Raw genomic sequence first — 72,089 nt, 5'->3', positions numbered from 1 at the left:
AATTGCTATATTATTGACTAGGGGTATGGTGTCCCCTTTCTTTTGGGTACGAATCAAGAGGTCATTACCCTTATGAGTGAGAGTGATTATTCTTTCTGGGTAGATGAGCCTAGCGGATTTCCAAAGTATAAAACACACCATCATAACCCAAACTACCATATATACATCACTATGAAAAATCACTAGACCCCTCCAGGGTCAAATGGCCAAGAATAGTTGGCCCATGATATCTGCAATGCCGCCATACTTCCACCAGGATCAAACACAAGGTAGGGAGCCCTGCCATCCACCTCGATCCCCTCGCCATAAGCATATACCTGCAGCTTTTTCTCTTTGACATCTTCATCACCCTCCGTCTGCAAACCGCATGAATATCTCTGACAAAAGGTGAGGGCACACCATTTGTCCAAAGGTACAATGCCTTGTAGCCTTACATTTGGACTCTTGGAAGGATATCCATCCCATGAGTAACACATGAACTCCTTAGTGTTACATACTCATGCTCTAAGTCCATATGCAATTTCCATTTTTCCGAAAGATTGGTTATGTCTCCCAGAGCCATGGAGTCAATCAAGATATGGGAGGGTTGAGCAACCACTATGAAAGAGAGAGAAAGAGAGAGAAGAGAGAGAGTTTGTGTGTGTGAGAGAGAGATAGAGAAAGCCTAGAATGTAAATTCAATGAAGGGTCAAAAGAGGAGAGAGAAAGAATCACATTTTAGAGAGGGAGTGGAGTTTTGAAAAGTGAATCCCAACTTTTCAGCATTTAAGAGGGAGTATAATTCAAATTCTCCATGTTAGCTCATAATAAAGTGGCCCCAAGATATAGAAAGAGAGTGCTAGGTGTTTTAGAGAGAGAAAGAGATTTTAAAAAGTAGCTCTTCACTTTTCAATAGCTGTAGAGAGATAAATGAACGTTTCCAAGTACTTTTTCATTAAAAAAATCTTTTTTGGGACAAGAGTTACCCCAAACAAAGTCCAATAAAGTCTCTCTTTAAATTTAAAGCAAAAAGCTACTAAAAAAAGCCTCCGGCCTCTTTTCTCCACCTCTTTGGCCTATTAGTCACAGACCTTGATTAAGCCTTAAGCTAATCAAGTTTGACTGCCAAGATAAAGGGCCCTTCCAAAACCCATCCTTCCCCTAATGCGAATATGCACATATCATAATACAAGGAATGCCAAACTCCATGTAATTACAAATAGTACCATAACTTAGCCATAGTTCTCCATGAAAATGTCTCATGTTACATGAAGTTTAATAGATACCATCTACCTAAACCTATCTAATATTGGCTATGATCATTACGATGATACATTTAACCAAGATGTCCATTGTATTTGGAGGAACAAAGCACTAGAGCATTGAGTCTTCCATGAAAGCACTCCATCACATTTTTTCTAATGCTAGCTTATGATACTGGCTTGAAGCATTATCAAATTGAATTGAAGCATTTTGACGTCTCAATAAATGAAATAGTTATGCAACCACCACAGATATCTAGCCATTTGTGTGGGCCAAACTTCTAATGTGGAATGGAGAAATTGTTACAAGAGGTAACATTTTTAGATACTCGCGGGCTCCTTTGGGGGAAGGCGCAACATTCAAGGAAGCCTTCGAATGGTTCCAGAGCAAAACTAAAGCAAAAGATGAGGAGGTGGGAATTTGTGTCGATTCCGTTCCATTGCAGAGCAGCAAGGGTCATTAATGTATTCCTGATCCCTTTTATGGCCTTTTTGTCTCCGATTTTGTCTCCAATCTTGCAAAACTCTCGCAATAAGAACTGAGGTCATTTCTCAAGCCCATCAAAGAATTCCTATGGAGAAATAACATGTTTGAACTTAAGCCAACTTGCTACAGATCAGCACGCTTGTGAACAAGAGAATCGCACGCAGAACTCTGCACCAAAATCTTCACCTGCCACCACCACATTACGTGCTCCTGTCCTCCATCGTTTTGTAGCCAATTTCCATAATTGTTGAACTGCAAGATATAGCAAGCTCGCTTCTTTGCAGGATTTTGAATCATAGGAAGCACTTACTCACAACCTCCTCACTCTGATTATGACTCTCCAACGAGACTATTCAATAGCACACAGATCAAAACTGTTTGGTTCAATTGCTCACCCTTATCTTCTAGGGACAATATCGTTCCTCCAACTCGAATAACAGGTGCCGCCCAACCCCCTCGTCCACCGTAGCCACCCCTGTAATCACCATATTTGCCGCTGTCCAGCAGTCCTATTATCGGCTAACCTTTGTATCTACATGCATACGTTGGCCCAGAGTTTCATATTGGTCCAGCTAATACAGGCCTGAGAGAGCTGGTCTTCAATCTGGGCCACCCTCATCACATACTCGTCTCTCTTCAATTGCAGTATCTACATGCTCTTCACACCCCCAGACTCCGTTTTGTTCTGGCCCAAGAATTCTAAAACCACAACTTCCCCCTCTTTCTCTGCACTTGGACACGCCCGCGTCGGCCCTGTATCTCAAGACCAAAGCTTTACTTTTTTGCTCATCCCTTGACTAACAATTTCGTGTTGTGAATTCTTCGCATCCATATGAAGGTCTTGCCCAACTTCACGTGGTGCCAACAATGTGCATGCATAGGTGACTGCATTTAGATAGATATCTGCACTCCGCATATGATAGAGATAATACAAAACTTTCTCTTTCGAAATCATGTTGGGCAGATAAGAACCTCCGATGGGCATGAACTCATCTCTGGTTTAATATAGTGGTTTTGAAAAGAACCAGAACACAAAAAAACCAACTAACAGCCACATTTTTTCTCATCTACCTCAAACTAAGCACGTTCCAAACAAGTAAATCTCAGATCCAACCACTAGAGTTATACATTGTACAGTACAACTTATGTCGTCCTCCAGGATAATCACCATACAAGGGCATTGGGCAGTTCGATTCGACCAAGCCATGCACCTGCTAAAGCATTCTTGCTCAGCCATCACTTTATAGAAGACATATGTCCGCTTGGATCAAATGGCCACATCATATCATCCAACTCACAACTGCCAACATCAAAGCATCAACCATAGATCCATGCCAAACTGTCATCATAATGACTCCAAGAGTCGCTTAAGACATACGTATCCATACTGCCATATCTGACCCTCAAACCATAACCATCAGAAACTGACCTCCAAGAAACCATCACACACATACCAAAAACTGTAACATGAGGGCATCATCATATGATCCAAGAGCATCATAAACCTCCCATGGCCTGTCTTGCAACCATCAAACAAGCATAACACTGCCAAAATAAAAAAACCAAACCAAGCAACCATATATACACATCTCATAAACTCTATAGCAAATCCATCCTCAACTGCAGCTCAAACCTTGGTATATGTACATGACCACTAGGCCAAAAAAAAAAAACCCTCACAGCTGCTGTACACAGTACATTTGCCTGTACTTGCATATTTTCCACTTGCAATTGTCCAAGACTTGCTCAATTTCAAGTGCCCTTGCATTTATTCTAAAAAAGCTTCTCATTTCTAGTTCGCCAAATGGCTTTAAGAGTGGCCACCTAGACTACATCAATAGCAATAAGAAGCTCCACATTATCTGGAGGCCAATGCCAGGTCTCTTTTAAAGAAGGGGGTATTTAGATTTGTATAAATTCATCTATAAACCTTTCCAATTGATCCTTGGACACCCCCAAATGAGTTGGGCAATGGTTTCAATGTATTGGTTGCACCTGATACACATGCCATCACCTAGACCTCTTGCTTTAGCCTTGTCTCCTATGATTCTGATGACACTATAAATTGCTTTGTAGTGCCTTTCTCATAGGTTGCTTATTGGCTCATTAGCTCATTTATATGGAAGATTCTATCAATTTTTTCGGTGCTAGACACTATTGCCTTTTTGTTAGAGAAAGAACTCTACAACATTAAGAAGTTTGCCTGAACGAACTTCACTTTATGGAAGGCTCAGCTACAAGACGTGCTTATTCAAAAGCAACAAATTAAAACGTTGCATCCTAGATAAGAAGAGGAGTTTACAAATGTATAGCGGCAAGATCTTCATGAGCTGGTACCCTAAAAAATATACCTTCATCTTGCAAAGTTTATTTACTTACCATGATGAGTGCTACTATGGCCATTGATTTATGGCAAAAGTTGTGCAATACATACAAAAAAGAGATGGCTTCTACACCATAGATATTTTTTCCTCTCTATGTTCTTGTTGTGGTGGTGGATTTCTAATTTGTGTTGAGTAGAGGGGCCATTAACCCATCTCTCTCTCTCTCTCTCTCTCTCTCTCTCTATATATATATATATATATATATTGGTTTACACACACACACACACACACACACACACAATCTTTCAATTACTTTGTCTCCATATACACAAACAATCTGTCTTAACTTCTTATCTGCATAGAAGCACATGCTTTCCTCTCTCTTTGCCTCCCTTTGAGACTATCCACACACAAACACAAACTCTCTCTCTCTCTCTCTCTCTCTCTCTCTCTCTCATTTTGAAACAATTTCTTCATCTCTTCATAAAGAAAGACACCATCCATGCCTTCCTGGTTTGGGGGAAAGAAAACATAGTTGTATTACTGAGTCCCAAAAATCCTACAAGGCCCAATAGCAAGTGTGTCTCAAGGGAGGTATGAAATTGTGACAAAATTGAGAAATTGCCTTGAACCTGCATATAAGAAACCTAAGAAGATAACCAAGGTGGCATGTCTCAAGGAATTTGGTACAAATTGGCCGTAGGCCCACATATATGTAAGATTCCTCAGCCTCTCAAGATGTCCAACATCTTCCCCTGTAATCAAATCCCTCTTCAGAAATATAAAAGATCTTGTTTCTACCAGTTTTGGCCTAGAGAGAGAGAATCTTCTAGAGAGTGGTAATTCAATTTTTTAAATATTTTTCGATAAAAAAATACCTCATCTTATTAAAATAAGTTTCCCTGAAACAGAAGTTCAAAAAGATTTTCAGAAGGTGCATTAGAAATTAAGTATAATTTGTTCAAGAGGCATTATCCTAGGGGTGAAGATTTTTTCAAAATTTTAAATTAAGGTTCCTATGGACCAATAAGATTCATCCAAATGTAGATTTTCAGAAGGTGCATTAGAAATTAATTTGTTCAAGAGGCATTATCTTGGGGGTGAAGATTTTTTCAAAATTTTAAATTAAGGTTCCTATGGACCAATAAGATTCATCCAAATGTAGGGAGGAGATAAATAGAAGAATAAAAGAAAAATCTCCCAAAAATGAGTAAATACTCACATAAGATGAAGAGTTGACTAAGGACAAGGTTAATAGTTAAAAAAGAGAGATATTTAGGTAAAATGATGCATTTTTGACGCCTCAGTATGGGGAAATTTCCCTCATGAAGGGGGCACCTATTTCACATGCTTGAATGAGTTTTAAACTCCCAAATAATGAGATATTTTTATCTCTCCTCTCTCCTGTTTCAACTAGATCCAAAAAGTGAGCAAAACTGACCCAAAAATGGTCAAAAATTTACCAAACTGATCTGGAAAATTCTAGAATCAGTTGGCTTGGTTAGAAGCTCACTTTTTTCTATAAATAGAAGCCTTTCTCTTTGTTGAAACTCAATAGTGTTTTGCACTGTTACCCTGCCTCTCCCAAGTGCCAAAAAAAGTAAATTTTACTCATAATTCATTAGTTTTTGACCTTCCCTCTTCCAAAAGATTGGTGGCCACTCTTGTTTCAAACAAGAGTAGAACCCTCAAACCATCAAGCCAAAGGAAAGCTCTCAAATTCATTAGTAAGTTGGAGATTCTTCTCTTTTCCATTCATTTTATGGTTTTTTATGATTTTTGTCTTCTCTAAATTGCAAATGATGTTATGCCTCATTGAAAAAAGGCATTCCCCTCTCTTCTTTAGTAAATCCAACCATTCTTATTCTAGATGAATGATTAATGAATAAAATCAAGTTTTTCATAATGTTTCTCTTTGATTGTTTACATTAGAATGATTTAAATACTCTTGGTAAACTTCTAATTAATTTTAGTAAGTTAAAATTTGAAAAATGGTCAGCCATACAAAGGCGGTTATGGCAAAATTTTTTAAAAAATTATGAAATAAATTTCATCTTTTATTAATCAAAAAGAGTAATCCCCATCGTTAGAGTATTCTAAAAGTGTCATTTTCATTCATGCATAAAAAGATGCATGTTGATTAATTTTTATAAAAGAATGATTTTCAATATAATTAAATTCTATGAAAGATACTTATTGATAATTTTTTTATTATGAAAGTGTTACTTTCTTCATTATGAATTTTTATGCTTAAAATAATGCATAAAAGTATATATTTTTTTATTACAAAAGATGTTACTTTTATCATATTTGACTTTCATGCATAAAAGTATGCATAAAAGAATATTTTTTATTATAAAAGTGTTACTTTTATCATATTTGATTTTCATGCATAAAAGTATGCATAAAAGAATATTTTTTATTATAAAAGTGTTACTTTTATCATTATTGATTTTTATGCATAAGAGGGTGCATAAAGAAATTTATTTTTATTATAAAAGTGTTACTTTTATCATATTTGATTTTCATGCATAAAAGTATGCATAAAAGATTATTTTTTAATTATAAAAGTGTTGCTTTTATCATTAGTGATTTCTATGCATAAAAGTATGCATAAAAGAATATTTTTTAATTCTAAAAGTGTTACTTTTATCATATTTGATTTTCATGCATAAAAGTATGCATAAAAGAATATTTTTTATTATAAAAGTGTTACTTTTATCATTATTGATTTTTATGCATAAGAGGATGCATTAAAAAATTTATTTTTATTATAAAAGTGTTACTTTTATCATATTTGATTTTCATGCATAAAAGTATGCATAAAAGATTTTGTTTTTATTATAAAAGTGTTACTTTTATCATTATTGATTTCTATGCATAAAAGTATGCATAAAAGAATATTTTTTTAATTATAAAAGTGTTACTTTTATCATATTTGATTTTCATGCATAAAAGTATGCATAAAAGATTATTTTTTATTATAAAAGTGTTACTTTTATCATTATTGATTTTTATGCATAAGAGGATGTATAAAAGAAATTTATTTTTATTATAAAAGTGTTACTTTTATCATATTTGTTTCACGCATAAAAGTGTGCATAAAAGATTATTTTTTAAAAGTGTTACTTTTTATCATTATTGAATTCTATGCATAAATGGGTGCATAAAAGACTTTTTTATATTAAAAGTGTGATTTTCATCATAAATGATTTTTATGCATAAACATATGCATAAAAGATATTTTTTATATTAAAAGTGTGATTTTCATCATAAATGATTTTTATGCATAAATGGATGCATAAAACCTAGTCTCATGCTCGGACATTCGTGGGCGAGGCCTCGAGTGAGAAACCCTGCCCCGCGCACGAGGGGGCTGCTTCTGCTGTCAGCTACCGAGAGTCCGGCGCGCGGAGGGAGCAGAGGGATCTCACAGTTGGTATCAGAGCCGAAATTGCCTAAATTTTTTTTAATAGAAATCTGGGAAAGAAATGTTTTTTACTTGTTAATACTATGTGAATGAACTTCAAAAATTGAAAACTTATAAATTGAATTGAAAATTTATAGATGGACACCCCAAACCTATCTGGAATTCTTGGACTCTCTCAGAGTCAGGATATGATAGCTTTTGCATTTGATCACCTCATCAACTCTGCTACAAACCGAATGAGCAGAGTGAGACTCGCTCGCCATTTTGAGAGCCTTTACTTTCCTGATCCTCTTGAGCGACGTCGGTATATGTGGTTCAATGGAGGACGGTGCATTAATGTCAGTACCAGTCAGCGTTAGAGGCTCAGGCAAAATATTTCCTTGGCTATGATTTTGATAAGACTAGGGCTTGTTCAGCATGTTCAGCTCTTTGATCATTCACCCAGGAACTTTAGAACTTCATACCAATTTTTTAGACTTCTTAGCCGCTTTATCTCGAGAAATAGAATTACAGCACCTCTTTGTGTAATGAATCGTGTGTACCATGGTATGTCTTCTTCACAATTTCACTTCTTTATGCGGTTACGATTAAGGCGGTGATTCTGGAGCTGAGCTGCTCTATGTACATATTGCAACTTTTATAAATATAGAAATGTTTTCTGGAGAAAAATTCCCTGTTGTATAAGTGATTGTTTACGAACAATGTTTACGGACAATCTGATAAAGAAAAATATGTTATCGGACATATGTCATAGATCTCCAATAAGATCATTGTCTTGTTTAAGAAATTGTTTTTCGAACCTCTTAAGTCTTAGGATCTCGTGGATGATATCAAAATAAAAATTTCATAATATATAAATTTTTGGCAGAATCATGAGACGAGGAAACCATGGCCGTTAGCCAGACCCTCTCTCTGAAGATGACGAGCTTGACCACCCTGATGTTCGCAAGGCTCTTCATAGGACTCAGCCAGGACCCTTCAAAGGAGAAGGGGAGAACCTAGGCAAGGCTGTGGAGGAATGGCTGGAAGCCATGGAAGAATATTTTGACGTCACAGGCTACAATGAGTGGAGGAAAATGGCTCTTGCCCGGCTGAAAATAGTGGAAACAGCCAGGGTAGCATGGAGGAACCACTGTGACACCAACCGTCTGGACAGAAATACTCAGTCCTGGAACGACCTAAAAACTTATCTAAGAAAGAGATTTTGTCCCCCTGGATTTTTGGAAACCAAAATGAACGATTTTTTAGAGCTAAAGCAAGAGAGCAAAACCATCGAAGAATATCACCAGATCTTTGCTCTTCTACTCAAATATTCACCACCTCTTGATGAAGAACAACTCATGGCCAGGTTCATTCAAACCCTTGGACACACTGGTCAAAAATGCCAAGCCAGTGTCCATGGCTGAAGCAGTAAGAATGGCAAAGGATTTTGCCAAAGCCTTTGTAGTAAAGGTCCCGCAAAGCCTGCACCCTCTAACTTTAAAAGATTCCAAGCCCAGGGAAGTACTTCAATCTTTTCCCCGAAGAGGCAGCAAGGCCCGAATCAAAATCAGGATGCAGAAAGGTTCCGAAGTGAAGGAAGACCCTTCCCCCAGAATACTTTCTCAGGAGCCCCACCTCTTTCAAGAAATCAAAGGAATGAGCTCAGAAGTGAAAACCAATGTTTTGGGTGCCAAGGTTTTGGTCACCAACTGCCCGACTCCTGCCATGTCAAGGGGACAGGGAAGTCAAGGACCCCTAATCCAACCCCTTCATACCAGTCCAATTAAGGTCTGTCTCGCCCAAGCCAGGGAAACCCCAGAAGAACTCCAGCTCAGCCATCTGCCTCTATCCAGAGTAACCTCAGAACTCCTTCCCAGAATTGGGACAACCAAAGAGAAAGAGTTCCACCTCAGACTGCAGCAGCAAGAGCAGTCACAATTTCAGATGTAGTAGAAGAGGAAAGAGGACATATCTATGCTGCAATTGAAAACCAAGGGCCTAACCATCAATTGAAAACCAAGGGCCTAACCATCAGTTCTCAGTCATCCATACTCTAGCAGAGTATCAGGGTAAGCCTTTTAAGCTTTTGATTGATTCAGGCAGTTCTCATTCATTCATTTTCCCTGGATGCTTGTGTAAGCTAGTCTTAGAACAGAAATCAGGGAAACCTATGCAAGTTGAATTGGCCTATGGGAAGATTCTTTTCACTCACCATGAGACAGATCTTATCCAGTTCAATCTACCCAGTTCAATCTAGATGGTAATGTAACCGACTGTCAGTTCAAAGTCTTACCTCTAGGAGTTTTTGAGGGGATCCTTGGAATGGATTGGCTCCACAAAAATTAAGCTGATATACACAGTTACAATGGAACCATTTCCTTCCATGACCTTCACGAGAACAAAGTTCAAGGAACTGGAGTTTCGGAATCCCTAGACCTTCAGTTAGTAAAAGCTTCCAGGTTGCTGAAAGGACTTAGGAAGAAGCAGCAAATTTATATTATCAAAATGAACCCATTAGACTCAAAGCTTAAGGCTAAAGAGCCAGAATGGTTAAGTGAATTTGATGATCTATTCCCAGCAGAACTAACTGAGATGCCTCCAATTCGAGTAGATCATGTAATTGAATTGACCCCCGGAGCTCAGCCAGTAGCCCTGCGCACGTACAAAATGCCAGTTCCTGAAGCCATCAAACCCAAGTAATCGAAGATATACTTCAGTCATGCTGTGGTAGGGAACCCAAGAAGTGGCTAAGCTATCTGCACTAAGTCGAGTTTACCTACAATGCTTCTTATCACCGAAGTATCGGGATGAGCCCTTTTAAAGCTCTGTATGGACAAGATTGCTTAACTCCATTAACTTGGTCTGACCCATTAACTCCATTAACTTGGTCCGACCCATTGATTAGGGTCAAGATGTCCAGATAGATGCTTGAAGACATAGAACAGCAGATGCAGTCCATTTGTAAAGATATTAAAGCTGCCCAGGATCGACAGAAGCAGTATGCAAATAAAAAGAGGACAGACAGAAAGTTTGAAGAAGCAGATATGGTCTTCATTAGAGTACGGCCCAAAAGAAGTTCTCTATCTCTTGGGAAGTACATGAAATTATTCCCTAGATATTGTGGGCCATATCTGATTACAAAGAAAGTAGGTGACTTAGCCTACGAGCTTCTTCTGCCTCCTCATCTCAAAGTTCATAATGTATTTCATGTAAGCCTTCTAAAGAAATATGTGCCAAGCCCAAATCATGTACTAGATGATGAAATCCTAACCTCTTTAACCCAAGGGCAGATGGAACTCCAACCTGAAGAAATTCTTGATATTCGAGAAAGATTCTCACGAACAGAATTCTCAGAGAATTATTGAAAAAATGGAAGTTCTATCCTTTTGAAGATGCCACTTGGGAGAGCCGATCTATTTGCGAGATTTACCCCAGTTTGCGAGATGAGGACATCTCGCGATTTTCAAGTGGGAGAGAATATTAGATTCCTTCTCAGCCTCTCAAGATGTCCAACATCTTCCCCTGTAATCAAATCCCTCTTCAGAAATATAAAAGATCTTGTTTCTACCAGTTTTGACCTAGAGAGAGAAAATCTTCTAGAGAGTGATAATTCAGTTTTTTAAATATTTTTGGACAGAAAAATATCTCATCTTATTAAAATAAGTTCTCTTGAAACAGAAGTTCAAAAATTTTTCAGAAAGTGCATTAGAAATTAAGTATAATCTGTTCAAGAGGCATTATCCTGAGAGTGAAGATTTTTTCGAAATTTTAAATTAAGGTTCCTATGAACCAATAAGATTCATCCAAATATAGGGAGGAGATAAATAGAAGAATAAAAAAAAATCTCCCAAAAATGAGTAAATACTCAAGATGAAATGTTGACTAAGGACAAGGTTAATAGTTGAAAAAGAGAGATATTTAGGTAAAATGATGCATTTTTGACACCTCAGTATGGGAAAATTTTCCTCATGAAAGAGGCACCCATTTCACATGCTTGAATGAGTTTTAAACTCCCAAATAATGAGATATTTTTATCTCTCCTCTCTCCTGTTTCAACTAGATCCAGAAAGTGAGCAAAACTGACCCAAAAATGGTCAAAAATTTACCAAACTGATCTGAAAAATTCTAGAATCAGTTGGCTTGGTTAGAAGCTCACTTTTTTCTATAAATAGAAGCCTTCCCCTTTGTTGAAACTCAATAGTGTTTTGCACTGTTACCCTGCCTCTCCCAAGTGCCAAAAACAGTAAATTTTACTCATAATTCATTAGTTTTTGGCCTTCCCTCTTCCAAAAGATTGGTGGCCACTCTTGTTTCAAACAAGAGTAGAACCCTCAAACCATCAAGCCAAAGGAAAGCTCTCAAATTCATTAGTAAGTTGGAGATTCTTCTCTTTTTCATTCATTTTATGATTTTTTATAATTTTTGTCTCTCTAAATTGCAAATGATGTTATGCCTCATTGAAAAAAGGCATTCCCCTCTATTCTTTAGTAAATCCAACCATTCTTATCCTAGATGAATGATTAATGAATAAAATCAAGTTTTTCATAATGTTTCTCTTTGATTGTTTACATTAGAATGATTTAAATACTCTTGGTAAACTTCTAATTAATTTTAGTAAGTTAAAAATTAAAAAATGATCAACCATACAAAGGAGGTTAAACGAAATTTTTTAAAAAATTATGAAATAAATTTTATCTTTTATTAATCAAAAAGAGTAATCTCCATCATTAGAGTATTCTAAAAGTGTCATTTTCATTCATGCATAAAAAGATGCATATTGATTAATTTTTATAAAAGAATTTAATTTTTAAAAAAATTAAATTCTATGAAAGATACTTATTGATCATTTTTTTATTATGAAAGTGTTACTTTCTTCATTATGGATTTTTTTGCTTAAAATAATACATAAAAGTATATTTTTTTATTACAAAAGATGTTACTTTTATCATATTTGATTTTCATGCATAAAAGTATTATTTTTATTATAAAAGTGATACTTTTATCATATTTGATTTTCATGCATAAAAGTATGCATAAAAGAATATTTTTTATTATAAAAGTGTTACTTTTATCATTATTGATTTTTATGCATAAGAGGGTGCATAAAAAAAATTTATTTTTATTATAAAAGTGTTACTTTTATCATATTTGATTTTCATGCATAAAAGTATACATAAAAGATTATTTTTTTATTATAAAAGTGTTACTTTTATTATTATTGATTTCTTTTATTAATAAACAGATTATCAATGTTTTTTAATCGTGTGAGTGATAATGAGTCCTTTTCGTTATACATAGACATTGTTTGAAAATGCAGTGAAGCAAGCTATATCATGCATTGATAGACATGCCATGGGGTTGCAAGAATATGAGACAAAATGTGAGAAAGCCAGACGTGGTGTAGAGCGAACATTTCGAGATAGAGCGTACAAGATGCTCATAATTGCAAACCCATCCAATGGTGATGCATTCTTTCAACTCGTATATAACTATGATTGGTCTAAGAAGGGATTGGTTGCTCTAACCAAAGAAAAGCTCTACACATTCGCCATATCTCAGATTTCAACTCAAAGGTATGTCACATGTCAATAAACCTCCCTTAACACAAACTAACCTTAACATCTAATCTCTTATGATGCTGAAATAGGAAGACGGAATTGCTTCAAATGCTTATGACCGGGAGGACAACGGACAAGGTAATTTCGGAGATGTTTGGGGATAACAAAAAGACGTTACTCCATATAAAGAAAGAGTTGTATTAGTAAGAGCTAATAGGGGAGGCGGACTCTATTTTGGAGGATTTATTGGTATATGATGATGTTATCTACGTCCCACCATTTATGCAATGGGTGCAAGAGGAGCGATCAAAACACATACCATGGGCCTTCCATGAGGTGTGGGCAAAGATTGAAAAAGTGAAGGAAGGCCAAAAGCAACATGAGGTGGAGAATGCCGCAAAGAGGGTTGTCTACAGGTATATATCTTCTAATGCCATTCAATTTTTATAGAAAATACATATACGCATTAAAAAAAATATTTTAGTGCTGTTTGTTTTATTTTGGATATGTAGGTGGGTGCAGCTACTCATCGGCCAAGGTCTAATGGACGAAGAGACGGAAGCAATCAAAGAATGGGTAGATCCAAATTCCTCGAAAATAATGTACCCGAAGGAATGGGTTGAGAGAGGGGTTTCTGATTGGGAATACAAGAGATGTCCTTGGTGGTTGGACTATCCTCTAAATCATGTGCCTCCAAGTGAGGAGCTCCTAGATAAAGGTACTTTTTTGCTTTCTATTGAATTATATGCATGTAAATGTATATGTAAACCTTCCTACCTATACAAATACATACCTATACATACATATAGATATATATAAACTATCCATATGCATATACATATTAGATACATATACATACAGATATATACATATACAAATACATATGTAAACATATATATACATATACATATGCATACATAAATACATACCTATATACATACACTAAATTATATACTAAATTCCTACATACATACAAAGTTCATGTTACATTTAAGATTTGGCATGTTAGATTTTAAAGAAACATTGTTAAGTTTTGAAGTTTATTTTGGGATTTTTTAGAAAATGCAAAGGAGATGCTGTCCAAATTTTTTGCAAATTTGTACATACATACATACATACGTACATACATAGTTCATGTTACATTTAAAGTTTCGTATATCAAATTTTAAAGAAAGGTTGTTAAGTTTTGATATATACATACCTACATACATATACATATAAATAGAAACATATATCTACATACATATACATACACATACATACCTACATACATATACATAGACATATACATATACATATACACATACATATACATGTACATATACATATACATAGATACATATACATCTACATACATATACATATACAAAATGGTCTGAAAATTTCTACCTTTTTACTAAATTATCTTGATCTATTTCTTGAAGAATTTAAGAATTGCCAATCTGATCTTGAAAGAGAGTCCCCCAACTCAAGAAGACTCTAGAATACCTTCCCCATAGCCAACAAACTTGACCCAGTCTCCAGTAGTTGGATCCTCGCGCGTGGCCCCAAAACCATCCACACCACTGTCACGAGTGCCACAATCACACCAAGAGCATACATCTACATCGTCTCAAGTGCAACGTGAGAGGCGAACAAAGAGATGTCTTGACATTATGCATGATGTTCAAGAGGGAGACCCCACAAATGAAGATCAAGAGAGACCCTCCAAAGCATCTTCAAGAGGGAGAGGTGTCAGGAAAACGTGACATTATGGACATGACTAGTAAGAGTACTTCCCATCGCAAATTTATTTTGAGAAGTGTGTGCTTTCGAAATGCATCTCATTTTTTGTCTTGTTTACTTGCAGGTGAGAGATGTTCTTCACACATATTGCTGGTAGACGTCCACACTCTTTCGGAGGACTCAGATAGGTAAAAAGAATAATTTCACCATATAATTAGTTTTCCAAGTTATACTTACCAAAACCAAACATCATAAATCTTTTATGTAGTGTGGAAGAATTCTTGATGAAGATTCCCAAGACTCTATCTCATAGAGGTGCTCCCTCAGATACAGTGGCTCGCCTCGTATGGGCTGACTTTCCTACAGGTTTACAGGTTGTTGATGTAGATACAGATGGGTGTCCCTCATGGAATCAAGTTTCTTCATCATTGATACGTACCACACTCAGTTTTGTTGGTTTGTTTATGGACCGATGAGGGTTGGTTTGTGTGTTTGAGTCTAATGGATCAACTTCCTAAAATATATTCCATGGGAAAGAAAGTTGGATTGGTCATGCATCGAACAATATCTGTTCATGTGGAATCAAGTTATTTGTATGAGAATGGAGAACGGGTGAGTCATAATCTATCAAATATTTCCCTTTATGTATACATGTTATGTGGTATGGATATCCAAACATAATGTTTTCTCGTTATGGTAGATGGATACATTGGCGCTTAGTATGTTCTATCGAGTAAATTGCCATGTCCCTATTATTGATCGTGAGGCTGGGCAAAATGTTTCAAAAAGAAGTTATTCAACGCTCAACGAAATTTCATTTTTGAGAAGAATGAGAAGCATCCATTCCAACGCACGATGGTCTTAGAGCGCTACATTCGAGGTGGTGTAGAAAGATCTCCTATGTTCTTTAGGTGAGACAATTTTCATTCTGTTCATTTTCATAGCTACTTTTTCAAAATACTTAGATGCACGTTTATGATTGCATTTCATTGTCGGTGGCTAGTGGAGACCTTCTCAAGTGAAGGAGATGGTGTCTTGGACGTTTTTGCAGGATGTGGAGGCTTGGGACATGCATGCCAAGAGTTAAAAAGGCACTATATGGGGATAGAGAATAACATGGAGGTAGCCAAAGCATGTCTGGGAGATTTCTCATTAGGTCAGGATGACACGTAGAAGAATGCTATAATTTGTAGATCAAAAGACTTTGTAATCGAGATTGTCATGGTTTGAAAGTTTAAAGATCGATATATACATTTTTTATCTTTAAAAGATTGTGTTATGTATTTAAGCAAGAAAGAAAGTATGTATGTATATATGTTATTGCTGCGTAGGTAGCTCTTGTATGTATGTATGTATGTATATGTATATGTACGAGGTGTATGAATTTAGGTAGATATATATATATATATATATATATATATATATATATATATAATATAAAATTATATCAATAAGTATGATGTGGATCAAAAGACTTTGTAATCGATATTTTCATGGTTTGGAACTTTAAAGATCGATATATACATTTTTTATCTTTAAAGGATTGTTTTTTATATTTAAGTAAGTAAGAAAGTATGTATGTATATATGTTAGTATGTAAGTAGCTCTTGCATGTATGTATGTATATGTATATTTTGTATGTGAATATGTATGAGGTGCAAGAATTTAGATAGGTATATGTATGAGGTGTAAGTAGCTCTTGCATGTATGTATGTATATGTATATTTTGTATGTATATATGTAAATAAGTTCATGGTCCTTTACAAAGCTCATAGTAAGTTCATGGTCCTTTGCAAAGCTCGGACTCCTTGTTCATTGCTCCAAAAAGCTCGGCAAAAAAAGCTCGCAAAAAAAAAATCCCCCCACCACAGATATCTAGCCATTTGTGTGGGCCAAACTTCTAATGTGGAATGAAAAAACTCTTACAAGAGGTAACATTTTTAGATACTCGCGGGCTCCTTTGGGGGAAGGCGCAACATTCAAGGAAGCCTTCGAATGGTTCCAGAGCAAAACTAAAGCAAAAGATGAGGAGGTGGGAATTTGTGTTGATTCCGTTCCATTGCAGAGCAAGGGTCATTAATGTATTCCTGATCCCTTTTATTGCCTTTTTGTCTCCGATTTTGTCTCCAATCTTGCAAAACTCTCGCAATAAGAACTGAGGTCATTTCTCAAGCCCATCAAAGAATTCCTATGGAGAAATAACATGTTTGAACTTAAGCCAACTTGCTATACAGATCAGCACGCTTGTCAATTTCGTTTCAGTAAATGAACAAGAGAATTGCACACAGAACTCTGCACCAAAATCTTCACCTGCCACCACATTACGTGCTCCTGTCCTCCATTGTTTTGTAGCCAATTTCCATAATTGTTGAACTGCAAGATATAGCAAGCTCGCTTCTTTGCAGGATTTTGAATCATAGGAAGCACTTACTCACAACCTCCTCACTCTGATTATGACTCTCCAACGAGACTATTCAATAGCACACAGATCAAAACTGTTTGGTACAATTGCTCACCCTTATCTTCTAGGGACAATATCGTTCCTCCAACTCGAATAACAGGTGCCGCCCAACCCCCTCGTCCACCGTAGCCACCCCTGTAATCACCATATTTGCCGCTGTCCAGCAGTCCTATTATCGGCTAACCTTTGTATCTACATGCATACGTTGGCCCAGAGTTTCATATTGGTCCAGCTAATACAGGCCTGAGAGAGCTGGTCTTCAATCTGGGCCACCCTCATCGCATGCTCGTCTCTCTTCAATTGCAGTATCTACATGCTCTTCACACCCCCAGACTCCGTTTTGTTCTGGCCCAAGAATTCTAAAACCACAACTTCCCCCTCTTTCTCTGCACTTGGACACGCCCGCGTCGGCCCTGTATCTCTGTCCTCTCCATCTTTTTTTGTACTGTAATTTCCCCCCTTTTTGATTGACCAGGCTTCTCTCTCTCCTCAACATAGCCCACTTGCACAGCTCTTGTCCCCTTTTTAATAGCCTCGAGCACATCCCGACTGCCATCTGTACAACGTATTGTTGCTAAAAACCGTACACATATTCATCCTACGATCAAATGTGTAAGACCAAAGCTTTACTTTTTTGCTCATCCCTTGACTAACAATTTCGTTGTGAATTCTTCTCATCCATATGAAGGTCTTGCCCAACTTCACGTGGTGCCAACAATGTGCATGCATAGGTGACTGCATTTAGATAGATATCTGCACTCCGCATATGATAGAGATAATACAAAACCTTCTCTTTCGAAATCATGTTGGGCAGATAAGAACCTCCGATGGGCATGAACTCATCTCTGGTTTAATATAGTGGTTTTGAAAAGAACCAGAACAAAAAAAAACCAACTAACAGCCACATTTTTTCTCATCTACCTCAAACTAAGCACGTTCCAGACAAGTAAATCTCAGATCCAACCACTAGAGTTATACATTGTACAGTACAACTTATGTCGTCCTCCAGGATAATCACCATACAAGGGCATTGGGCAGTTCTATTCGACCAAGCCATGCACCTGCTAAAGCATTCTTGCTCAGCCATCACTTTATAGAAGACATATGTCCGCTTGGATCAAATGGCCACATCATATCATCCAACTCACAACTGCCAACATCAAAGCATCAACCATAGATCCATGCCAAACTGTCATCATAATGACTCCAAGAGTCGCTTAAGACATACGTATCCATACTGCCATATCTGACCCTCAAACCATAACCATCAGAAACTGACCTCCAAGAAACCATCACACACATACCAAAAACTGTAACATGAGGGCATCATCATATGATCCAAGAGCATCATAAACCTCCCATGGCCTGTCTTGCAACCATCAAACAAGCATAACACTGCCAAAATAAAAAAACCAAACCAAGCAACCATATATACACATCTCATAAACTCTATAGCAAATCCATCCTCAACTGCAGCTCAAACCTTGGTATATGTACATGACCACTAGGCAAAAAAAAAAACCCTCGCAGCTGCTGTACACTGTACATTTGCCTATACTTGCATATTTTCCACTTGCAATTGTCCAAGACTTGCTCAATTTCAAGTGCCCTTGCATTTATTCTAAAAAAGCTTCTCATTTCTAGTTTGCCAAATGGCTTTAAGAGTGGCCACCTAGACTACATCAATAGCAATAAGAAGCTCCACATTATCTGGAGGCCAATGCCAGGTCTCTTTTAAAGAAGGGGGTATTTAGATTTGTATAAATTCATCTATAAACCTTTCCAATTAATCCTTGGACACCCCCAAATGAGGTGGGCAATGGTTTCAATGTATTGGTTGCACCTGACACACATGCCATCACCTAGACCTCTTGCTTTAGCCTTGTCTCCCATCGGAAGGATCCCAAATAGGACCTTCCACAAGAAATCTTTCTGTCCTTTAGGACAATCTAAGTCCCAAATGTTTCTCAACACTTGTGACCATTTGCCCTCTTTCCAATCCTTAGACCAAATCTTGTTAAGGCATTGGAACTAGTCTAGAGTGCTACACAAGTTCTCATAAACTAATTTAGTGTTGGAAGCCATGAACAACCTACTCCTAGGCCATTTCCATGCTTTCCAATCGACTATTGTTGAGCATAAAGGCAAAGTGATCAATGAGAGGCCATTTACTAGTCTCCTTAGAAGGACTTCTTTATGTAGTGAAAGCTATTGTTTAGCTTTGCCGTGACGTTGCTTGGCTTATAGTGGAAAAACCCAAATAGGTTTGAATATGTACATCCACTACTTTTGACTCCAATTTGTTTTCCATTTGTGATTGAGCTTGCTTTTGAGAGATGTCCACTATCTTTCTGTTTTCCTTCTTTTTTTTTAAGTGCCTTTGGATATCGAACCAAGGTCTTTACTCACCCACCCATTCACTTTAACTAGTAAGTTATGATTCCATTGGCAATATGCCCTTTTCCTTCCAATCCTATATCCAGCACCTTATGAGAAATCAAAGTCTTTGGGTTCCAGGGGGAGTATGGTCGCAAGGCTGAAACTTAAAGGAATTGACGGAAGGGCACCACCAGGAGTGGAGCCTACGGCTTAATTTGACTCAACACGGGGAAACTTACCAGGTCCAGACATAGTAAGGATTGACAGATTGAGAGCTCTTTCTTGATTCTATGCATGGCCGTTCTTAGTTGGTGGAGTGATTTGTCTGGTTAATTTCGTTAACAAACGAGACCTCAGCCTGCTAACTAGTTACACGAAGGATCCTCTTCGTGGCCAACTTCTTAGAGGGACTATGGCCGTCTAGGCCATGGAAGTTTGAGGCAATAACAGGTCTGTGATGCCCTTAGATGTTCTGGGCCGCACGCGCACTACACTGATGAATTCAACGAGTTTACCAGCTGGGCCAACAGGCCCGGGTAATCTTTTGAAATTTCATCGCCGTGATGGGGATAGATCATTGCAATTATTGATCTTCAACGAGGAATTCCTAGTAAGCGCGAGTCATCAGCTCACGTTGACTACGTCCCTGCCCTTTGTACACACCGCCCATCGCTCCTACCGATTGAATGGTCCGGTGAAGTTTTCGGATCGCGACGACGCTGGCGGTTCACCGCCGGCGACGTTGTGAGAAGTTCATTAAGCCTTATCATTTAGAGGAAGGAGAAGTCGTAACAAGGTTTCCATAGGTGAACCTGCGGAAGGATCATTGACACAAATCGCAGCAGAACGACGTGAACCGTGATTGTAACACGAGGGGTCGCACCCGGAGGCGCGGCCGCCCCCACCTCGCCCCCGTGCCAGAGCCGGGAGATCATGGGCGAGGCGCCGCCCGTCGGCCGCGTGCCAGGGCGAGAGAGAGGCGTCCCTGTATGATGTGAATGAACAGAGTACATTAGCTACTGAAATGGAAAGATCTTTGAATCATGGGCAATGTGAAGCATACATGTAGGTATTGAATGCTGTTGAGTCAAGCGATGGAGCAGTATTTTTTTTGGATGGCCCTAGAGGTACTAGTAAAACATATTTATATAATGCATTGTTATCAAGAATACGAGGATCATAGAAAGTTGCTTTAGCATGTGCATCCCAATCATTACAAATCTTAATGTACTTTCTTCTCCCCACAAACAATAGGAAAGCAAGGCTAATGAATTAACCAAAACCCTTCCCTCCTTGCATCAATATGGATACTCATAACCCTCAACCACCTCCCTAAGTTCAAACACATCCCATGAGTAGTACTCTCTCTCTTTGCGGAGGTTGACCTTTATATGGCTTTAGTAGGCTCACATGGAAAGCATTGTGAATGAGCTAGTGCTTAGGTAATTTTAATTGATAGGCCATATCATTTATGGGCTTAAGCGCCTAAGGGACCATAGTGTTGGGGTAAAGGCATTATGCCCACCCTTATAGTGTGTACAAGCCCATAAGTTTTATAGTACATAGTACACTTAGTACTTTTAATGTACTAAGTGCACTATGTGTACTAGAGCAAATATACATGTGTGATAGGGGAGTCACACACTCATACTTTGTGAGTTGACTTATCCCCACATGTCTCTCTCTCTCTCTCCCTTCTTCTCTGTGTATGTCTCCCACATGAAACCCTAACTGTTTCAACTGAGCTTCTTTAGCTCCCTTCAACTGGTATCAGAGCCACGGGCAGCTGAAACGCGAGGAGAGAAGCCAGCATGAAGAGAGGGTAACGCCTCTCTCATCCTCACACTGTCGCGTGTTGCAGCCCCTTCGCTTCAGCGACTGGATATCAGGTGGTACGACCCCTTTGCAAGCGGCGCAGCTGCACCACAACAGCAGCAAAAAACTGCAGGAGCCCTTCGACTGGATATCAGGTGGTACGACCCCTTTGCAAGCGGCGCAGCTGCACCACAACAGCAGCAAAAAACTGCAGGAGCCCTTCCAGGGGGCCCTTTCGCTCGCATGGGAACCGCCCCTTACTACCGCGAGCCAGTGCTGTGGCTGACGCAGTCGAAGTCTTCGAATCCATCGAACCCAACTCCAGACTGTCCAGGATGGCGCGTAACAGCATAGTCGTGCTCTACCTCACGGCTTACAATGTTGCGCAGGCATTTGGCTGCAGGCCGCGCGCAAGCAGTGCATCAACGGAGCCTGTGATGCTGCGGGGGACCTCGTTCGCCTTCTGCAACTAGCAGCATTCTTGGAGGTTGTGCATGCCGTCTTAGGCATCGTTCCCAGCAAGGTGCTTCCCGCCTTACTGCAATGGGGAGGTCGGTACCACTGGATTGCCGCTGTTGTCTGCAACGTCAAACAGGGTAAAGTCGCGAGGTACCGCCCACCTGCACGAATACAGCATCTATACCTGCACAACAACAGCAGCATCAGCACACGAGTCAGCAAATTTGACGCCCCCCTTTTTCTGCAACAAAAATCAAAAATTTCAGAGGTATTTGCTTCAATTTTTTGGGATTTGCAAGTCCATTATCATCAATTGAGCAGGTACAGGTCCTAATGGCTCAGATTTGAGCACAATTTGCAACATTGGGTGACATTGGTCACATTCCGGGTCAATTTGCAGGAAATTGGGTGTCAACATTTGGGGCTTTTGATGTAATTGTGCCATTGGGCATTCATACATGCTGTATGATGTGAGCAATTTCACATCGGGGCTAAATTGCAGGAAATTGGAGTGCAAATCAAAGAGCTTTTGTGCCAATTGGGTTGATTTGCATGCAGGCACTGGCATTTGATGCTTTGGGCAAATGTGTTGATGCCTATCAAGCACTCAATGTGCCAGTAAATCAAGGGGCTTTTATGTATTGGATGTATATGTGGCCAAGGGGAAGCATTGTGAAGACTCTGGATGCCTTCATGTGCATTAATGTACCATTCATGATCAGAAATTGATCTTGAATCAAAGGGCTTTTCAAGATTCTGTGCTTGTTGAGCTTGGCAACGCAGCAGGGAAGACTTTTATGCCTTGAACCCTCAGAAATCCACTTGCAGTCAAGGGGCTTTTGCCCAATTTCTGTCCGGGACTGTTATATGCAATGGTGGGGACTGTCAAGGTCTGATTTTCATTTATTTGGATAGCCAGGAGAGCATTTATTGCTACTGTATTTGCTGGTACAAATTTGGTACAACTTTGTACAAGTTTTGGCATGGCTGTACATTGATTTGAGTGAGGAAAAGGCTCATTTTCAGCTACTGTACTTGCCGGTACAGATTTGGTACATCATTGGTGAGCACTTAGTACTGTTGTACAGTACTTTGGAAGGGGAACAAAGCACATCTAAGGTGCTGTCATAAATCTGCAGCAACCAGATTTTGGTGATTTTATCACATTCAGTGGGAGGAGAGTTGCATTCGTGCTTCCGCAGTGGGAGATAAACTTTGGGAGAACAACTGTGAGCATTTTGTGTGCTTTGGTGCAGTGTTTGCACATCTTGCAGGGAGTCAGGCATTGACTGTGTCAAAGGTTGCATATTGCTATGGCAACGACAGGTGAGAGCTCTTCATTGCTTCACATCAAAAAGCTTGAAGGCTCACATAATTATGACATTTGGCAAACCCAGTGCTATAATGTGTTGCTCCAGAAGAAGCAGCACAAGCCCATCAAAGAAAGGGGTGTAATGCCCGCTTCTCTTACTGCTGAAGAATGGGAAGATATGGATGAGCTGGCAAGATCCACCATCATGTTGTCTGTGTCAGACTCTTTACTTTTCAGCATACGTGAAGAGAAGACAGCTTGGGGAATGTGGCAAAGATTGCAGGACTTGTATGCCCAGCAAAGTGCCTCAAGCAAAGTGTATTGGTTGAAGAAACTCATAGGTCTTCAAATGAAGGAAGGGGCGTCTATGACAGCCCATCTAAATGAGTTTAATGGTGTTGTCAGCCAGGTCATCAATCAAAAGTTGGCAATGGACGATGAGTTCAAAGCCACCTTTCTCTTATGCACTTTGCCCGAGAGTTGGGACACATTCAGAACAGCCACTAGCAATTCAAATGCTATGCTGTCATATGCAGATGTGGAGGGTGCTCTCCTTCAAGAGGAGATGAACAAGAAGAACAACTCTGTTGGAAAGTCCAATGCAATGAATGCACGTGGGAGATCCCAGCAAAAGGGGTAAAAGCCAAGAATGGGGAAGGAGCAAGTCCCGCTCCAAAAAGGACTTGGAATGCCATTATTGTGACTAGAAGGGACATTTCAAAAAGCAATGCTACAAATGGAAGAATGATCAAAAGGAAAAGGGCAAAGGAAAAGACAAAGACAAAGATGAAGCCAAAGATGCAAAGCCAAAGGGAAAAAGTGGAGTCAAGATTGAAGAATTCAATGTGTCACATGCAGGTGACAGTGAGGATGAAGTCCTATTCATGTCTTCACTTGATGCCCATTCACTCCATGCAGGAGATGGTCATGGTATGCACTCATGGATCATTGATTTAGATGCCTCCTTTCATGTCACAGGTTGCAGAGACTTGTTTGTCAGGTATACTGCTGGCAATGAAGGAGTAGTTTATTTGGGTGACAACCATGCATGCCAGATTCTTGGCAGAGGTGATGTGAGGCTTGTGTTTTCAGATGGCTCACAGCTTATGCTCCATGATGTCAGGCATGTGCCTGAGATCAAGAAGAACCTGTTTTCTACTGGACAGCAACCTGCAAATGATGATCATTGGGTACGGAGGTCCACAAGACCCTCCAGACCCCCTGACAGGTTTGTTCCAGGGGTTTGACTACTTGATGCTCACTGACTGTGGGGAGCCCTCTTGTTATAAGGAGGCTTTACAGAGGGCAGACAAGGCTCTTTGGGAGCGTGCTATGAAGTCAGAGATGGATTCTCTGCACAAAAATGGAACATGGGAGTTGGTGCATTTGCCTACAGGCAAGAAGGTTTTGCCATGCAAGTGGGTTTACAGGCTCAAAGTTGCACCTAATGCAAAGCCAAGATACAAAGCCAGGTTAGTGGCTAAGGGCTTCAAGCAGGAATATGGTGTGGACTTTGATGAGATCTTCTCTCCAATGGTCAAAATGACCACACTTAGAGCTGTATTAGCTTTGGTTACTCATGATGATCTGGATTTGATTCAGATGGATGTGAAGACTGCTTTTCTTCACGGTGATCTCCATGAGGAGATATATATGCAACAGCCAGAGGGTTATGCAGTGAATGGATATTGGAAAGGAGAAGCTTGTATGCAAGCTGAAAAAGGGTCTTTATGGACTCAAACAGGCACCAAGGGAATGGTATCATAAATTTGATACATTCATGAAATCCTAGGATTTCAGGAGGAGTGACATAGATCACTACTTATACACCAAGAAAGCTTTGGATGGCAGTCTATTGATCCTCATCTTGTATGTTGATGTGTAGAGGGGTCACTAGAGGTAATGGTGGTTATGGTGGAAGAACTGGGGGTGGCAGGGGTACTTCTACTACTATGAGGACTCCTTGGGGCCTCCTCATGGTGGCTAGGTTGAGGTGCATTGTGTTGTGTTGGAGCTAGCAAGGCTAGCGGTTGTCTCGGGTTAGGTGGTAAGGCCTATGGTAGAGCCCTTGCTGCTTGAGTAGCTCCTTATAGTAGTAGCAGTTTGAGGTTTCATGATTGCCCACCTTTGGCAGTAAGGATAGTAGAGAGATGGGTTGGGGTCTCAAATGTGCACACTCCGTACTAGTGTGGTTTGATCTACAGATCGGGCACCATACTAGTTCTCTCTTGGGGTAAAATTGAGGCTGCCCAACTTAGTCACGGCCTTGGCCCTACCTCCATTATTGGGTCATTTGCTGCATTAGCTGCTAATGTTGATTGCCGGGAAATCTCGTAAAGAGATGGATGCCTTAAAGAAGAGGCTGCATCAAACCTTTGATATGAAGGATTTGGGTGATGCAAATCACATTTTGGATATGCGGATACTTCGGGACAGAAATCAGCATGTGTTGTATTTGTCTCAGAAGGAATACATTGGCAAAGTTTTGCAGAGGTTCAATATGGAGGGGGGGAAGAAGACTAGTACTCCTTTGCCTCCATATGTGAAACTCAGTGCTATGGACAGCCCACAGTCAGATAGTGACAGGGCTGATATGGCCAAGATTCCGTATGCTTCAGCTTGTGGCAGTCTCATGTATGCAATGGTTGCTACCAGGCCGGACATTGCATTTGCAGTGGGAGTGGTTACTAGATACATGGCCAAACCTGGCAAGAAGCAATGGGAAGCAGTGAAAGGTGTCATGAGATACCTGAAGGGCACACAGGATATGTGCATCTGCTTTGGCAAACAGGATGCATTAGTGCATGGTTACACGGATTCGGATTATGCCGGTCATCCAGATAACCGGAAGTCTACTACCGGTTATGTGTTTACATTCACAGGAGGTGCTGTGTCGTGGATATCCAGGATGCAGAAGTGCACTGTCTTATCTACTACAGAGGCCGAGTATATTGCAGCCACAGAGGCTTGCAAGGAGACATTATGGCTATCTCGGTTAGTGGTTGATTTGGGTTATACATGGGATATTCCACTGTTGCATTGTGACAGTCAGAGTGCCATCCAGTTGGCAAAGAACCCTGTCTTTCACGCAAAGACGAAGCATGTGGATGTGAAGTATCACTTCATCAGAGAGGTGATAGAGAACAAGCAGATTCAACTTGTCAAGATTCATACGGATGACAACCCGGCTGATCTGTTGACAAAGAGTTTGCCTCCAGAGCGGTTTGCTCATTGCAGACACTTGATGGGCATTGGATGAGGCTAGTTTCAGCCTTGATATGGCCTTGTATATTATCATGTACATGCTGATTTTTTCTTTTCCTTCACTTAAGGGCACACTGCCTTTAAGTGGGAGGTTGTTGGGGTAAAGGCATTATGCCCACCCTTATAGTGTGTACAAGCCCATAAGTTTTATAGTACATAGTACACTTAGTACTTTTAATGTACTAAGTGCACTATGTGTACTAGAGCAAATATACATGTGTGATAGGGGAGTCACACACTCATACTTTGTGAGTTGACTTATCCCCACATGTCTCTCTCTCTCTCTCCCTTCTTCTCTGTGTATGTCTCCCACATGAAACCCTAACTGTTTCAACTGAGCTTCTTTAGCTCCCTTCACATAGTACCTTCTTGCTAATTTAGCATAGTACTTTTGTTGGCCCGTAGGTCGCCCATGCTTATCTTTACCTGACATATAACTTAATCGAGCCTTAGGAAATTTGAGTAAGACCCAATCATTTTCCTTGAAGGTCAATGCCTTCCTATGCTTATCAGCAGCAACCTTTTGTTTTTGCTGGGAAATGAATATAGCATCCTTAATCTTTTTGAAGGAGTCCTTCAAATCTCTGCTATATTCATCAGCAGCGAAGATCTTCCCATGTGTCTTTAATAACAGTGGGCTTTTTGATCTTCCTTCTATTATCTCAAAAGGTGCCTTTCCCGTAGAGGTATGTATAGTGTTATTATAAGCATACTCTATGAGTGGTAGGTACTTCTCCCATTGATCTTTTTGATCTACTTCCATAACATAGACTTTTAGTAGATCAAGAATAGTGAAATTAGCTATTTCACTTTGGCCATTCGTTTGCGGGTGATAGGCCGAAGAGAAATTGAGCTTGGTTCCAAGGTTTTCAAAGAGCCCCTTCCAGAAATTACTCGTCATTCTAGGGTCTCTATCCGATACTATGGATGTAGGCAGGCCATGGTACTTGAAAATTTGAGATATGAAGAGGGTTGCCATGCGATGTGCCTTAAAAGTCTTTTTGACAGGTATAAAATGTGCTTGCTTACTAAACCTATCAGCTATTGTCCATATTCCTGTATTACTAGGAGTAGACTTTGGCAATCCAAAGATAAAATCCATGGATATGCTCTCCCATGGTGAATCAGAAATAGGTAATGGCTAGAGCAAGCCAGGTTGCTTCCCTCTATCATACTTCGTCTTTTGGCATACAATGCATTGTGAGACATATTCTTGAATGTCCTTTTTCATTTTTAGTTGGTTTAATCTTAGTTAGAACTTGGTTTAAGTAGTTTTTATGCCATAGATGGCAACCTATTTTTGGGTCTAGAAATTAGTTTTTCTAGGGAGACTCTGACAAAATTACGTTAGATTCTGATGACACTATAAATTGCCTTATAGTGCCTTTCTCATAGGTTGCTTATTGGCTCATTAGCTCATTTATATGGGAGATTCTATCAATTTTTTCGGTGCTAGACACTATTGCCTTTTTGTTAGAGAAAGAACTCTACAACATTAAGAAGTTTGACCAAACGAACTTCACTTTATGGAAGGCTCAGCTACAAGACGTGTTTATTCAAAAGCAACAAATTAAAACGTTGCATCCTAGATAAGAAGAGGAGTTTACAAATGTATAGCAGCAAGATCTTCATGAGCTGGTACCCTCAAAAATATACCTTCATCTTGCAAAGTCTATTTACTTACCATGATGAGTGCCACTATGGCCATTGATTTATGGCAAAAGTTGTGCAATACATACAAAAAAGAGATGGCTTCTACACCATAGATATTTTTTCCTCTCTATGTTCTTGTTGTGGTGGTGGATTTCTAATTTGTGTTGAGTAGAGGGGCCATTAACCCATCTCTCTCTCTCTCTCTCTCTCTCTCTCTCTCTCTCTCTCTCTCTCTATTGGTTCACACACACACACACACACACACACACACAATCTTTCAATTACTTTGCCTCCATATACACAAACAATCTATCTTAACTTCTCGTCTGCATAGAAGCACATGCTTTCCTCTCTCTTTGCCTCCCTTTGAGACTATCCACACACAAACACAAACTCTCTCTCTCTCTCTCTCTCTCTCTCTCTCTCTCTCATTTTGAAACAATTTCTTCATCTCTTCATAAAGAAAGACACCATCCATGCCTTCCTATTTTGGGGGAAAGAAAACATAGTTGTGTTACTGAGTCCCAAAAATCCTAAGATGCCCAATAGCAAGTGTGTCTCAAGGGAGGTATGAAATTGTGATAAAATTGAGAAATTGCCTTGAACCTGCATATAAGAAACCTAAGAAGATAACCAAGGTGGCATGTCTCAAGGAATTTGGTACAAATTGGCCGTAGGCCCACATATAGATATAGGAAACTAAGATGAAAAACCCTTGAAGTAGAGCATAAAGTATAACAACTGAGGGGAAAATCTTTTGTCAAAAATACTGTTAAAATGAAAGTGAAGATAAGGGAACATGCAATATATGGTAAGGGGAGAGTTGCAAAAGAGAAGAGCTCACCCAACAACAACCAAAGGGACGAAGCAATGGACAAAGCCTCCATGCCTTCCTCACTCAACCATCTTGCAAATTATTTATCATTCACAACCTTCATTGATATTGTTCTTACATGTCACAAAAACACGATTACCCCATACCTTTCTATGTAGCATGACAAGCACCTTTCCCATGGGCTACATTTGGCCTCAAAGGATGATAATAACACCTCTCTCTCTCTCTCTCTACACCATAGTCACATGACTCTATTTGCCATATCGTGTTTCTCCTTAGCTTTCTCGACGAGGGACTTTGCTAATTGTGTTTCTCTTTAGCTTTCTCGATGAGGGACTTCGCTGATTTTAAAAAAAAGGGAGGGAATTATTTAGGGTTTCCATGACTGCGGGGCGGGCTGAACTCAAGCTAAGTGAAGGGATTAATTATCCGTTGGTCTTCTTCGCTTGAACTGAAGCGTGTAACGATGGCGGGCCGCGGGCCGAAGGGAAAGGATATAATACAATCGATAGGGCTTTGCCCTAAAACGCTTTCGTGGACCCCGGTGGTGATGTCCTTTATCCTAGGTGGCCACTCTTAAAGGCATTTGCCAAACTAGAAATGAGAAGCTTTTTTAGAATAAATGCAAGGGCACTTGAAATTGAGCAAGTCTTGGACAATTGCAAGTGGAAAATATGCAAGTATAGGCAAATGTACAGTGTACAGCAGCTGTGAGGGGTTTTTTTTGCCTAGTGGTCATGTACATATACCAAGGTTTGAGCTGCAGTTGAGGATGGATGGGCATAGGAAGAGTTATGCTGCCTGGAAGCGGTCACACAAGCTTCGAAAATTCAAAGGAGGAGGTAAAAGCATAACTTTTCTCACTTATGATGGCACCTTCGGTGCCACTGAATGCCTCCTGCAACATACACAAGTGCAGCCAACTGGCCAGGAAACTCCTCACTTGCATAGGAAAGAGAGATACCACCCAGACTGTGGTCCACAACGATCACCTCCAAAGCAACAAAAGAGTCCATAGCTTGTCATAGCTCCATTAACAACACAAGATCAAGGGTATCTTGGTTTAGAATGATTGATGCCCTTGTCATATGCAGAGGGACAAGTTCTCACCCGGATTATTAAGGACCATATTTGCATTGGGTTCAGGGAGGTTGAATGCAAACGCGGTGTTCCAGAACCTCATTTTGGAACTAGATAGCACAATGCCAAGTTCATCAAGGTATCTCAACAAGGGATTTGTCAATCCAACCATAGCTCAAAATTTCTTAGAAACATCAGAGCTCTATTGAACACATTTACAATATAATTCACATGTTTGGCGCCACCATCCAAAGGTCATATTGCTCCTCATAAGGTTTTATTCAACAATCACATTCTACACAAGTTATATTGGCTTCTCACCATAAGGCTTTTTTAAACAATCACATTCTACAATGTTACAGACTTTAACCAGTAACGAACCTAGACTGTCATGACTTTATGCTTGTTTCTGTCTGCCTTGCAGAAAGTGTTAAGTTTGCTAATTCAACCGCACAAATGGGTCTTCTTTCTACTCCACCACAATTTGGTTCCTCCTTATTCCCCCTCCTAGAACGGCCCATACAATGGGGCTTTGGTTGACACCTTTCCAATCCTGAGAATCTACGAAACATATAAACATAGAGGCATTCCAGAAGACTCTGATGCATTTTTTCGATATTAAGTGAATCAAACAAAGACTAATGCCGAGATCAATCTTGACAGTAGTGAATATAAACAGTGCACAAAAAGGTGGAGAAATTAATAAAAAGCAAGAGGAGTTGAATGAAATTACTGGTGGCATTGCCTGTGCCTTGGGGTTGTCAAACAAGAATAGCAAATCAAATTATCAATTTACCTCAACATATATATACTAAATGGAAGTGCTTGAAGTAAATACTGTGGCCATCAATAAAAGAAACCACTAATGCTCACATAAACAAACAATTGGGCTAAAGGCTAAAAACTAGCAATTTTGCAACACTATTATGTTATAAGCTGCTGACCACAAAACCACCATTACAAATATTTTCATCTATCAGCAAATAGCATTTGGTTTACATACCATAGTTAGTACACTCCAAAATTGGAGACCAAAAAATTGTTTTACAAAAGTGGGCATTGCAAAGCATCTAAAAAATAAGCTCTACGTGTCATGCTGAGGTTGTCGGCACACCTCTCGCCTCCACAAAGATTTTCTTAAAGAAACTTTCAAGCCAAGATCTCGCCCTCGTCGAACAAAAGGCAAAATCTGTGTGAAAGGTGCATCTCTTGGTAGCCTCACCTCCATCTTGCCGTAATCACCTTCATCTCTAGGTAGGCACACAGGTCCTATGACAATGTCAAAAGAGTGATCCAAACCTACCAGTGTAAAATTATTTTTACAAAACCTCCTCCATGCCCTCATTGTCTGGAAACCACAAATTGGTGAGTGGAGTACGCTCTCCTGGAGGAGGCTCAATGCCATGAAGTACCTGAACATCTACCTTGAATACAAAAACAGCAATGGTGTCGGTGGCACATCTGGATGGATGATAATGTAAAGGGTGCTCATAAGTTTGCCTGATGGAATTCGAGACATAAAAGGCCTCTCTCATGCTAAACTCATTGCGGTTAAACAAGGGGGCAATGCCTCTCCTTTGAAAGCCTTCCAAGTGTCTATTTCTTGTGCCATGAAATAAATAAACTGATCCAATTTCGCATGTGTTGGGATTATATATCCTCGCTGAATGATCCCCCACTGCAACATGAGATACAAACTCCCAAGACCTTGCCTTTAAGGTCTGGTGTCTATCAAGCTCTCCATAAGGCGGCGTTGAAAATGGAGACATGAGAACCACAACTGTCTCCCTCTGCATACTCTGAAAGTGAACCTGAGGGCTGCCTCCCTCTCCACTGCCTCTACCACCACCTACTCCACGGCCTGCTCCCACTCCCCTTCCTGCTCTATTACTTGCTCCCCTAGATGTGCTTTCCAAACTGCTGTGTGCAGAGCCACTTGATCTCCTTTGACGACGACATTGGGTGTGACATCCATCATCACCAGCATCGCATGGAGCATCATTCTCATCAGTATCACTCTCAGTCTTCACAGATTCAACATGCCCAAGAAACCCCTGTAATACAGAACCCTGTACATCACATTCCATTTGTACATCACGCAGCACATTAATCGCAAGCCCTGCTTTGCCAGGGCGCAATGTGTATTGCATGCCCAAGTAAGAGTTTTGTAGGAACTCCATGTTGACCCGAATGGTTTCAACAAGACTGACAGAGAAAAAAAAGGTTAGAAAGGAAAGAACGTTCTCAACATCCTTGCTAAAAAGATAACCTTCTTCAAGAGAAAGCCTGTCAATTTCTTCTACCATGAGGCCCCAAAAAGTTCCGCACGAGGGGGGCAAATTAAAAGCCACCCCACATACTTGGGAGCGATGAAGCGCTGCAACTCTTTGGCTCTGTACTTCCTTTCCATGGGAACGTTGCTTCTCTAATGACTGCGTAGGCTTCCGAAAACGCAGAAGCGCTCGAATCTGTTGGGTGAGGCGGCTCAGATTAAGTCGTGTGTTGTACACAAAGAGGCAGCGGCCTCAGACCCACGAAGGAGAGCGTGTGAGCGCGCGCTCATAGGTGTTTGTGAAAGAGAGAGGAACTCGCATGTGGGTGGTGATGTCGGGTTCCAGATACATACACACACGTGCGCGCCCACACGTCTGAGCGTGCGCTCTCTCTCTCTCTCACACACACATGCGAGTTCGATGTCCTTTATCCTCAAGTTTCAGATACATACACACACGCGCGCGCGCGCACGTCTGAGCGCGCGCTCTCTCTCTCTCACACACACACACATGCGAGTTCCTCTCTCTTTCACAAACACCTATGAGCGCGCGCTCACACGCTCTCCTTCGTGGGTCTGAGACCGCTGCCTCTTTGTGTACAACACACGACTTAATCTGAGCCGCCTCACCCAACAGATTCGAGCGCTTCTGCGTTTTTGGAAGCCTACACAGTCATCAGAGAAGCAACGTTCCCATGGAAAGGAAGTACAGAGCCAAAGAGTTGCAACGCTTCATCGCTCCCAAGTATGTGGGGGTGGCTTTTAATTTGCCCCCCTCGTGCGGAACTTTTTGGGACCTCATGGTAGAAGAAATTGACAGGCTTTCTCTTGAAGAAGGTTATCTTTTTAGCAAGGATGTTGAGAACGTTCTTTCCTTTCTAACCAACTTTTTCTCTGTCAGTCTTGTTGAAACCATTCGGATCAACATGGAGTTCCTACAAAACTCTTACTTGGGCATGCAATACACATTGCGCCCTAGCAAAGCAGGGCTTGCGATTAATGTGCTGCGTGATGTACAAATGGAATGTGATGTACAGGGTTCTGTATTACGGTTTCTTGGGCATGTCGAATCTGTGAAGACTGAGAGTGATACTGATGAGAATGATGCTCCATGCGATGCTGGTGATGATGGATGGCACACCCAACGTCGTCGTCAAAGGAGATCAAGTGCCTCTGCACACAGCAATTTGGAAAGCACATCTAGGGGAGCAAGTAATAGAGCAGGAAGGGGAGTGGGAGCAGGCCGTGGAGCAGGTGGTGGTAGAGAAAGTGGAGAGGGAGGCAGCTCTCAGGTTCACTTTCAGAGTATGCAGAGGGAGACAGTTGTGGTTCTCATGTCTCCATTTTCAACGCCGCCTTATGGAGAGCTTGATAGACACCAGACCTTAAAGGCAAGGTCTTGGGAGTTTGTATCTCATGCTGCAGTGGGGGATCATTCAGCGAGGATATATAATTCCAACACATGCGAAACTGGATCAGTTTATTTAGAAATAGACACTTGGAAGGCTTTCAAAGGAGAGGCATTGCCCCCTTGTTTCACCGCAATGAGTTTAGCATGAGAGAGGCCTTTTATGTCTCGAATTCCATCAGGCAAACTTATGAGCACCCTTTACATTATCATCCATCCAGATGTGCCACCGACACCATTGCTGTTTTTGTATTCGAGGTAGATGTTCGGATACTTCATGGCATTGAGCCTCCTCCAGGAGAGCGTACTCCACTCACCAATTTGTGGTTTCCAGACAATGAGGAGAATTTGTCAGCATGGAGGAGGTTTTGTAAAAATAATTTTGCACTGGTAGGTTTGGATCACTCTTTTGACATTGTCATAGGACCTGTGTGCCTACCTAGAGATGAAGGTGATTATGGCAAGATGGAGGTGAGGCTACCAAGAGATGCACCTTTCACACACATTGCCTTTTGTTCGACGAGGGTAAGATCTTGGCTTGAAAGTTGCTTTAAGAAAATCTTTGTGGAGGCGAGAGGTGTGCCGACAACCTCAGCATGACACGTAGAGCTTATTTTTTAGATGCTTTGCAATGCCCACTTTTGTAAAACAATTTTTTGGTCTCCAATTTTTGTGTGTACTAACTATGGAATGTAAACCAAATGCTATTTGCTGATAGATGAAAATATTTGTAATGGTGGTTTTGTGGTCAGCAGCTTATAACATAATAGTGTTGCAAAATTGCTAGTTTTTAGCCTTTAGCCCAATTGTTTGTTTATGTGAGCATTAGCGGTTTCTTTTATTGATGGCCACATTTACTTCAAGCACTTCCATTTAGTATACATATGTTGAGGTAAATTGATAATTTGATTTGCTATTCTTGTTTGACAACCCCAAGGCACAGGCAATGCCACCAGTAATTTCATACAACTCCTCTTGCTTTTCATTAATTTCTCCACCTTTTTGTGCACTGTTTATATTTACTACTGTCAAGATTGATCTCGGCATTAGTCTTTGTTTGATTCACTCAATATCGAAAAAATGCATCAGAGTCTTCTGGAATGCCTCTATGTTTATATGTTTCGAAGATTCTCAGGATTGGAAAGGTGTCAACCAAAGCCCCATTGTATGGGCCATTCTAGGAGGGGGAATAAGGAGGAACCAAATTGTGGTGGAGTAGAAAGAAGACCCATTTGTGCGGTTGAATTAGCAAACTCAACACTTTCTGCAAGGCAGACAGAAACAAGCATGAAGTCATGACAGTCTAGGTTAGTTACTGGTTAAAGCCTGTAACATTGTAGAATGTGATTGTTTAAAAAAGCCTTATGGTGAGAAGCCAATATAACCTGTGTAGAATGTGATTGTTGAATAAAACCTTATGAGGAGTAATATGACCTTTGGATGGTGGCACCAAACATGTGAATTATATTGTAAACGTGTTCAATAGAGCTCTGATGTTTCTAAGAAATTTTGAGCTATGGTTGGATTGACAAATCCCTTGTTGAGATACCTTGATGAACTTGGCATTGTGCTATCCAGTTCCAAAATGAGGTTCTGGAACACCGCGTTTGCATTCAACCTCCCTGAACCCAATGCAAATATGGTCCTTAATGATCCGGGTGAGAACTTGTCCCTCTGCATATGACAAGGGCATCAATCATTCTAAACCAAGATACCCTTGATCTTGTGTTGTTAATGGAGCTATGACAAGCTATGGACTCTTTTGTTGCTTTGCAGGTGATCGTTGTGGACCAGAGTCTGGGTGGTATCTCTCTTTCCTATGCAAGTCAGGAGTTTCCTAGCCAGTTGGCTGCACTTGTGTATGTTGCAGGAGGCATTCAGTGGCACCGAAGGTGCCATCATAAGTGAGAAAAGTTATGCTTTTACCTCCTCTGAATTTTCGAAGCTTGTGTGACCACTTCCAGGCAGCATAACTCTTCCTATGCCCTCTCCCTCTGTGCTCCCTTGAAGAGCGAGAGAAATAGCCATCGCTTTTACTTGAAGAGGATGAGGATGATGAAGAAGGAGAAGATAGAGTTCTTTTCCTTCTCTTGGAGATCCTCTTACTCTTCTCTTCCTTCTTGAAGTCCGTTGGTAAGAGGCAGATCTCTTTCGCTTAGGAGGAGAGCGAGATCTCCGTGGCCTACGTCGACAAGGGGCCACATCCTCATCAGAGGAGAGTGGAGTGTCACTCTCATCAATCTCCTTAGGAGGCTCAATGTTTTGAGCATTCTTCCGTGATTGTCTGTGGGTAATGACTCCCATGAGCTCATCCCTCTGAAGCTGGGCTCGCATCTCTCTGCACTCCTCATCATACCAGCTATTCTGGGGCACACTCCCAGGGCGTCGGCGTGCGGGCTGAGTGTGTGGGTATGCCTCATCTGCAGCAACAAGCAGTGTTTCTGTCAAGATCTGTGTGAGCTCATCCAAAGGCCTCTGTGGCTCCTCTGTGCATAGTCTACTGTAGATCCCATCGATATATACAGAGTCAGTCTCCCTCGTAAATGTATACCAAGAGAGAGAGATTTCGGGTTTAGGGTTTGGCTGTGTGCAGTTTTTTTTTCCTGTGGGTTGGGGCAGGGATTTTCTCTCTTTTCTTCTTCTTTTTCCACCCTCCTTGGGCTCTACCATCCCTCACCAGCAAAAGAGTTAATTCGCAAAAAACAACAACATGAGCAAGCCAAGTGTCCGCTAAAAGTATATGGAAAGTGTAAGTCATGTAGCCTGTCATAACGAAATGGCGAAGGCCTAAAGATAAATGCAGGGGGAAATGCTTTTATACATTTAATGGTAGAGCAAATCCGGCATATGTTTTAAGGGTAGGATGACAAGGCAGTAAAATATTCTTTTGCAATCTCTAATCTTAATCCATCTTTACACTATAAGATAAACCTGAAAAGAAAATCTTCCATACAGTATATTATAGAACGAGTTTATGCTATCTCCCATTGTGTTAAAGTATATGTCATCATCATCGCTAGTGTACTTTTATGAAAGTTTAAGCCATGCCATTCCTTCAACTCTTTATGATTGAAAGCATGCTCCTAATCTTTATGCTATTGGACAGCATACTTAGTCCGATCCACTGGTTATTGATACATTCATCAAGTTACCACTCATCATACAAGTAAAGCCTAGAGGAATATGAAGACCACACTCATTCAACCTACTAGCTTGAACACGGCCATTGCTTTCATGACAAGAAAAGTTCATAAAAGTTTTGTTTTTTCCTTTTAAGTGCTCACCCAAGTGGTGAAGGGTATATAACATATTTTGAGGCCTTTGTGTGGTTATCTTGAGCACAAAGGCTCTTGGGTTTGGAGGGGAGCATGGGGGGCATGGTGGTGCGCTTTCCTTGGTCCTTTCACACTGGCCAGGTGCGTGGGCGGGTAGCTAGGGGCCTTTTGGCCGGAATTTTCGGGGCCCCTTTGGGGCCAGTTCACATTGGTGAGGGGCTTTGAGCCCCTTTTGAACAATTTGACCACCCAAAAAGGGCTCTAGGGCATGTAAAGGGTGCAATAAATGTGATACCAAAGGATAAGTGTATTAGATATGATATGAAGGCATGCAAGGTGATGGAAATTAATGATGAATCAGCAATGGATCATGAGCCTTTATCATGCATGCAAGACATGTATGACAGTTACTCAAGTGCTTCTTCTACATGTAGTGAAGATGAGGTATATGATCAAGGTGTTCTTGATCTTGATGTAGATCTTTGTGCAGTGCATATGTCACTTGAAAGTGAGAATAAAAGGGTAGAGGATGGATCAAAAAATGGTCAAAAACATGAACTACTTTGTGTAAGAGAGACAAAGCCACTATGGAAGCAGTGCTATCAAAAAGTGAGGCTACTTCACACCAAGCCCGTATAGAGCCACCCATGATGGATGATACTGATATTGGGCACCTCTTCTCTCCTCAACTGATCACAGCATGAGTTTATATGACCCTCCACCTTGCAATTGTAAAACAATATGGGCTGCCTAGGTAGACAATATTTGCCCCATCCTCCACCATTAGCATTTTGATCATACGAGGCAGCTACACCTCGATCTCCATCCCTACTCTTAACTTTAGATTGACTCATTAAATTCAAAGTTAGGGCCTTCATTAAGTCCATTACTTGCTTCATTTCTTACTGCAGGTCCTCGTTTGCCATCATAATTGGGGTTGGTGTTGCCACTGGAGCTTCTTTGGGTTGTCTGTCCACCATTGGCTCGAACCTCACCATTCTTTCTGCCCCTTGTGCTAGTAGCATTGGGGCCTTATACCTCTTGGTAGCATCTGAGGCATATTGACTTTGACACCCCAACTCCCCATCTTCTCGAGTTTCCATTCTTTCTTCTTGGAGTGGGGAAAAGTCCGGGATCAACATGCTCTTGTTTTAATGGATCCAGGCTCCACTCATAATATAATCTCAAGGGAGTTGGCTATGAAGTTGGGAATAAAGGCGAAAGAGCTGGGACCTGCTATGGATGCAAGTGGAGCTTTTGAAGGCCAAGAAGTGCCAGTTACACCGTTGATTGGCAAGCTTCACATCCATGTGCAAGGCTATGTGGATCAAGAAGACTTTTATGTAGGCCCTCTCTCATCCCAAGATGTAATTCTTGGAGCTCCATGGTTTCATAGAAAATCCGCTAGGCTCATCTATCCAGAAAGAATAATCACTCTCACTCATAAGGGTAACGACATCTTGATTCGTACCCAAAAGAAAGGGGATACCATACCCCTAGTCAATAATGTAGCAATTGTGAAATCAATGAAATCCTCTATTTCCTCTTACATGATTTTTGTTCGAGATCAAAAGTCTACATCTCTAGATGCTAGTGAATCTCTTTCAAAAAAAGATGCTACACTTAAATCTTTTCTAGATGAGCATGCTAATTGTTTTTCCGAAACCATTCCTGTGGAACTACCACCCTCTAAAGGAGTGGATGACCATAAGATACACTTAGTTCCAGGAACATCTCCTCCAAATAGGCCTCCTTATCGGGTGTCTCTTGCTCAACAAGAGGAGATAATGACTCAAGTCAATGAGCTCCTAGAGAAGGGTATGATCCAGCCAAGCTCCTCTCCTTTTTGTTTACCCGTACTTCTAGTGCAAAAGAAGGATGGTTCATACAGGATGTGTGTGGACTATCGTGCAGGATAGATCTCAAGAGCGGCTATCATCAGATAAGGATAGTCCCAGAAGATATCCACAAAACGGCATTTAGAACAACCTTCGGGTTGTATGAGTTTCTAGTGATGCCTTTTGGTCTAACAAATGCTCCTGCCACATTCAATAGAATGATGGATAGGATATTTAGATCGTATCGTTCCTTCACAGGAGTGTTCTTCGATGACATTATTGTCTATTCAAAGACACTAGAGGAACACAAGGAGCACCTAAGAAAAGTGTTTGAAGAGCTGAGAAGGCATAAGCTCTTCATAAATGGTAAAAAAAGTGAATTTTTCCTACAAGAAATTTGCTACCTTGGTCACATTGTTTCCAAGGAAGGGATCAAAATGGATCCTGAGAAGTTGAAGGTCATTGAAGAATGGCCTCAACCAAAGAATCTACATGAGTTACGAAGCTTTATAGGCATGTGTGCCTATTACCGTAGATTCATTGAAAAGTTCTCAGCGATCACCGGTCCACTTCATGATTTGACCAAGAAGAAGGTTAAATACCAATGGACGGCAAAGGAAGAGGAAGCTTTCGAGACCCTTCAGGGGAAGCTTATGACGCAACCTCTCCTAAAGTTGTCAGAGCTAAGTAAGCTTTTTGAAGTGCATTGTGATGCATGCGGGGACAGCTTGGGAGCTGTACTCTTGCAAGAAGGACATCCCATTGCATACGAAAGTCGGAGGCTTAATTAATGACCAAGAGAAGGCGCTTGGAATCTATGAGAAAGAGCTATTAGCTGCTATCCATGCTCTTGAATCATGGAAGCATTATTTACTTGGAACACCCTTTGTTTTGCAAACGCATCATCAAAGTCTCCGTTCTTTTATGACGCAAACAAAGTTGAGTGAGAAGCAAATGAGATGGGCTAATTTCCTCTCTCAATTTCACTTCCATATAGCACATGTTCCAGGGAAGCAAAACCCAGTGGGTGGCAGATGCTTTGTCTAGAAGGCCTAGGGTAAATGCAGTCACTATCGCTTACCACAAGGACTTAACGTCGATGGTAGATGAATATGCAAGCGATCCTGACTTTGCTTCAATTTATGCTCAAGTGGAGCAAGGGCATGAGGTCACACCTTATTCAATAAAAGAAGGGTTCCTGATGTTTGGCTCATGCCTTTGCATCACCAAGACTCTTATGGATAAGGTAATGCAAGAGTGTCATGAACCTCCTTATGCAGGACATAGGAGTGTTCAACCGACAGTACAAGCCATGGAACTATACTTCTTTTGGCCAACAATGCGGCAAGATGTTAATGAGTATATTTCCAAATGCATGGTTTGTCAAAAGGTCAAGTACGATAGACACAAAGCTTATGGTCTATTGCAACCCCTGCCTATTCCAAATGTACCATGGGAAAGCATAGCCATGGATTTTATCTTTGGCTTACCAAAGTCCACACAAGGGAATGTTTATGACCCATATATTCAAGTATCATGGGTTCCCCAAAAGTATCGTTTTGGATAGGGACCCAAGGATGACTAGCCTCTTTTGGCAAGGGCTAGCAAAGAATGTGGGAACGAAGCTCAATTTCTCCTCTGCCTATCACCCGCAAACGGATGGTCAGAGTGAAATTGTGAATTCCACGATTCTTGATCTCCTCAAATGTTATGTAAGTGAGGTGAGTCAAGAAAGTCAATGGAAAAAGTATTTACCCTTAGTGGAGTATGCTTACAATAATACAGTACATACCTCCACTCATTCGAAGTAGTTGAGGGGCATCCAAAGGTTCCTCTACTCTTGCGGATAAAGGATAAGATATTTGCTGCAGAAGAGTATGTGCGAGACATGCGAGATGCTTGCTGTCGTCTTGATTTAAAGGAAGATGATTGGGTGTTGCTAAAGTTCCCAAAAGCGAGGTTGAACTATGCCACGAGCAAGGACCGCCAAGGAAAGAGTACAGGCCACCAAAAGTTCTATGCAAAGTTGGCCAAAAGGTACTATGGTCCTTTCCAAATTTTACAAAGAATAAACCCTACCTCTTTTAGGTTGCGGTTGCCTGAGCATTGGCATATTCACAATGCTTTCCATGTCAGTCTACTCAAGCCTTTCAAAGGAATGCCACCTACGGTTCCTATTGAAGAAGATCCGCCTGAGTTTGAGGAGATGGAAGAGATTCTAAGGCCTGAAATGATCCTTAAGCATGAAGACAAGGTCTTAAGGACAGGCAAAGTTATAAGGTGATATTTGGTCAAGTTTGCCAATTATCCTCATGAAGATGCTAAGTGGATGCATGAGCCCCAACTAAAGTCATCTTTATCTCTTCTTGAAGAGTATAAAGCTATGTACAATTTGCAGGATACTCAAATAAATCAATAAAAGGTAAGTATTGGTTTAATTTATCCTCATGTTTTGATGTTTTTATGTTTATGTTTAAGAGTGTACACTATAAAATGGTCATGCAAAGGAGTTGATCTCCCACGCAACCTCCGAGTATGTCGGCTCGCAGGGAAGGACATGCTATTAAAATGTACAAAAAGATAGCAAGGAGACAAACGGTCGGATTTAGGATGGAATTTTCCTCCTAAATACCTATGAGTATGTCGGCTCATAGGGAGGGACACGCTATTAAAATGTTTAAAAAGATAGCAAGGAGACAAACAGTCAAATTTAGGTTGGAATTCTCTTCCTAAATACCTATGAGTATGTCGGCTCATAGGGAGGGACATGCTATTAAAATGACTAAAAAGATAGCAAAGAGACAAATGTGCCGCGATGTGGATCCAATAGGCACAAATGGACTACCTTTCTTAAAATAGATGCATAGTTGAGGACAACTATGATTTTAAGAGGGGGGGTAATGTCATCAAATTGGATTATCCAAAAGTATTTGATGAAATGTTAGCTTTACCAAGCATTTATGGACAAGAATTGATCACTCTTGGTCCAATAAATCACAATGAAAGCTAAAAAGTCGGAAGTTCCAAAGAAGGCTTAGCTATGGTTTCAAAGTGCCGGAGGGCAGCCAAAATGGAAGCCGGGAGCTCACAAGAGCCTAGGGGATTATTCCAAGATGTTGGGGCAATTTTCAGATTCCAATTCGGATCTAAAATGTGTCCGGAATGTCCATTTTAATGTTAATTTTTGGTAGCCAAAGTGTGCCCAAAGGGGGGCCGTGGGAAAGTGGGCTAAGGGGGGTGGCTAGAATGGACGGTGGGGATCAAGATCGAAGATCAACGGTCTGGAATCATATGCGCATAAGTTTTGGGCCCTAGGCCCCCCATTTGGTCCACCTTTCCCCCTCATGCAAGCCCAAAATGGACCATCTGCCCAAAAATGTCCACTCTGCCCACCAATTTTGGGTAAAAGAGGCCTGTTTTGAGCCTGTTAAGGACTTTCTGACATGTGGAAAGTGCCCAAAAAGTGCGGAGAAGGCCCAAAAACGAGTTCCCACCTTTAGAGCCTCCCTTGAGCCTATTTAAGAGGCTCTCTGCCCTCTCTCACGAGGGGTAGAACGACACAAGGAACAAAACTCTGTCGGAACGAGAAGTGCTCTCTTGAGCAAAGGGATCCGCAGAGTTAAGTGAGAGACCGCATTCTCTCACGAGCACTTTCTTTCTCTCACGTATTCTCTAGTTGCCCGCCTTCTCTATGGGCTAGGAACACAGACACTCACACACACAGCAGACACAAGGACACTCACACACACACAGACACTCACACACACAAGGACACACACGCACAGACACTACTCTCTCTCTCTCTCTCTCTCCCCCCTCCAGCCCACGCCCTCTCCACCTCACGCTCACGCGCGCTCAGCTCTCTCACTGCCTCTCGCACTCGCGCGCGCCGCACGCTCTGCACGAAAACAGCAAGCGAGGGAAGGGGAAGCGCGCGAGCTCTCTCTCCGCACTGCCTGGCTGGCGCACGTGCAAGCGCGAGCCAGAGGGAAGGGGAGGGAAGCGCGCGAGCTCTCTCTCCGCACTGCCTGGCTGGCGTACGCGCAAGCGCGAGCCAGAGGGAAGGGGAGGGAAGCGCGCTGCTCCACGACTCTCCTCTCTCCTCCTCTCTCTCTCTCTCTCTCTCTCTCTCTCTCTCTGAAAATAGGGCTATATTACTGAATACCAAAATCCCAAGAGATGCCTAGAAACGCAAGGGCAGTACAAAACCCGATGGGAAGAGGGGTAAAGGCCCTCAAGCTATGTACATCAAGGAGGTCGATGTGAGTAGTGAAAAATGAACCACTGTGGTGAAGAATACTGCCATTGTATGCACGCCTGAGTGTAGGAAAAGAATACATGGGAGCGTGACCAAAGACGAAGGAATGTAGTCCGTCTCTCCTCCAATGTCCTGAAGGGACCAACTGATGAATCCCATTGGCTGTGAAGGGATAAAATAATCTCCATCCAAATCCCTGAGCGAACATCAACTCCGAAAGAAGGCGAGTTGCCTAGAATATGTGCATAGCGGGCCTTCCAAAGAAACCACAAGGTGATACTCACAATGGCGGAGAAGACTACATCTGGGGTCTGAGAAACACCCTCTCTGGCAACTTGTGGAAGCATGTCAAGTGATCCACACAAGTATCCTATACCTGTGAGCATAAAAGCTGGATCAGCAATATTCCCCTTAACAAACAAATGGGGTCCAGAGAAATGCATCAGCCAAGAGACAACTCCCCAAGTGAGAAAACCCTGCTGAATGCCCATCCTACTGAGTAGTAGGCATACTGCACACCAAACCATGTGCGAATCCTAACAGACCCAAAACAGTTGCTGATAGACTCTGGGACATGAAGAATCGTGCCCCACAATGGCTGCCCAAGTCCCCACCGGCAAACCTGCATGCATAAGAAATAGCAAATACATCTACTAACCTGGAGACCCCACAGAGCTGAGCAAAAATGCCTAAGGTATGATGGAGACAGACCCTGGTGGAGCCAAGAGCACCGACGAGTAGGCTGATTATGCTGCTGATGAAGCTGAGCAATGCGACCAATACACTTGAAGTACTCAAAGAAAGAAACAGGTGCGCAGGACATGTATGTATGAGGCCATTGCCACTCTCCTGGGTCCCAATACAACTGAGAGATGGGCGGGCCCTCCCAAATCCATAAGCGCACGAATGTATCAGACCAAAGCCAGAATAACCTGGTTAACCACAAGTGCTCAACCAGCCAGAGATAAATGATGTGAAGACCAGTGGCAATGCTTCTTGCAGATGGACTGTAAGACTGGCATGAGCTGCTGCTGAGGAGAGACATCCACTCCAACATGAAAACCCAGATACCTGCAAGATTAGCCCGGTCGTAGCCAAGTAAAACCATCCAAAGTTCCCCAAACAGCTTCTACACTTGAGACTTGTGTTAGTCTGCGTGAGTTATGCCATGCTCAATTCACTTTGTGCAGCTTGAAGAACTATTTGTATATTTTGTACTCTACTCCTTGAAGTCGGGGTTCACATGTAAAATCACAATTTCACCCTTCCATCTTTGTGTGTTGAACCCATCTTAAAATCACTTGGTATAGGACCACTTGTACACTTAGTACTCTACTCCTTAAGTCAATTTTTTACGTAGCATCAAAATTTAAGCCTTTCATCTCTGTGTGTGGTCGTGTCACACTCACAAGAGTCCAAGCTCTCTCTCTCTACTCCAGGCTCCCAGTCTTCTTGGGGGGTGGAAAGCCGCAATATGAGGCGACAACACTCAAACAAGTTTTGCCGGACACGGAGAGTTTGTGGCTAGCCCCCACAAGCTGCCACACAGAGAGGTGTGTTGGCCTTGTTCACTAATGCCCATTCAGAGCTAGTGAGTGACCCCAAAAGGCCCACTCTCACTTAACATCATCCACAAAACACAAACCAGTTTGTACACTTCACAAAAATTGATTGTTAGGAGGCACTTTCAGGAGGACCAAATATCAAGAAGGCACAACGTACACTCATATGGGCTTTGACAATTTTCACAAAAAGCATATCAGATGAATAAAAAATCTTGCCTTTATTTCATTTCCAAATTGTTCACAAGTCAAAGAATAGGATGTAGTCACTCTAAACGAATAGATTGTAGTATCCAATGCCTTGTGTCAAGCCACCATGAGGTCCGTGCAATCCCATGGGCATATCATAAAAACTTTGAGGCCTAAGTAGAGGAGATTAGTATCACATAGATGAGGATTTCAACATTGTTTTTATGCAGATCATAGGTGGACATGTAATACTCTCTTAAAGAGAGTGTCTTTGCATAAGTAGGGATCCAAGCCAAAGAGTAAGGCAATACTATGTTCCCATTGCTTCATGACATGGAGCGAATCTCCCAAGAGACAACCAACTATGTCGAAGGATATACACACATGTAAGATACTTAAGTTCATAAGCTCAAATACGACGAGCAAAAGACTTCCAAAATGCTTGTGCCATTGTTAGTGCTAGAGAGGCATAACAATGGAATCTATTATTTGTCTCACTTTGAGGAAAGGAGACAGACTATTGGAGATTCAATAAGCAAACCAATCTCATACTAGTCCAAAATCTATTAAGGCATAGCAACACGGTCAAGATATATATATCTAGATGAATCCAGGAACATGCCCAAATCACCTTTTAGGATCATGCGTGTTATATATTCATGGTAGTCAACCACGAGACTATATAACTATCAACTCCATTATGCGTAGCATGGACTAGATACTACGACATCCCTACTAACATCATCAGTGCCTATCAGAAGGTGTAGAACTCTGTAACAAGATATGCTCTCTCTCTCTCACACACACACACATAAGGGCATATATTCACGCAAAGGCCTTCATACTAAGTTTCAGTCAAACCTCCGGGGCAGACTTAGTCCCCCATAATGAAAGCAGCCTAGCACTAAGGGAAGTAGCAAATAGAAAGAATCAATACAGCAAATAAGTAGTTGATAGGGCAAATGCACTCCTAAAGATAGAAAGAATTAGCATAATGTCAACTAGCCGCAACTCGGACGAAAACTTCACAATGTAAAATCTGCATGTCCACTAATACAGCTAAATTATATACCTAGATGAATCAAGGAACATGCCCGTATCTTTAATGCATGTATTTAACATCAAGGGATACCCAAAACCATTGGGGACAAAAATAAGTCCCTTTTGGAAAGCCTCAAATTACAATGCAACAACACTCAACTTTTATCCTCATCCTATCTTATAGATACTACAGTGGTGCTCACAAGGAACCAATATAAGAAAAATTTGTGAGTACATGAAAAATTTAACCATCTTTAACCAACCTCCTCCTCTGGACTTCAAGATAACTATTGTATTGTGTATTAACTGTATGATTACTAAAGATCATTTCACATGCTTTTGGCCTGCCTATATAACATGCAAGCTAAAAAAAAAGGACCATATTTTTTCCCCAAAAAAAGGAAGGAATACAAAATTTGCTATAGGTTACAATTTGTTCTCTCTCAAAGAAAAATCTGTTTTTTTCTTTTCCCACAAATGGTTGAGGGAGACTCTCCCTGGCAATGTGGTGAGAACAAAAAAACTAAATCATACAATAGGAGGGGGAAATAGCCACACAGGTGGCATGTAGTGCCAACTGACCCTTCTCTGCTGCAGGGAGTACTCTCAAAGAAAAATCTTGCTTTTGCGCCTATGGGCAAGGATGCTTCTTATTAAGGTATGAGTCCAATGTTGAATCAAGCGATTACTTAGTTTTTGCAAGTGCAACACACGGCATTCAAAAAGTGAACTCCATTGTCTGCTCCTGTGCTTCTGGGCCTGTGAACTCATACCTTAATGGGAAGCTCGTGTGCACAAGCAAAGAACGAAGTTTATCTTTTGCAAACCTGCACATAGAACGCCGTAGATGCGACAATGTCACACGTGTTGCGCTTGCAAAAATAGAGTAGTCACTCGATTCAACAATGGAATCGTACCTTAATATGAAGCATCCTCACCCACAAGCGCGGAAGCAAGAATTTTCTTTGAGCAAACCGTAGACTATAGTTATTCCTTTCGTTCTTTTTTTTGAAAGAAAAATAGACTTTTTTAAAGCCCGCCTGTCATACATGCAGACCATAAGTACGCGAAGCTTTTGTGAAGGAAGCTTTGCTGCTCTTCTAAACGCCTCTTCTTGTGGTTGCAGAGCACAGTGTATGCTGCTCTTGTAAAGCCTCTTGTTGTTTTCCTATTGCAAAATACTTAGTGGTGATGATTACGACTATCTATTCCAGCAAGGCCAAAGAAGAGCAAGGACACTTCCAAGAAAGACCAAGGGCAGGATAATGTCAGAATACGCAGCGGAGATGATGACCAGATCTGGGAACACGAGCAAAAAACACAGGCAGAAAAACAGCACAAGAGAGAGAGAGAGATGTAGGCGTGTAACTCTGCTCTGATATACACAAGAAAATCCCGATATGATACAATAAGTGGTATGGGGCTGGGGGCCTATTTATATGCCCCCAGATGAGCAGTCGGCCTGTTGAAAAAGGCTCCACGACTGCAACATTAGTCGGCCAGCAGCATGCATCCAGTCGGCCAGCACTGAGGGTCCACGACTGCATCAAGTATAGTCAGCCAGCACCAGTACACACATCTGATGTAGTCGGCCAGCAGATGGATCCTCCTCCCAACTCAGGGCTGCCTCCCAAGCCACAGAAAAATGGGAAAAAATAGGGAAAAAATGCGGAGAGTGGGGAAAAATGATAAAACACCTCATAAGGGCGGGCACACCCACAACAAAGGCCCTGGTGTATAAAACTGGACAGGAGATGACTTCTAACACCCCCTCTCAGCTCCTGGCTGTGAAACCAACAACAGGGAGCTGGGGTGCCGCCTGAGCAAATCCTGAGAGAGCGACTTCGTGAAGAGGTCCACCGTACTGTCCTCCATCGAACAGAACTCTAGTAGGATGTCATCAGCAACGATCTGTTCACGAACAAAGTGCCTCTGGATGACCATGGGTTCCTCCAGCGGAAGCCCAAACCTGCAATGCAACCTTTGCATCCTCACCACCTCACAAGCAGCATCACATGCAGCCCAGTACTCTCCCTCTGTGCTCGACAAGGCAAAAGATGACTGCTTCTTACTGCTCCATAAAACTGCTCCTGGGCCTGAAGTAGATCTCCTCGTGTCTGGATCTCCTCCCCAAACTGAGTCACTCCAACCGTGGAGTCGGACTCCATCCAACAATCTCCCTCCTGTGTACAAGAGTCCCTGATCCTTCGCATGCCACAGAAACCACAGGAAATGCAATCTTGCCTCCCAAAGAGTCATCTGCAACCATGAGCTCAACTGCCTCATCAGGAAGCTCCCGTCCAATCTGGTGTCCATCAACCAGATCCATGAACCATACAGCTTCTGAGTCAAAGAGTGTAACATGCGGAAGCTCTGGGTAGTCTTCTTTCAGCCCTAAACACTCTTGGAAACCTTCTGATGCAAAAACACACCATCTGATGCAAAAACGCAGGTAGAGAGAGAGTAGAGAGAGAGAGAGAGAGAGAAGTGCTGGAAATTCAGTATATACTATGGTACAAAAAGGTACATATCTTGCAGCCCTTGGCTGCCTTCCTGAAAAGGTGGTAAAACACCAAAACCTGTCCCCTATGGGACCTCTAGTGATCCAATCCCCTAGTGGGAGAGAATGCCTAAAACAATGAGTACTTGGGCCTTTTTATAGGTCCCTTGGACAAAGGGTAGACTGGCCGACTGCTGGTCGGCCAGTATTAATGCATTAAATGCTTATTAATTCAGCCGACTGGGTGGTCCTCCTTGATCTTGATGTGCCTGATGCCTTGATCTTGATGCGCTTGATGCTGGTTCAGCCGACCACCTCCATGAGCAGCCGACACTGGACAGTCCTTTCTATGCAGCCAGCACCAATGTCCTGCAGCAGCCGACACACTTCTGATATTCAGCTTGTTCTCCATGCCAGTCTACTCTGCCACAAGTGCTCTGTACTCCTTCATCTCGGTTCTACTCTTTATCTGGCTGCCTCTTCTGGATCTAGCCCTGAGAATGTCCATGGCATCTGTGATGCACATGACATCCCCCTCTGCTAAACTTGATGACGGGAATCCAACCTGCTCTTGGATGACTGTCATCATCCCAATCCTGTCACGAAGTCCCTCTGTCATCATCCATCCCTGGCAAACCTTTTTTCTCTGAAAATCCGGTCTGTTCTCCAAATCACTCTGTCTCTGATGAAGATCTATGCATCTGGTCTTCCTCTAGTCCACAATTCATTCCTGCCCTGACTCTGAACACCGTCTTGGTCGTCATTCCTGGAGCTGAGTCTGGCACTCTCACATCACCCTTGGAGGATCAACCTCCATTGGGACCGTTACCTGAGAACCTATCTGGCTCACGGAACTGCCATCCCCATCTGGCACTGTGGAACACCACCAACAAACCTCCTGGGAGTTCTTCCCGATCTGTGTTCTTGCCTTGGACTTCGAATCCGTGTACTTTCCTGTACCTTGGACCTGTACACCATCATATGGGACTGAATCAGTGTTTAGCTTTGCTGAGCCTGATGCTCTGATACCAATGTAACATGCGGAAGCTCTGGGTAGTCTTCTTTCAGCCCTAAACACTCTTTTTTTTTTTTTTTTTTTTTCCGGAAAAAAGATCCTTCTATTAGTTAATGAGAAAACGCCATATGGCTACAAAGCTCACCTCGCAAGGAGGGATAAAACACAATGAACACCTGAGCTCCCCCCCGTGGCTGGCCGCTCTCTGGGGGGGGCTACCTAGTAATACATGAAGGAGGTGAGAAAAGCCAAACTGGCGGCCGATAGTGCCAACTGACATCCTCGTCCCTCGCGGTGAGGAAAGGGCCAGGCTGCCAAGTGCGGAGGAAAGCCTTGCGGCGCCCTCTCATGCGATCCGAGTCTCCCTGGAGTTTCCCCCAGTGTCCTCTCAAGGTGTGGATGATGTCCACCCAGAGGGCCTGTATGACCTCCGCCGGTGGAGTCGTCTGGTGGTCAATGGCCTCCCTGCATCGGGCTCTCCATATGTGCCAGGCCGTCATGCTGCTGATCAACTCCCATCTCTGCCCGACCCCCTCCTGAGAGGCTGCCGAGGAGAAGTCTGGTGTCGGAACCACCGCCATCGCCCTGTCAGAGACCTGGATGGTCACACTGCCAGGAGCGTCCTCATATCCAAGTGCAGGGCCGCTATCCGTGGCCCAAGCTACCGCACCCCATGTCACCAACATCTCCCCTGGAGAACCTGCAAAAACCATCCTGAGAGCGCGCTGCCAGACCTGCTGTGCCTGTGGGCAATCCCATAAGCAGTGCCGCTGTGACTCCTGTGCATGATCGCACCGAGGGCAGGACGCTGGGTGTCTACCAAAAGCAAGCCAAGCCCCCACAGCCAATCCTCTATGCGCTGTGAGCCAGAGAAAAAGCGTCACCTTCCGAGGACGGAAGCTGGCCCAAAGGCGCTGCCAGAAGTCCCTAAGAAAGGCAGGGGAGAGCCCCTGTCGCCGCCAATGCTCGGCCGCTGCCGGGGTGCTCTCTATCCTGTGTCTCTGAATCCGCCGCCCCAGCCTCGCTGTGTACTGAAAAAAGGGAATGGCAGGGCTGGTAGGAGCCGAGTAGGGATCTCGCCAAAACCACTCCCCTGGGTCCCACTGAAGACGAATAAGAGGCTTGCTGTCCCAAGCCCAGAGTCTCCAAGAACAATCCTCCCCTATCGAGGCCGGTGAGGGGTCTACATACCACTGTCTCTGATGAAAGCCGACCACCCGAACCCTCTGAAGGATACAACCCTGGAACCCATCCAAATCTAGTCGTGACCTCTGAAGCTGGCCACCCTCTCCCACCTCGAAAGTGAGTGGGGCGACTCTCTCCGCTGTGCCGCAGACCGCTAGGAGGATCTCATGCCGAGTAAAGACACCCATCCACTGTGGAGGTGAAGGGTCCTGTACTGGGGTCCGCCACTCCCGGGGGATGGCCGCCTCAATATCCTGTCTCATCAACTCTCTGCCCCTCATCCCACTGAGTCTCCTCTCCTGAGCCTCTGGAGGCAGCTGCTGAAAACATATCCAGTCGTCTAGGGACTGGGCTGGGCCGGAGCTCAACGGGCCCCACGACACGTGAGACCGCGAGCCAACCATATGGCCACTGGGGAGACGAATCAAGGGGTTCCAGATCAATGGCTGCCTCAGGCGCTCCTCATCGGTGCCCGGGGGAGTCTGGAAGAGTGCAGGCCTCAGATGCGCCCAGGCCCTCAGAAGGCTGGCTGCAAAACGCTCTTCGAAGCCAAGGCCCACTCCTCTGGAGCGCTGCTCCGTAAAGATCCACCTGATGCTGGGGTTCCAGGGGCCGCTAAGAGACGGAGTGCGGCTGAGCATCCTGGAAACAAGAAGCTCCTTCCACGGCTCAACACCTGGCAGGAGACCACGAACTACCAGCTTGCCAAGCAAAGCTCGGCTTTGGCAAATAGGATCTACAATGCCCAAGCCGCCTCTCTCCCTCGGCTGAGTGATCACAGCCCATGCCACCTTTGCCCTAGCGGGTCGCCCATCGCCTCCGGACCAAAGAAAGTTCCTGATGAGCCTCTGCACCTGGCCGATGCACGCCCGAGAGAAGGCCCAGCAGGAAGTGATGTACCACATGGTAGCGAGCAGAACCTGGTTGGCCACCACTACGCGGCCAGCCAGAGATAAACGAGCAGTACTCCAATACAGAAGCTTCTTCCGAATGCTCAGAAGAAGGGGGGCTATCTGCTGCTCCGGAGATATATCAATGCCCACATAGCAGCCCAGATAACGCACTGTAGTGCCGGGGGGCAGCCACTGAAAACCATCAACTGGCCTCCAAGTCGGGGGGGGCATAGAACTGACCCACAGCCCACACGACTTGTGCCAGTTGATCAAAGCGCCCGAGGCTCTGCAAAACCTGTCCATGGCTGAGGCGAAGCGGCGGAGGTTCTCCTCACCTCCCTGAAGATAGACAGCAGTGTCATCCGCAAACTCCGAGTCTAGGAGCTCCTCCGAGGTGCGGATGGGAAGCTGGAGGCCCCTCAAACCTGTATCCTGCGCCGTCAAAAAGGTGCTCATGGCCTCCGCCACAAAGAGAAAAAGAAAGGGCGCCAAGGGGCACCCCTGCCGCACCGAGCGCGAAAGCTGGAACCTCTCACCGCACACACCCTGTATCAGCACCTGGCTATGAGCCGAAGTGTAGAGTGCAGATACCCCACGGATCCACTGAGGGGGGAAGCCCATCCTCTCCATAGTGCCTTCCAAGAAGGCCCAGTCCACCCGATCATATGCCTTCTCGAAGTCGAGAAGGAGCACCGCCAAATCCTCCTGCCGCAATCTAGCCAAGGCCGTAGCCTCCCAGAAAGAGAAAATGTTATCCAGAATGCTCCGATCCTGGATGAAGCCTGTCTGCGTGGAGTGGATGATGTCCGGAAGGTGAGGCTGAAGCCGCCTGCTGATCGCCTTAGCTAGGACCTTGTAGGCCGTGCCTAGCAAGGTGATCGGTCTCCACTGTCTAATCTCCAGTCTGTCTCCGCCCTCTTTGGGGATCAAGTGAATCAACCCCTCTGCAATGCTGTCCGGCATGACTCCCGTCTCCATAATCTCCTGGAAAGCCAATCTGAAGCCCCTATGAAGGAGGCCCCAGTACCTCTGGAAGAAAGCCACTGAAAGACCGTCCTCTCCTGGGCATTTGCCCCGCGGTAATGCCTGGAGAGCCTCCTCCAGTTCCGTATCCGAGAAGGGGGAGAGAAGGGAGTGCTGCAGATGGGCCGGCACAACCGGTCTCGTGAAGCTCCAGACTGCCTCCCTAGCCTCTCTCACCCTGTCGTCTGCCGGCTCAGCAGAGAGAAGAACCCTGTAAAAATCTGTGGCTATCGCCCGCACCCTGGGGGGATCCACCACAACCTGGCCATCAGCCTGACGAAGCCGCCTGAGACCCTCTCGCCTGAAGCGAGGCCCAGTCGCCTCAAAGAAATCCCGAGTCACTCTATCTCCAGCCTGAGTCCAAAAAGAAGACCGAGCATGGAATCGGAACTCCACCCGCCTCTCCTCGATGGATCTGATCTCAGTGCGAGCTGTCTCCATCTGCTCAGAGATCCAAGGGCTCAGAGGATCTCTCTCCTGGAGTCTCTGGAGAGACGCTAAACTCCTCCGAAGGCTCCTCTCCTGCTCCCTGAAGGCCTCCAGACGGTCCAAGGCAACCAGTCTGAGCATCCGACTGATCTCCTGCAAGCCACTGGCAAGATCACTGGCTGCCGAGCCTCTCCTGAACTGTAGCTCCTGCCAGACCTGCTCAACTCTGAGCGCGATCTCAGGCTCCTCTATGAGACAATCAGGAATCCGGACGCTCTGGCCACGCTCTCCTCTCGTAGGGTCCTCAATCTGGAGAAGCACTGGGAAGTGGTCTGAAAAGGAGGAGCCAGCAAGTATGCCCACAGTGCCGCCTCTATCACAGGCCCACTCATCAATGTAGAATCTGTCGATGCGGGAAAGGTTAACGCCTGTGGCTCGTCTATCCGAGCGCGAGAAAGATAGACTCCCCTGCAATCTGCCAAACTCCGGGAGAGTCCACGGATCCTGGCCTCTCACCTGAAGCACTAGCTCCTCCCAGGCAGCTAGCTCTGGCCCATGAATGGTCTCCTGGCTGCCCCCCATCCTATCCTCTGCGTCCTCCAGCATGTTGCAATCCCCTCCTAGGCACCAGTGGTCTGCCAAGGGGAGGGACTGCCTGATGGTGCTCCAGAACTCGGCTCTCCCGGACGCCCCGTTAGGGGCGTAGAAGTTGAGGAAGCCAATGCGGTCTTCCCCAACCCGAAGGATGACCCACTGCGCTCGACCCTGAACCAGAGTGCCAGAGTCCACAACCTCAGAAAGAAGCTGCTCGCTGACTGAGATGCATACTCCGCCCTGGTTCCCCTGGGGGCCATATGCCGGGGACCAAAAAGTGTGACTCCTGCCTGGCAAGATCTTCCCGCAGATGCGGGTACGCCCGGCAGAAAGGTGGTGCTCCTGGATGAAAAGAATATCTATGGGTCCTCCAACGAGAGCCCTCTGGATCTCCTGACGAAGTCTGCCCCGACCAATGTGGCAGCGATGTCCACCGAGACCCTGGATGTTCCATGAGAGGATCCTCATGGATGAGCTGAGGCAAGTGAAGAAGCCGCCACTGGCTCACCCCTCTCAGCCGGCCCGGATGATCTGCCCTCCACTCTAGGAGTCTTGGGCGCCGGCTTGGAGGGAGAATAATCACTGTCTGTCCGGGTGCGGAGTCTCTCCAGAAAGAGGGTGACCTGTGTCTGAGTCCAGCTCCACTCCGCCTTCGCCCTATCCAGAGCATAGGCGTGAGACCAATCCTCTGCATATAAGTACCTAAAGGAAGGCTGCACCCTCGGGGCGGCATGGAGGAGAATTAGTAGCACCGCCTCAACTGATGTGTGGACCGGATCCACCCGCCAATCTCCTATACCAAACAGGCTCATGCGGGCTGAGTGAAGTCTGGTCTGCAGTAGATCCGTGAGCCCCAGGTCGCTGAAGTGGTGAGAAAACTCCAGTATCTGGTCACGCAGAACTTCCTCTACAGAGCTGCAATCCCAGGCTGTGTCTGGGGCAACGCTGAGAGGAAAGGAGAAGGCCACCATGCTGCTCACCACTGAAGGAGAACGCGAGGGATGGCACACCACGCAAACTCGCAGGGGCGCGACCAGAGTCTCGAATGGGCCAGCATCCAGCTGGAGGCACCTGAAAAAACTGTAATCCACTGGTAGCCCCATCACTCGCGGGGGCCCCCCAGGGGAGGCTGGGGCGAACTCTGTGGCGGGTGAAGCGAGGATCGCCATCTCCACCGGCCCGGAGAGGCGGTGAAACAACCGCTGGACTGAACTCTGGCCTACCCAGCTGCGCTGCCCCGGGGCAGTGGGTGGTCTGGCGAAGTATCCTGGAGAGGCTGAGGGAGGGATGGGGGCGCGCGGCGAGGAAGGGGGAGAGCGAGGGGAGGATGGCAAGGCATCTGCCAGAGGATAGGAGTCAGGGGGGGCCGCCGGGGGAGGAGGGAGGGGGGGGGCGGGGGGGGGAGGGGGGGAGGAGGGAAGAGTGCTCTCCGGGTGGGGGGGAGGGGAGCCGGGGGTCGCAGAGTGCGGCCGGGGATCCTCAGGGAACTGCTCCAAGGAGGGGGCGGGGCCCCCCGCGGGGGGAGGCGGGAGTGGGGTCTCCACGTGGGAGACTCCTCCATCGGCCTCAGCAACGGGCACTGAGACTGAATCCTCGTCCATCGGGGTGGGACCTACCGGCCGCCTATCCCTGACTGGAGCATAAATGCGGGTAGGTGCCTGTGGGCCAGCCGGAGTCGCCCGTCCACCATCCTGTCCGCCAGCCTGCGCTGCCTGCTGGCGTCTGCGACGGTCCCTGCGAGCCGGGCGTTTCCGCCGGCGAACCTCCTGCCAGCCTCCAGCCTCCTGAGTCTGTGCGGCATCCTCCGCCGGAGCCTGCTCGTCCGATGGTGGCGCCTGCTGTGACGAGCCAGAGATGTCCGGTCTCGGAGGTGGATGGCCACCTCTCGGGTCTCCCGCAGGGGGTCCAGAGGCAGCAAAGCGTGAAGGATTAGCCCCCTTGCGGGGACAGGAGCGTGCGAGATGGCCCATCTCCCGACATATGAAGCACTGACCGGGGAGGCCCGAATACTCCACGCGCTGAATCAGATGTCCTCCAGAAAGACAAGGGAGGAGGATCGTCTTCGGGAGGGACTCCGGTGACGAAGCAACAACACGAATGGCCGGGAGTCCTGCTGCCCGAGCAACCACTGAAGCCGCGGTCTGTGGCACCTCCACCACCTGCCCGAAAGCCTTGCCTATGGCCGGCAGGAGGGGCAAGTACTCCCTTCGGAGACCTGGAAAGCAGACGGTGATGGGGAATCCAGTCGCGCCTGCCAGTGGATCAGACGATGGGTCGAAACCGTGTGTCCATCGCGCCAAGAACGCCCGAGAGGAGCGTAGGGCAATGGGGCTCCGAGCCAGCACCCTCTGAGCTGCTGGTGGGGACTCGAACTCCACCTGGTAGTAGCCGCGGCCTAAAAAATCCACGCTGACGATTCTGGCAGTCTCGCCGATGAGGCTACCCTGAAGTAGGTCGCGTAACTCTCTCCGCATTGGGCGGCTACCCACCACCTTGCAAACCAAGGAGGAGGCCTCCAAAGAAGAAACTGAGGACGCGAGAAGCTGCTGCTCTGCATCTGAGAAGTCTAGTCGAAGACCTGTATCGGTCGGGGCTAACGGAGAGGCTGCCATGGAGTCCTCCTAGGGGAAAAAGACCAGGTACTGGCTGAATCGACGAGACGAACCCAAGAAAGACCACGCCACTCCGCTGAAGACGCCGAAAAACAAAAAAAGGGGGGGGATGGGGGGGCTGAGGCAGGGAGATAGGGAGAGGCAGGGACGGGGGGCGGAGAAGCCGACGACGCAAGGAGGGGGGGGAAAAGGAGGTGGAAACAGGGGGGCGGGGGGGAGGGAGAGAGGCGGAGGAAGAAAGATGGCGAGGGGGGGGCTGCGCAGAGAAGGCGAGAAAGGGGGGGGAAGTGGAGGGCGGCGCGGAAGAGGGAGGCCGGGGGCGGAAGGGTGAAGGCGGAGGGGAGGAAGTGCTGCGGGGACAGGCGGGTGAAGGAGGAGGGGGAGGAGGCGGCGGCGACTGCGAAGGGGGAGGCGCAGGGGGCAGCGGGCTACACGCGCTGCAGCGAAAGGAGGAGGGGGAGGAGGCGGCGGCGACTGCGAAGGGGGAGGCGCAGGGGGCAGCGGGCTACTTAGCCCTAAACACTCTTGGAAACCTTCTGATGCAAAAACGCACCATCTGATGCAAAAACGCAGGTAGAGAGAGAGTAGAGAGAGAGAGAGAGAGAAGTGCTGGAAATTCAGTATATACTATGGTACAAAAAGGTACATATCTTGCAGCCCTTGGCTGCCTTCCTGAAAAGGGGGTAAAACACCAAAACCTGTCCCCTATGGGACCTCTAGTGATCCAATCCCCTAGTGGGAGAGAATGCCTAAAACAATGAGTACTTGGGCCTTTTTATAGGTCCCTTGGACAAAGGGTAGACTGGCCGACTGCTGGTCGGCCAGTATTAATGCATTAAATGCTTATTAATTCAGCCGACTGGGTGGTCCTCCTTGATCTTGATGTGCCTGATGCCTTGATCTTGATGCGCTTGATGCTGGTTCCGCCGACCACCTCCATGAGCAGCCGACAGTCCTTTCTATGCAGCCAGCACCAATGTCCTGTAGAGCAGCCGACACACTTCTGATATTCAGCTTGTTCTCCATGCCAGTCTACTCTGCCACAAGTGCTCTGTACTCCATCTCGGTTCTACTCTTTATCTGGCTGCCTCTTCTGGATCTAGCCCTGAGAATGTCCATGGCATCTGTGATGCACATGACAAAGAGACATCACACTGCTCACAAGAATCAACACCTGTTACGGTGCACAAACAAGTCCTGGAAACCTTATGAAGACCACGCAAGGCCTTCTGAAACCTGTCATCCACCCCCTCTGAATCCAGAACCACAAAGCCTGGAGAAACCACCTCCTTCTGCAAGTAATCACCTGCCACCTGCCTGGCTTTCCAAAAAGTCCCCGTGGAAAGAACATCCTCATCTACTGAAGGTTCTTTGTCCCTAACACGACGAGACATCAGAGCATAAGTGACCTATTCAGTTTCCTCTGACTCACGAACACAAGAACCACCAACATCAGTACTGGCGAGTTCCTGCCAACTGCTGCCATCTACTGGCAAGCTATCCACCATCTAGTCCCGGAAAGCCCGCACCTGCAGCGTATCCACACTCAAGTGGCCATTACCAGAGTGCCACTCATCACAAACCTGAGGACCTGGGAGAGAGTGTGTTGAAAGCCTGTAAACTCCATTCTCCACTCCGCCTTCCCAAACCACTTGGCCTGTTGCTTTGTCCCGGAGAGCAACAAAATGCTCATCAAACTCCACCCGTACGCCAGTCTTGCAAACCTGATGCACTGACAACAGATGAAAACCAAGTGCCGGAACATACAACACCTGGGAGGAATACTTCCCCCCTCTGCCATTGGGAACTATCTCCATCCTGCCCTCACTGTGAACTGGGATAGTGGATGTATCCCCAGTAAGAATATGACCAAAAAGCCTGCAGAGATCCTGTAAACCGGAACGGGAAGGAGTCCTGTGCCTGGAAGCACCACTATCGTCCACTCTCGAGTATCCGTTGCGGAGAATCCTCCAATCTCCTCCCTGCCTGAAGAAAATGAAACATCGGTGTCCACCACCTCCAGGTGCACAAAAGCCGGAGTCTTCATGATTGCTACTGAGGAATCTTCACCCTTCTCGGTCTTCCGCTTGGGACACTGCCTCCAATAGTGGCCTTTCTCGCCACAATCATCACAGGTCCTCTCTGCCTTCAGTTTCTTGCGGTCAGCGTCGGACTTCTTCTCAGAAGACTTCTCCGATGAAGCCTTCCCTTTGCCCGAGTTTCGGCCTTTCGACCGTTGGCCAGTTAAGGCCTCCGAACCTCCACCCTGAGGAGGGTTCGTGAATCGTTCCTCCTGGTCCAGGACCATGGGCACAAGCTCCTCCCACGTGATGGTGCTGAGCCTGCCAACCACTGGTAAATCGATGACGAGTAAAATGCTGAGTACGAAGAGGGCAAATGTGACAGCAACGTGATGGCCATGTCCTCTGACAATATCTCCTTCCCAGCCTGAAGAACTTCCTGCTGAAGAGCCTGCAGCTTGTTAATATGCTCCCGCATCGTCGACGACTTTGCACGGTTCATAACCCGCATCTGTACTTCCAAGGAAATCCTCTTCATGGGCGATACCCTGTTGTAAAGTGAGGCCAAATGCTGCCATATACCTCTGGCCAGCGTCATATGCTTTACATGGTTGATTACCTGCGGTGTACAGTTGAGAAAGATAAACGAACGGACCCTGGCGTTGACACAATCCCACATCTGTGTCTGAGCCTCCCGGTCCTTTCGGGTTGACGGTAACTCCCCTTCCTCTACTTCCGGCCGTGGAATACCACCAACGACGAAATCTGCGAGATCGTAAGACTCCAAAACAGATTCCATCATAACCTTCCATATGCCGTAGTTACTCCCGTCCAGCTAACGGTCCACCGGGAACGTGGGGAGTGTCGGGATCTTCACATGCCTCTCGGCCATCTCTAACAGATCTGCCATTGCGGGGATGTACTCTGAAATGGGTGGGTGGGTGGGAACAAAGAAAAACTAATACCTGCAAGTGGCTGTCCAGCAAATCAGCCCGCCTTCCTCTTGCTTCTCCTCTTCCTGAACAGTCCAAAACAGTCCACCAATCAGCCACAAAACAGCCCCCTCTTGCTCACACAAATCCCAAGACCTATCTAGAGCTTAGGGCTCTGATACCATGTCAGAATACGCAGCGGAGATGATGACCAGATCTGGGAACACAAGAGCAAAAAACGCAGGCAGAAAAACAGCACAAGAGAGATAGATGTAGGCGTGTAACTCTGCTCTGATATACACAAGAAAATCCCGATATGATACAATAAGTGGTATGGGGCTAGGGGCCTATTTATATGCCCCCAGATGAGCAGTCGGCCTGTTGAAAAAGGCTCCACGACTGCAACATCAATCGGCCAGCAGCATGCATCCAATCGGCCAAGCACTGAGGGTCCACGACTGCATCAAGTACAGTCGGCCAGCACCAGTACACACATCTGATGTAGTCGGCCAGCAGATGGATCCTCCTCCCAACTCAAGGCTGCCTCCCAAGCCACAGAAAAATGGGAAAAAATAGGGAAAAAATGCGGAGAGTTGGGGAAAAATGATAAAACACCTCATAAGGGCGGGCACACCCACAACAAAGGCCTTTGTGTATAAAACTGGACAGGAGATGACTTCTAACAGATAATAGCAGTACCAGTGACTCGGCCAGTGACTCGGAGGGCACCAACCAGGCCAAGGTGGCGGCACAAGCCACCACGGCTCGGTCTCCGGCCTTCTAGTCATAAGGGTGGTTTCCCCTCACATGCTTCAGCCAGAGAGAAGCACGTGAGCGGGAGAGGGGGACTAACCTAAGCTCCCATCAGGTGCATTGGAATCGTGTGTCGGCATTCAAAGCACAGGCATCTGGCAAGGAACAAGCTTGATAATCTATGGACGTGATGTGTTCACAGTTCATTGGTAGCAAACTATGGACGGGATGAGTTCCTACTTCATTGTGTAGCAGAATTTTGGGCGTCATGTGTCGACAATTCAAGGTTCAAAGGATTTTTTGAACGTGATGTGTTCGCAGTTCAACGAATGGGGGATCATGGATGTGGAGTTGTCTGCAATTCATTATTCTATGTGGCAGCTGAAGCTCAAGATGGCATTCCTTGAGGAGACAGGTTGTTTGGTGCATTGTCCGAGGTGTATTCGGTATCCGGCCAGTACTGAGGTGTCCATGGTTGCATCTGCATCGACTTGGTTTCTTCATCTATGCCCACTATGAGCTACAGAGAGGGTGTTAAAAGTAGTATCTCACGTGGAAACGAGCCTTAACAAAGGGCATAAATTATTTATTTAATTTATCCTATATAGGTTAGCCATTTCCATCATGAGGGTATAAATACCCATGCCCACCTTTGTAATTCTCATCTATTCATTGCTAAAATACGTCAAGCCTTGTTCGTCAACTTCTCTCTCTCTCTCTCTCTGCGTGTGTTCAAGGCTCAAGCTTCCGCTATCATACAGACTTCGACACCTTAAGTATTCTTTTACAATGATGAATTGGGCTGACTGCGACCCCAATGTGATGTCTTCTAATTCAGCTTTGGTGTCATTTTCTCCACCTAGGCGGACAACAAAATGGCAAACAAATTGGTAAGAAGCTTCACCTACTCATCCCCTTAGGAGTACTCCAAAAGGTTAACCCCTTTCGAAGGAGCTCAAGGGTGGTAACAAGAGAGGAACAAAGAACATTTTAGAGACAAGAGAGGAACAAAAAGTGTTTAGAGGCACTCTCTGAACTTACTTCAGGACTAAGGCATAAGGGATGAGTCAAGGAACATGCCCAAATTCACCTTATTAAAAGTGCTAGTTATAAACTCATGGTAGTCATTCACAAGACAATATGACCATCAACTCCATTAGACTTAAGATACACAAAGACAATAAATTTGAGGGAGCCTCAAATGCAGTTGCCCTCTTTCTTGTACTATACCAATCCTCTTGAGTTGAATGGCTCTGCTTTTTAAGAATACTAGCTTTTAGATGGCAAGATGATCCCCAAAAACCACATGTGGTCAACTGGACCACTACTTTATGAGAGAGTGGGTCAGAAGTTTGTAGCAAAACTTGAAAAACAGAGCCCTAATTGCAACAGTGAACCTTGCAACCTAAGGCCTCCCAAAAAGCTTCAATGCTTACAAAATGAGATTAAGACTTGATCCCCTAAGCATTTAGGTCATTCTTAAATAGGGAAGGAAATCACAATGAAAAGCGATAGTTCAAAAAAATCAAACATATGTAAACAAACAAGGAGTACCAAAAGTTATCGGCCCTTGCTCAATTGCCACCGATGTAACCAATAGCACATAAAACCATAATGTCACCAGCATTGCTTTTCGGGGATGAGAATGTCAGGCACCTAATAGCGGGTGACGCAAGGTTAGATTCAAGAACAATGGTCCAAGGGAAAGTCTAGGCCGTTGCACATGCACATGTGTGTATAGACAATGAAGAGTGAGCCCCAAGGCAAACCACCTTAGCAACCGTAACACAACATGTACCCAATTGCTAACAGATAGTGGAAAAAGTGAAACTCAAAAAAGAATCAGCATGGAAAAAATATATATATATATTGACAAATAAGAGATGTTGTGAATGAGTAGGTTCACGAAGAAGCCTCCACAAGATCGATTAAGATAGCAAGGCAAGAATGATACTTGGTATTTTTTAATCTATTAACCTTCAAGAGGCAACCATTGAGCCTTTTGACACAACACATTAATCGTCAATAGATTATTCACATACAATGAACTTCATCCGCTTTTCTTCTCACGACTAGGATGCATGCCACCGAGGTCATTAGAATGTGTTACACCACCAAGGTTATTTGCCTTGGGGCTCGCTTTGACTTTCCCTTGGACCATTGTCCTTGATTCTAACCTGATCTATGTGTGGCTAGAGGTCTTCTTCTTGGGTTTTTTTTTGGGGGGGTTGGGGCGAGGGGGCTTGAACCCAAAACCTTAGTCACAAGACCCTTAGTTTTACCACTTGTTTACAAATTTGTTGCATCAAATTGGTGACTTAAGCAAAGCAATAACCTTTAAAGAGCATAAATACAGAGGTGTTGCACTATTCTCAAGCTATCATTAGCACATACACAACTAGCCTACATAGTGTTCATGTCTTACCCGCATTAAAAAGAGAATTTTTCGTACGGGCTTGTGTACCAACTAAGCCAATGATCTCTTACAACCATTAAATGCACAATTTTGCATATCTAGAGGCTACATGCAATTAGCTTAATCTGATTAAAAGACGGCCGGTCACCTGGTTAATGCAAGTGTGTAAAACCGCAGATTTTTAATGCCATGCAAGATGAAGTATGGCATACCGTTTGAAGCTCATCAAGAACGCTCTCATCTACCCCCTCCACTTCAAAATCTGCACGGAGGTTGTGGATGACATCTTGCACAACGCTGCCGTAGAAATTCGCTAGGCTAGAGGGCATCGCTTGCGCAAATCGCTCCATGATTCTGTACAAGTGAGGACGTGATCTCTAATTCTGCAACTTAATCCTAATTTTTGTGTCAGATCTATGGTAACCCTACATATGTCGCCTTCGCTGCCCTTGTGTGTGTGTGTGCGCGCGCGCTCGCGTTCGACCGGGGGAGAAGGGGGTCTGTGGCGAGTGGCAGTTCGGCACCAATATATACTTTAGCCCCTTTTATATTCTGTCGGTCTGAGGAGTTACGACCATCATGTGCTTGCGTGTCACACAACTGCCTGAGCTCCACCGGACATCCGCTAGCTGCAACAGTAACCCAACGCAAGAAGGTTCAAGCCTCATGGTTACGGATACATAAATAGATTGTGAGTAAGTTTTCATGAGGTTTTTGTCGAGCACTTTCCCACCTTGGTTCTTCACACCAGCAGCAAACCATGCAAACCTCCAAGATCTCAGGGGCAACAAGATACTCGCCGGGAGGGCACACTTAGCCATGCTACACACACCCAAAAGGGGGCATGTGGCCTTGGCACCTCCTACGACCCGCCTATATACCAAAGCAACACTTCAAGAAAAGGCTACAACCGGCATGCCTCCCACTCATGGGGTAACCATGTGCTGTCTCAAGATGCAACAGAATCTCAAGTAGGGAGCCAAACATGCCCACTACATAGAGGTTTATCATGGTAGATTAAATAGGTCCAGCTACTCTTTTATTAGGTCTTTACTAGGTTTACAATGCAATCAATATGGCTTCAAAACAATGAAAGTAATGCACATAAGCATGCACACACACACACCTCTCAATCCTTACTCAAATCAATCTATCTATCTAATAGAAAGAGCAATGGATTACAAGCATCAAGTATGCAAGGACTATAGTGTGTATTCAAGTAAGAGCAATGGATTACAAGCATCAAGTACTAGCAACCTCATGCAAGGACTAAAATATGCATTCAATATACTTCACCTATGAGCAAAAATCCATTGAATGGGCAAGCAAATTAGACATTCAAAGCTTCAAATCAAGCCAAACACTAATCTACTCAAGCCCACACATTGATTCATAAGTTCTAATAAAGGAGAGAAAGAGAAAATAGCATTCGGGCTTCATTCACAACATATTAATGCTATGAATGAAGTTTAAGCCAATCAACAAAGGATCATCAATACAATAGAGATTTAAGAATTGGAAGAGAAACCTTCTTTTCATTGCAAATAAACTTCAAGCATAGAGAGCTTGAGCATAAAGATTACAATGTGATAAGAAGAAGCTCTTAGAGCCTAAAGTGCTTGGTTGAAGCTCACTCAGTAGCTCACAAAAGTGTAATCCCATCACTTAGCAAAAGTAGCTTAAATAGAGAAATTACAAATGAAACCTTATTAGTCGATTCTTATTGCAATTAATTTGTTATAAGATAACAATTGCACAAAAATCAATGTACAATTGCCAAGCATAAACTTAATAATTAGCACATGTAACCTTAACATTCGCACTTAATAATTAGCACATGTAACCTTAACATTCGCACTTAATGATTCTTATGGTTATTCCCATAGCTTACGACTCATGGTTCTTTAGCAAGCAAGCACATATACACAACTTTGTATAGTCTCCCCATCCTTTTGCTTGTGACTATGCTATGCTTAATTCCTATCTTGGAATGTGCTTCTCCACTTAGTCTTGCTAATTGCAAGATCCACAGTCTTGGTAAGAAAAGGAAAGCATTAACTAATTATCAAACATGAATCAAACACATAGAGGATGCTACCGGTAAATAGACACTTGCTTCTCTAGCACATGCATAGCAATCATAATGAATAGAAATTTGCACAAGACACCACACTAAGGGCCGCATTTATGAGGCGAGCCCCCCCTCGAAAGGCTTTGTATCAATCAAGTTCTCTTAAGCTTACATCAAAGAGAGATGACTTAAACTTGAGTTAATACTTCATAGGGACTATAGAGGCTAAGAACTCCATAACCCCCTTGTCGTGCTGCTTCCCTTGGGCACTTGCAAGCTTCATTTTCCTCTTCTCAAGGCCTCAATGATCTCAAGAGATCAAGAGCACCTACGGAGAAAAGGATAAGTTTCAAAATCAATGATCGTATGAGCCCTTATGACTTAAGTAATGTAATTTTAACTAAGTAAGAAGAGAGCGACCCACCAGGAGAAGTCACTATATGCTATGAGAAGAGCATAAACCAAGCTTATCTACCGTTCCCAACTTTCATCAAAGAGGACATTTAAGTTAGCTCCCAAATCAACTAATGTAGATGTAGCGAGAAAATCCTAGATTGGGCATTTCAAGTTTGGAGAAGGTTGTGAAATTTAGTGTGTTGGGAAGAAGAGTTGGCATGCTCCCTTGCTCCCAACTTTCAACTCCCAAATCAATTAATGAAGGTATTTTGCACGTAACCTTGTATGTCATCATAAGATCTATTTCTACATAGAAAGGTTCTTCATGCTCCTCATTTGCAACCTCTCATAGAGACACTGTGAGCATAACTACCTTTTTCTTCTATTTTGTTTTCTCTTATTGATCTTGAGCTTGGGTTTCTTCTTTTGCCTCTTTCTTTAGCATTTATATGGCCTCCTTTCATTTCCTTGTAGGGTACAATCTAGTGAGTATATCTTACATTAGTGGTTCTCCATACTTAAGATGGATCCCATTTATGAAGTTCGCTCCCCATCTAGAGTTTCTAAATGTATTGCCCCACTAGACTCAACTCTTTCATGATAAAAGAACCTAAAAAATGGATAGAGTCATTGCATTTTCAATTGTTGATTGTGTTTCTTTGTGTGGAGAGCAAAACTAAATCCCCTTTACAAAACCTACCTATCTTAACATGTGTGACTATTAAGAGGCTTTCCTCCTCTAGTTTCTCTAATGTCTCAATTCTCTAAGAGAAATCAAGTCTCGTTCAATCTTGTTGTTTTGAAAACTCTTCAAGATAGGTGCTAAGAATTCAGTTTTTAGAATCGCATCCAATTTAAATAATAGATTGAAGGGCGTTTGATGTTTTGTAAGTTATTCTATTGGCCAAGTAAACAAAGAGAAATTTTTGCTCCCAATCTATTCTTGTCGCTCCTACAATTTTTGTCAGAGTTGTGCATAAGATCTTATTTAAGCTCTTAGTTTGCCCATAAGATCTTATTTAAGCTCTTAGTTTGCCCATAAAGACATGCAAGGACCTCATTAGCTTATAGATTCAAGGCATTAAGTGAAACCAAGTTTACCTTAAGCTTCTTTATGGTAAATTACAAGCATTCACTCAAGCTGTTTTAGTGATGATTTCCTTTTTAATTTCCACCCTTAGTAGTAGTGACAGCATGTGATAGGAATAACATGGTAGCTATTGCATTCATTCAATTATTTGTGCACATAAACTAATTATGCATTCTTTTGGCTATTCACACAATCACACACAAAAAGCTTATGCATAACAAGCATGCAAATCAAAAACTTAACACCAACAAGCAAGATTGAGGGCCGAAATGCTTGAGGTCGACCCCCCCTAGAAAGGCTTTGTATTAATTCTTTGCTCTTGAACTCTTACAAAAGAGAAAAGCTTAAATTAATACATATTTTGGACCATGGAGGCTAGGATCTCCATAACCCTTGAGCTTTTTAGGACCTTGAACTACGTTGTCCTCTTCTCAAAGCCTCGATGGCTACTCAAGCCAAGAGTACTTGCGGAGAAAAGGAGACGAGGATTTGGCTAGGAGCTTGAGCTAGAAGTGCTCCATAGTCTATGTACTTATCTACCAAAGGTATTACACTAGCATAAGTATGTAACTAGCATAAGAGTGCTTGAGCTTGAAGAGCTTGTTTGAGAGCTTTCACTTGTGCTTTTCCACACTCTAATTACCCTCATAATGAGCAAGATAATCCACTTTAAAGAACTCAAGTTGATGAGGTGGAAGCTTGATGCCATTTTTAGCATCCATGTGGCTTAGAGAGAGGTAGAGCATGGGTGATACATGGGGAAGGTTGGGCGCCTATTTCCTCATGTTTCATTGGTGGAAAAGGGTCCTAATTGCACCAAATAAAGCCCTCCTATCCATTTTCATAATTCTTTGCCCATGCACCCACTCTGGACACCTCCCGTAAGCCGTATTTTAGCCGTTTTAGGTCCTTCGGAGGCCCGTTTTCACTCCCTAAAATTCTGGTGAGATCCTAGGAAAATCTTACATGCACTTTTGAAGTGAAATTCACCTTTTGGCACTTCTCTTGCCGTGAATCTACTTTCATACATGCCTCTTTGTCCATCCATATTGAAAGGTAATTAGAGACACACACCTAATGTGCGGAAGCAAAGCTCTGGTGGGTGACACCTACACATAATCATGACGTGTGTGCACAAAGTGTATCTCAAGTGAATTAGGTTCCAAGATAGATTAGCTTGGACCCATAAACACGATCTTGAGATTGTGTGTGTGTGTATTAGAGATTCACAAGTAAGCTTAGAGCATTGCACTCATATGAAGCAAACTTAGAACTTGAACTTGATTGATTAGTTGATTGCCAAATGGCCAAAATGACCTCTTATATAGGTCTAGTACAAGAATCCTCACTATATGGGATAATAGAAGGTGAAGCCTTCTTATGTGGGATATATGGGAAGGTGTGTGAGCTAAGTCACAATCCCAACAATCCTCCCCTTTGTGGCTTAGGAACACAAACACAGGTGATTGCCTTACCTATGGGGTCTAAGTCTCCCATTAGGCATTGGGCTATACAACAGAGCTATTTTGTTTGTTCACACACAAGATATATGTTTTATTTATTCACAAGATATATGGCACTCACACAAGTTACCTCCCCTCAAACAAAATAGAGGATGTTGGTACACAATTGCCAAATGTTGGCACACAAAACCTCACCTCACACATATATGGAGTAGGCATACACAAGCCTCCCCTACACACAGAATTAGGGTAAGCTCAACACAAAGCTTCCCTACACAAAAGAGGGGTAGAAGGTACACAACAAATTGAGTTCTTTTTAACAACATAGGGGTCTTTATTCTTTGCATGTTCCTTTATTTGCAAGGTGACCCTTGCCTTTGTCTTTGACCTTTGAGTAGTCCTTCGCTTTATCTTTGTTGATGTAGCACTTGGATTCTTCTTCGTCATGGTTCTTCACAGCAGCAACATTTTGATGTAGACATGGCTTCTCTTTTGAAGTGGAAACACAACCTTGACTTTGATCACAAGCATAGATTCCAACAAATATGGTATGCACAATTATCACATATGGGAAGGTCTTACCATCCTTGTAGGTGACAGTGTCTAGTCCCTTACATATTAGGCACATTGAATCAACTCCATTAACGCATTTCAAATGATACATGGCTGACGAGGAGTGATATGAGAAAATAACATTCACAACATAGGTGATACAAGCCAACATACACACGCACTTGCTCAGCATGATAACAAAGGCGGCTTGAACACAACTTTCTTTGATTTTTGAGTCTTTGGTGTGCTTTAAGAAATTATGTGTCTGTGTGTGTGAATGATCTCTTAGAGCAGTTCCCTTTTTAGAGCAATTCCCTTTTTATGAAAAAATATGTTGTGCGCGGGATGGCCTTTTTATAGTGGAGCATCAAAAACAAAACACAAAAAATTTGGTCTTTTAAAGAACAGCCTTGTGAATCCCTGCTCAGCAGATGGGCGTCGGACAAAAAATGGTCGGAGTGAGGCCGGCTGTGGACGCGAAGAGAGAATCAAATCCAGTTGGGCACTGGCAGACCCGAAATATTTCTGCAATTCAGCTGTGAGAGCCTGAAATCCGCCCACTCTCTCAATTCACTAAAATTAGGATTCAAACTATGACAAACAAGCCCAACACTCTATTTTTAGTGAGCTAGCCAAGTGGACCAAGAGCCCACGTTGTCTTTAGGAGTCAAAAACAGCAGCTTATTATCTGTAATTTCTAGGCAAAGGGAATCAAATACACACCTATTTTAAGCATGAGTTTAATCATAAGGTTAACACACATAATCCATGCTTAGGCTGAGAGTTTCTGCAGCAGTTTTAAACAGAGATTGGCACTAATTATTTCCAAGCAATGTGAGCAAAAATTAATGGGTTCTAACGCTAATTAAATCAATGCAATGCAAAGCTTAACACAAAGCTAGATGAGAGAGAGAGAAAGAATGTAATTGTGCTATCACAAAGCTTGATTAGAGTGTGGAGAGTGAGGGTAAGCGCATGAAAATTAAGAGAAAATCTTAATTAATTCTCTGAATCAACTCATGGAGAGTAGTGGCTCGATGGTTTTGCCATGAACATGCCCACACATGAGTGATTAGTGAATTAATGCTAAACAAACCATGCGCTCTGATACCAGTTGAAAGGTAATTAGAGACACACACCTAATGTGCGGAAGCAAAGCTATGGTGGGTGATACCTACACATAATCATGACGTGTGTGCACAAAGTGTATCTCAAGTGAATTAGGTTCCAAGATAGATTAGCTTGGACTCATAAACACGATCTTGAGATTGTGTGGGTGTGTATTAGAGATTCACAAGTAAGCTTAGAGCATTGCACTCATATGAAGAAAACTTAGAACTTGAACTTGATTGATTAGTTGATTGCCAAATGGCCAAACTGACCTCTTATATAGGTCTAGTACAAGAATCCTCACTATGTGGGATAATACAAGGTGAAGCCTTCTTATGTGGGATATATGGGAAGGTGTGTGAGCTAAGTCACAATCCCAACACATATGTGCTTTCGTGTGTCTTGTCTCTCTCAAATGGCCACTTTTAGAGAGAGAAAAACCTTGATAAAGCACAACATTCATCAAACTTTAATTTTGATGACATTACCTCTCCCTTGAGATCATAGTCGTCCTCGACTATGCTTGTATCAAGTGAAAGGAAGCCCATCTATACTCCGGATCCACATTTGAGTATAACTCACTTTCCTGGACTAGATGGCTAGTCTAGCAGGTGCTTAGGAGACGAAGTCATCGCTAAGCTAAGACTTGATTACTCTTTATCACTTTGCATGCACATTTGAGTGACAATAACATTCCTGAACTAGATAGTAGGTCTAGCAGGTGTTTAGGAGACAAGTCTCGCTAAACCATTTCTTAAGAACATTGGTGTACACCTATTAAACATTTTAATGCACATTTAGAAAGAAAAAGAATCTTTGCATTAAATCTTTGTACCTTTTTATACATCGATGTCTTGATTATCATCCAAAGCGTGAAGGACCTTATAGTCTTGCAACAATAGGGCAAGAGAATCCTTTAGTTGGGGTTCCTGCATCCATTTAGCATCTTCTAGAGGATAATTCTTAAACTTAATTTAATACTTACGTATTACCTTACCGCTTCGAAGAATGTTGTCCTCATGCTTAAGGATGACCTCAGGTTGTAGGATCTCCTCTTGGTCCTCAATCTCAAGAGGATCCTCTTCTATTGGGTCCATTGGAGGTGCGCCTTTAAACAGCTTTAATAGACTCACATGGAAGGCATTATGTATATGCCAATTCTCTGGTAGCTTGAGTCTAAAAGACGTTTCATTGATTCTCTCAAGAATTTGAAATGGACCATAGTACCTCTTGGAGAGCTTAAGATAAATCTTTTGATGACCTGTGGGTCTTCCTTGCCAATCCTTGCCTGTCTTTTGACATAAACGGGCCTTGGGAAACTTGAGCAAAACCCATTCATCCTCTTTTAGCTCTAAAAGCCTTCGATGCTTATCCGCAGCTCGTTTCTGTTTTTTTTACGACACTTGAATAGCTTCTTTAATACTTTGAAAAGCTATCTTGACGTCATGCACATACTCATCCGCTACAAATATATTTGAATGCATCCTTAAGATTGGTGGTGGAAGCTTTGGACGCCCTTCCACAATCTCAAATGGAGACTTCCCTGTAGAGGAATGCACCGTGTTATTGTATGCAAATTCTACTAGAGGGGCAAGTATGTCTCCCATTGTTTGCTTTGATCCCTCTCTCCAACATAGCTCTTGAGTAGATCAAGAATGATAGAGTTCACAATTTCTGATTGCCCATCCGTTTGAGGGTGATAGGCCAAGGAGAAATTAAGCTTGGTGCCTAAGTTTTCAAATAGTCCTCTCCAAAAGAGACTTGTTATTCTCGGAGACTATTGAACTTTGCATTCCATGGTACTTGAAAATTTGGAATATGAATATGGTAGCCATGTGGTGTGACCTAATAGACTTTTTAACAGGTATAAAATGAGCCTGTTTACTAAATCGGTCTACCACTATCCATATGCTCATATTTCCATGTATGGACTTTGGTAATCCAAAGATAAAGTCCATTGAAATACTCTCACATGGAGCTTCTGGAATTGGCAATGGTTTTGCAACAATCCAGAGGCTCTTCCCCTATCATATTTGACCTTTTGACATACCATGCATCGCTCTACAAAATCATGGATGTCCTTGTGCATGGAGGGCCAATAGAAATAGGTTTATATTTCTTGAGTAGTGGCTTGAATGCCACGATGCCCTGCATATGGAGGAGCATGATATTCATACATTACTATCTCACGAAGTTCCTTGGTTACACATAGTCGTGAACCATGCAAAAGGAATCCTTCCTTTAGTGAGAAAGGTTCATGGACTTTATCACTCTCTAAATCTGCCATAATAGAGGTAAAGTCCTCATCTTGTGCATACTTGTTAATCATGATTTCAAGATCATGATTATATGCTATGGAGACTGCATTTACTCTAGGCCTTCACGAGAGTGCATCTGCAACCACATTTTGCTTTCCACGAACATGGGCTATGTGGAAATGGAATTGTGAAAGAAAATTAGCCCATCTCATTTGCTTGTCAGAAAACTTGGTTTGCATAAGAAAATATTTAATTCTTTGGTGATCTGTATGTATTACGAAGGGTGTTCCTAACAAGTAGTGCTTCCAAGAATCTAGAGCCTCAATAACCGCAAGCAGTTCTTTCTCATAGATTCCAAGTACTTGTTCTTGTGGGTTCAACCTTCTACTTTCATAAGCAATGGGATGTCCTTCTTGAGAATAGCCCCAATGCTATCACCACAAGCATCTGAGTGAACTTCAAAAGGCTTATCAAAATCAGGGAGTATCAAGAGTGGTTTTGTCACATAAGCCTTTCCTTGAGCTCTTTGAAGTCATTGTCATCTTTTATGGTCCACTGAAATTTGACCTTTTTCTTTGTCAAGTCATGTAGTGGACCCGCTATTATAGAAAACTTTGAAATTCAGCTTCTATAATAGGAACACATGCCAATGAAGCTTCTTACCTCATGGAGATTCTTTGGTTGTGGCCATTCATTTATTACCTTAAGCTTCTCGGGATCCATATAGATACCCTCCTTAGAGATAATATGGCCAAGATATTTAATCTCTTTAAGGAAGAATTCACTTTTCTTTTCGTTAGCAGCATAAATCTTATTAGCACGCATAAAGCTTATTAGCACGCAATTCTTCAAAAATTGCCTTTAAGTGCTCTTTGTGTTCTTCTATTGTCCTTGAATAAATAACTATATCGTCGAAGAACACTCCAGT

At 43.5% G+C, this 72,089-nt stretch overlaps 1 protein-coding gene and 1 pseudogene across 7 annotated transcripts; one reads left to right on the top strand and one right to left on the bottom strand.

Moving 5' to 3' along the window:
• Nucleotides 1-16,432: 16,432 nt before the first annotated feature.
• Nucleotides 16,433-63,217, bottom strand: LOC147613829 (methylesterase 7-like). Of its 7 annotated transcripts, none has more exons than XR_015263273.1 (3): nucleotides 62,955-63,217; nucleotides 62,434-62,850; nucleotides 16,433-18,573 (listed from the first exon to the last, which is right to left on the bottom strand). XR_015263273.1 is itself a non-coding variant. In XM_086781798.1 (3 exons), exons 1-2 carry the CDS (start codon nucleotides 62,569-62,571, stop codon nucleotides 30,068-30,070), a joined length of 186 nt encoding a protein of 61 aa, XP_086637924.1. In that variant the 5' UTR covers nucleotides 62,572-63,217; the 3' UTR covers nucleotides 28,547-29,917; nucleotides 30,036-30,067. The 7 variants fall into 7 exon arrangements, 5 of the variants coding, with proteins under 5 accessions (XP_086637923.1, XP_086637922.1, XP_086637924.1 ...); XR_015263274.1 differs by having other exon boundaries at nucleotides 16,553-16,935; nucleotides 17,058-18,603; nucleotides 62,434-63,217; XM_086781798.1 differs by lacking the exon at nucleotides 16,433-18,573 and adding exons at nucleotides 28,547-29,917; nucleotides 30,036-30,115 and having other exon boundaries at nucleotides 62,434-63,217.
• Nucleotides 19,404-20,416, top strand: LOC147613830 (18S ribosomal RNA; annotated as a pseudogene).
• Nucleotides 63,218-72,089: the final 8,872 nt, after the last annotated feature.

The sequence above is a fragment of the Cibotium barometz genome, chromosome 43 (genome assembly GCF_041138505.1).
Source record: "Cibotium barometz isolate CiBa-2024 chromosome 43, ASM4113850v1, whole genome shotgun sequence".
NCBI lineage: Eukaryota > Viridiplantae > Streptophyta > Polypodiopsida > Cyatheales > Cibotiaceae > Cibotium > Cibotium barometz.
This window is presented reverse-complemented; position numbering and strand designations above follow the sequence as displayed.

Excerpts from the sequence above, each read along its gene's own strand:
- LOC147613829 (XM_086781795.1), bottom strand. The coding sequence starts at position 62,571 with ATGGAGCGATTTGCGCAAGCGATGCCCTCTAGCCTAGCGAATTTCTAC. Across the intron at positions 29,918-62,433 it reads TTCTTGATGAGCTTCAAACG|GTGATCGTTGTGGACCACAG; the intron begins GTATGCCATACT and ends GTTGCTTTGGAG.